We start from the raw sequence: 58,191 nt of genomic DNA, 5'->3' as shown, positions 1-58,191 counted from the left end.
TCAGCAGAGTCTGTTCCCTCCATGACTCCCTCGTTAGGTCCACACTCCCCACCAACCTCTCCTCCACAGCTGGTACCTTTCCCGGCAGTCATAGAAGTTGCAACACCTGCCCCACACCTCCCCAAGACCTCCGTCCAAGGCTCCAAAGAATCATCCCAAATTCAGCAGGGATTCACCTTCATTTCCTTTAACCTGATATATTGCATCTGTTGATCCCAGTGTGGTCTCCTCTCCATCGGAGAGACCGAGTGAAAACTTGGGGACTGGTTCAGGGAACATCTATGGTCTGTACGCTCCAATCAACCTCATCTTCCAGTTGCCAGACATTTCAGCTCCCTCTCCCATTCCCCTGATGTCATGTCTATCCTGCGCCTCCACCACATGCAAATTGGAGGAAGAACACCTCACCTTCTGCTTTAGGAGCTTACAACCATTCGGCCTTAACATAGAATTCATCAGCTTTCAAATTTCCCCAACTCCCGCCTCATTCCTCACCACCCCCTTGACCTGACCCTACCTGTCCACCTTCCTTCCCACCTATCTGCTTCACCTTCCCACTGATCCCCAATCACAATCATCACCTATCACCATCTCACCTACCCTTCCCCAGCCCAACACCCTCCCTATTTATTTCTCAGCCCCCTTCCCCCTCCCCCTCCCCAGTCCTGATGAAAGGTTCTGACCTGAAATGTCAACTCCCCTGCTCCTCTGATGCTGCTTGACCTGCTGTGCTTTTTCCAGCACCATACGTTTTTGAATCCAGCAATCCAACAGTCCAGTAGCCCAACAGCACTTTCACAAGTGGGAATAGATTTTACCCTGTCCATCACATCATAATCTTTAACACCTCAATTAATCTGATTTTAACCCTCTAATCTCCAAGGAAAACAATCCCAGTTTCTCCAATCTCCCTCACAGTGGGAAGGGAGAGAGCTTAACTCAAAAAGCTCCAAACTTTACAGGAAAAACACAAACTCTGGAAATAGCTGACTCAGACAATGTCAGAACAGACAGGAAAAGTACACTGTAAGATATGAAAGCTGAACCAGGCCATTTAGCACCATCAGGTCTTCTAGCCATATAATGAGATCTTAGCTGATCTGTTAAACCTCAAATCTACCCTCCTGCCTTTTCCCCATAACCTTTGATTCCCTTACAGATTAAATATTTATCTCAGCCTTGAATATACTTAATGACCCAACATTGACAGCCCTCTGTGATAAAGAATTCTACAAATTTACTCCCCTTGAGAGAAGAGATTCTTTCCCATCTATGCCTTAAATGAGGTGACCCTCATTCGGACATGTTGCCCTCTGTTCCTAGACTCCCCGACAAGTGGAAGCAACCTCTCCACATTTATCCCATCAAGTCCACTAAGGATCTCTCATTCTTCTAAACTCCAATGAGTACAGGCTCAACCTACTCAAATCTCCTCCTAACACAGAGGTAAAAACAATGACTGCAGATGCTGGAAACCAGATTCTGGATTAGTGGTGCTGGAAGAACACAGCAGTTCAGGCAGCATCCAAGTAGCTTCGACGTTTCGGGCAAAAGCCCTTCATCAGGAATAAACAGTCCATCTATACCCAGAATCAGCCTAACAAACTTTCTCTGGACTGCCTCCAATGCCAGTATACCTTTCCTTAGATAAAGGACCCAAAACAGTTCACTGTATTCCAGCTGTGGTCTGACTAGTGCCTTGCATATTAAGGCCTCCTAATTTTGAACTAAATAACAACATTCCATTTGCCCTCTTTATTACCCATTGAACTCTCAAATTGTCCAGTGCTGCAGCTTGCTGCAATCTTTCTCCTTTTAAATATTCGGTTCTTCAATTCTTCCTGTCAAAGTACATGACCTCATATTTTCCCACATTGTATCCATCTGTCAAGTTTTTGCCCACTTGCTTAACCTGTCTATGTCCCTCTGCAGACTCTTTGGGTGATCCTAATCAATTACCTTCCCACTATTTTTGTGCCATTTGCAAACTTGTCTACATTCATTTACCACATCCAAGTCATTAATATGTATTTTCAATCATTTTAGCCCCAGCTCTGATCCTTGTGGCACACCACTAGTTACAGGTTACCATTTTGAAATAACCCCCATGAGCTTAGCTCAGTGTTCCATTAATTAGCCAACATTCTATCCATATGGATATATTACCCCCAAACTAGGGGCTCTTGTCTTATTAATTCGCATAACATCGATCCTACTTGTTATCTCCTCAAAGAATTCTAATAAATTTGTCAGGAATGATGTTTCCTTCATGGTAAATGCTCTGCTGATGCATCATTTGTAACAAACTATCTCACATTTTCTCAATAGCACACGTTAAGTTAACTGGCCTAAAGTCACCTGTTCTTTGTCTCCTCCTATTTTGAATAGTGGTGTTACACAACTGCACTTTTCCAATCTTCTCAGACTTTTCCAGAATCTAAGGATTCTTGAAAGATTACTACTGAGGGAATGCAGGACTATCAGCGTGTCAGTACTGAAGGAGTGCTGCACTGTCAGAAGGTCAGTGCTGAGTGAGTGTTGCACTGTCGGAGGATCAGTACTGAGGGAGTGCCGCACTGTCAAAGGATCAGTACTGAGGGAATGCAGGACTATCAGTGTGTCAGTCCTGAAGGAGTGCTGCACTGTCAGAAGGTCAGTGCTGAGTGAGTGTTGCACTGTCGGAGGATCAGTACTGAGGGAGTGCTGCACTGTCAAAGGGTCAGTACTGAGGGAGTGCCGCACAATCGAAGGATCAGTACTGAAGGAGTGCCGTACTATCGGAGGATCAGTACTGAAGGAGCGCCACACTGTTTGATGGTCAGCAGTGATGGAGTGTGATTACTGTGATCTAAAGCAAAAGAGACTTCCTTAGAATTTTGTAATGTATTCATGCCTTTTGCACAAACTTATTCTTCAGATAAGTAGAAAAGCTGGTTATCAACTAATCTGCTATGCACAATAAAACTATAGACCATTAATCCCAAACACACATTGTTACACAGATGTAATAATAAAGGCAGCATTGTGCAGATATCATTGATTTGAAAAAAATATATGTGAATGAGGACCATTGCCCTTGTGTCAAGAATTCGAATTCTCGGTTTCTTCAAACTCCTGTCAATAAGATCCGATTGTTGAAATTTACAGAGTGATGAGAGATCTTCAGACTAGTTTTCATATTCAGATTGGAACGAGTTAGGAGTCCTGATATTTGGAACTTCATCAGGTTTGCAAACAAATTCATTGAGAGAAAAGTGAGACTTTATCTTGTTTTTCTTTAAGGGTTATCTTGTACTGAGAAAGGGATGGTTTGTGCTATCCTATTACAAGTTAACCCTATATATTGTTGCTCAGCAAAAAAACAGCATAGGGGTCTTCCAAGTTTGTTTGTCCAGTAATTAAGGGCTGTAAAATATCAATATCAAAGCTTTCCCTGTTTCAAGCTTTTATTGGAGTTTTTCTCCTAAAAAACACTTGCTTTCCCAGTAAACTGTTAATACTTCACGATTCTCTTTGAGCTTTTGATTTTTTTTCCAGAATGTCACTGAAGTCTGTTCAACCTAGAAATGGCCAATTGGTTCAATGTTCCAATTTCTTTTAGTCCACAAATATATATAGATTTCTAACATAACTCCACTCTTGGGAAATGAAACATCATTTCCAAATGTGTTTATTACAATAAGCACAGCATATATAGCAAAACTCCAGAAAATTACATCTTTACAATAAAATGTATACAATATTTTACAAACTTTTCTTTAATGTCCAAACTATTCCATCATTACAACTATTACATTCTTAATTGTACACCTATTATTGTTTAATCTTTCCTAGACATATGAAGAATTCTTCTGGATTAGTGGTGCTGGAAGAGCACAGCAGTTCAGGCAGCATCCAAGGAGCTTCGCTGAACTGCTGTGCTCTTCCAGCACCACTAATCCAGAATCTGGTTTCCAGCCTCTGCAGTCATTGTTTTTACCTATATGAAGAATTCTTGTCATATAAAGTTGAATTTTCTTCCCAAGTGTTGCTGTATATTAATACATTATTTAAGTAAACCATATTATTCTGTATAGTCAGTGTGATACAGTTCATAAATCTTTGTAATGTAGTTAGAACATTGTTAATTCTGAATGGCATGATTCGATATTGATCCAACCTAGTTGGTGTGACAAGATCTGATATGTCTTTAGCTCTTGTCAATAGTACTTGCCAGTACCCCTTCAATAATCAATCTTAGCGAGGAAAGAACACTGTCAATCAATCCTCAAATTGTGGAATTTTTATGAAATTATTTTTGTGATTGAATTTACTTTTCTGCATTATATGCAGAATCAGTTTGACCTGTCAGGCTTAGGAACTAATAGTACTGGGGAATTCCAATTGCTTTGTCTTGTTTCAATCATGTGATTTAATAGCATGGATTGATTCTTTATTCTAACCTGAGCTTGTTTTTCTGGGCTTCAGCTATGAGGATGATATTATTGTGCTGATTCCCATATATTCACATCACATCTGGCTAAGGTTGAACACCTTGTTTATCTCTGCAGGTAATCTTTTATTGAATTCCACAAGGAACCTTACTTGATATTTCCTTTGTGCTTCCCCTAAATATGAAAATGTAGTGTCAAGCTGATACAGTTCTTCAATATTACCTACTTGGATAGTGGGAGGTTCACTTTGTGAATCATATACATCACCAACCTCATTCAAACTGTCTTCATCCTCCAAAGTTCTTCTTCTTGCAACTGGAGAATGTATCAAATAATTCACTTTACCAAACCTTTTAGTTACCTTGTCTGGACCACTCAATCTCATTTTCAGAGTTTCACCCTGTAATGACATTAACATATCAAGAACCTATTTGTAATATCCCAGTTATAGTGTGCTTGTTAACTCATACCTTTACCTCTACCTGTACTACTAAAATGTTCCTGTACTACTTTGCATGTTTCTGTGAGTGTCTAGAAATGTTAAAGATCAATTTTCCTGCCTTCAAAACGTTTTCTTGATCAATTTTAATAGTTCTTGTATCGCATGACTTGTCTCAAGTCTGTCTTACAGGTAGAACGTAAGGAATTTATATTCCCATCTCTTGCCATTTAGAAGCATTTACATGGCCATTTCCTAGTTATTAAGAATGAACTTAGAGTCTTCCCTTGCCATTCAGAGACATTTGCATCATCATCACCTATTCAGAATCAATTAGAACATTGCAAATAAAATTCTGACTGCACCTTATAGTTACAAAAAAAAGATTTGCAACAGATCGGGTCATTAAGGGATAGAACATAGAACATACAGCACAGAACAGGACCTTCGGCCCTCGATGTTGCACCGACCTGTGAACTATTCTCAGCTCGTCCCCCTACACTATCCCATCATCATCCATGTGCTTATCCAAAGATTATTTAAATCTCCCTAATGTGGCTGAGTTGACTACATTGGCAGGCAGGGCATTCCACGTCCTTACCACTCTCTGAGTAAAGAACCTGCCTCTAACATCTGTCTTAAATCTATCACCCCTCAATTTGTAGTTATGCCCTCTCGTACAAGCTGACGTCATCAGCCCAGGAAAAAAACTTTCACTGTCTACCCTATCTAATTCTCTGATCATCTTGTATGTCTCTATCAAATCCCCTCTTAGCCTTCTTCTTTCCAATGAGAACAGACCCAAGTCTCTCAGCTTTTTCTCATAAAACTTTCCCTCCAGATCAGGCAACAACCTGGTAAATCTCCTTTGTACCTTTTCCAATGCTTACACATCCTTCCCAAAATATGACGACCAGAACTGTACACATTATTCCAAGTGTGGCCGCACTAGTGTTTTGTCTCGTAGCAGTGAGATATTGTGGCTCTGAAACTCAACCCCTCTACCAATGAAACCTAATACACCGTAAGCCTTCTTAACAGCACTATCAATCTGGGTGACAACTTTCAGGCATCTATGTACATGGACTCCAATATCCCACACTACCATTGACCCAGTCTTTCCATTGACCCAGTACTCTGCCTTCCTGTTATTCTTCCCAAAGTGAATCACATCATGATTTGGTTGCATTGAACTCCATTTGCCACCTCTCAGCCCAATTCTGCAGTTTATCCAAGTCCCCCTGCAACCTGTAACATTCTTCCAAACTGTCCACTACTCTACCGACTTTAGTGTTATCTGCAAATTTACTAATCCATCCACTTATGCCTGTGTCTAAGTCATTTATAAAAATGACAAACAGCAGTGGTCCCAAAACAGATCCTTGTGGCACACCACTAGAAACTGGACTCTAGGCTAAGTATTTTCCATCAACCGCCACTCGCTGCCTTCTTTCAGAAAGCCAGTTTCTAATCAAAACTGCTAAATCACTATTTATCCCATGCCTCTGCATTTTCTCCAACAGCCTACCATGTGGGACCTTATCAAAGGCTTTACTAAAGTCCATATATACAATGTCAATTGCCCTACCCTCATCTACATGTTAGGTCACCTTCTCAAAAAACTCAATGAGGTTTGTGAGACACGACCTGCTCTTGGCGAAACCATGTTGACTATCTGAAATAAAATTGTTGCTTGCTAGATGATTATAAATCTTATCTCTCATAATCCTTTTCAAAACCTTTCCCACAACAGAAGTAAGGCTCACTGGTCTATAATTACCAGGGTCATCTCTACTGTCCTTCTTGAACAAGGGCACAACATTTGCAATCCTCCAGTCCTCTGGTACTAAACCTTTAGGCAGTGACGACTCAAATATCAAAGCCAAAGGCTCTGCTATCTCCTCCCTAGCTTCCCAGAGAATCCTCGGATAAATCCCATCCGGCCCAGGGGACTTGTCTACTTTCACTCCTTCTAGAATTGATACCACCTGTTTGGAACTAACCTCGATCTTTTCTAGTCTAATATCTCGTATCTCATTCTTTTCGTTTACAATATTCTCCTTTTCCTGGGTGAAGACCGATGAGAAATGTTCATTTAGCACCTCTCTGATCTCCACAGGGTCCACACTCAACTTCCCACTTCCATCTTTGACTGGCCCTATTCCTACCCTAGTCATCTTTTTATTCCTCACATACCTATAGAAAGCTTTAGGGTTCTCCTTTATTCTATTTACTAAAGACTGCTCGTGTCCTCTCTTTGCTCTTCTTAACTCTCTCTTTAAATCCTTCCTAGCTGATCTGTAAGTCTCCATCGCCTCATCTGAGCCACCTTGCCTCGTCAACACGTAAGCCTCCTTCTTCTGCTTAACAAGGGATGCAATTTCTGTAGTAAACAATGGTTCCCTTACCTTTAGGTGGCACGGTGGCTCAGTGCTTAGCACTGCTGCCTCACAGCGCCAGGGACCTGGGTTCAATTCCTGCCTCAGGCAACTGTTTGTGTGAAGTTTGCACATTCTCTCCGTGTTTGCATGGGTTTCCTCCAATGTTCCAAAGACGTGCAAATTAGGTGAATTGGCTATGCTAACTTGCCCGTAGTGTTAGGTGCCAGGGAATGGGTCTGGGTGGGTTACTCTTCGGAGGGTCAGTGTGGACTTGTTGGGCTGAAGGACCTGTTTCCACACTGGAGGGAATTTAATCTAATCGTATCACTTCCTCCCTGCCTGACAGGGACATACCTATCAAGGACACACAATATCTGTTTCTTAAACCAGCTTCACATTTCCCTTGTCTACATCCCCTGCATTTTGCTTCCCCATTCTATGCCTCCGAATTCTTGCCTAATTGCATTATAATTGCCCTTGCCCCATCGATAACTCTTGACCTGTGGCATGTACCTATCCCTTTCCATCGCTAAACTAAATGTAACTGAATTATGGTCACTCTCTCCAAAGTGCTCACCTATAACTAAACCAAACACCTGGCCTGGCTCATTACCAAGCACCATATCCAGTGTGGCCTCCCCTCTTGTTGGCCCTTTGAAATACTGTACACATGGACAAAAACTGATCCATCCAACATACTAGAGTTATAGCATTTCCAGTCAATGTTGGGGAAGTTAAAGACCCCAGAATGACCACCCTGTTCCTTTCACTCCTACTCAGAATAATTTTGCCAATCCTCTCTTCCACCTCCTTGGAACTCTGCGGAAGCCTTTCAAAAACTCCAAGCAGTGTGACCTCTCCTGTCCTGCTTCTAACCACAGCCAACATTACCTCAGTAGATGAGTCCTCGTCAAAAGTTCTTTCAGTCACCGTTATACTATCCCTGACTAACAAGGCCACACCTCCCCCTCTTTTACTGCCTTGTCTGTTCTTAATGAAAGATCTAAATCCCGGAACTTGCAACATCCATTCCTCACCTTGCTCTATCCATGTCTCCGAAATGGCCACAACATCGAAGTCCCAGGTACCTATCCATGCTGCAAGCTCACCTACCTTATTTCGGATACTTCTGGCATTGAAGTAGACACACTTCAAACCAGCTTGCTGTCTGCCAGCACATTCCTGTGACCGTGAAATCCAGTTCCTGGCCTTCCTACTCTCATCCTCCTGTGCACTGCAACGACACCTCAGGTTCCCATGTCCCTGCTGAGCAAGTTTAAACCCACTCGAATAGCACCAGCAAATTTCCCACCCAGGATATTAGTACCCCTCTGGTTCAAGTGAAGACCATCCTGTTTGTACAAGTCCCACCTTCCCCAGACTGAGCCCCAATTATCCAAAAACCTGAAACCCTCCCTCCTGCACCATCCTTGCAGCCACGTGTTCAGCTGATATCTCTCCCTATTCCTTGCTTCGCTATCATGTGGCACGGGTAACAAACCAGAGATGACAACTCTGTTTCTTCTAGCTCTCAGCTTCCATCCTAGCTTCCTGAAATCCTGCCTTACTTCCCTATCCCTCTTTTTACTTATGTCATTGGTACCTACATGGACAACAACTTGGGGTTGGTCACCGTCTCCCTTCAGGACCCCAAAGACATGATCTGAGGCACCTGGGAGGTAACACGCCAACCGCGCGTCTCGTTCATTCCCAACAAACCTTCTATCTGAGCCTCTAACTATTGAGCCCCCAATGACTAACACTCTCCTCCTTTCCCTCCTTCCCTTCTGTGCAACAGGGACAGGCTCTGTGCCAGAGACCTGGGCCCAACTGCATATCCCTGGTAAGTTGTCCCCTCCAATAATATCCAAAATGGTATATGTGTTTTTCAGAGGAACGACCACAGAGGATCCCTGCACTGACTGTTTTATCCTCTTTCGAACAGTCACCCAGCTTTCTTCGTGCCTAGGAGTAACTACTTCCCTGTAACTCTTATCTATCACAGACTCTGCCTCCTGAATGATCTGAAGTTCATCCAGTTCCCACTCCAGTTCCCTAACACGGTCTTGTAGGAGCGAGAGTTGGGTGCACTTCCTGTAGATGTACTTGGATGGGACTCTAATGACGTCCCTGACCTCAAACATCATGCAGGAGGAACATTGCTCTCCCCGCACTGTCCCCTTATCACAAAAAAAGAAGAGGATGATTTACATTACATTGTTTCTGGAGATGATCAGGTCACTGCATTGTGTCTTTAGTGACATGTGACTGTGAGGGAGTGGCTTGGGGTTGTCTTATGGGCATTACTGACTGTGGTGTAAAGATTGTGAATAAAGGAAGAACTGTTCCCTAATTCAGAGAGAGACCTCTCCACACATTTCGCAAGCATTGAGAAGAGTGTTAAGAGTTTCTCCACAGCTTGTACTGCACTTGCTTAATAAAATTTGTTTGTTCCTCACAGAAGTTGGCGTATTGCAGTTGCATCAAGTGTGTAAGAATCTCAAGAAAAAAGAACCTAACACTATGTTCTATGTAAAAGTTAAAGGTTTTATCAAAGTACACAAAGTCCCCATTTACCTGTTTGATAGACTCAGATAAACAGAAAACATAGACTAGGTTTATGTACTCAACAAAAAAACACTGTTTATTACAAATAGATTTTAGTTATAAGTAAACAATTTTGAACTATTGATGTATAATTCAATTACTTAAAACTCTAACCTCCCCTACACACGCACATGAACACCATATGGGTGCTATGGCAAAGGGACAGACTGGGAAAGCAGGTCCCTGGTCCCTGATCCCAGTGCAGCTGTAGCACAGGCTGTTACCCGACAATGTTGAAAATTGACTAAGTATGTCCTATACACAAAAAGTATTTCAAATCTAACTTGGCCACTTACCACCCCATCAATCATGTGGAAGATGATGGAAGGTGTCATTAACAGTGCTATCAAGCAGCACCTGCTCAGCAATAAGGTCTGAACTGGGGATATTTGCTGAAGATTGCACAATATTCAACACTTCAGATGAAGTTGCCATATCACAAAGAATTATAAGTTTGCTGTCTCATCAGAGATGATTGGTGATGATTTAACTGAGGGAGTAGGAGAGTCCTCCATGGTAACCTTAGCTGGTGCAGGAATTGAATCCATGCTGTTGGCATTACTCTGTATCACAAACAGCCATCCAACAAACTGAGCTCAGGTAAAGCCCTCCTCAGATACTGAAGCAGTCCATGTTCCAGTTCAGCAATGTCCAGACTTGGGCTGACAAGTGACAAGTAACATTTGCACCACACAAATGTCAGATAATGACCATCTCCAATAAGAGACAATCTAACCACCACCACTTGCCATTCAATGGCATTACCATCACTGAATCCCCCACTATCAACATCCATGGGTTACTATTGACCAGAAACTCAAGTGGACTTGCCACATAAACACAAGCACATCAGAGGATATGAAAACTGCAATGAGTAACTCACTGTGACTCCTCAAAACTTGTCCACCATCTACATGGAATACTCCCCACGTATCTGGATAAATTCAGCTCCAACAACACTCAAGAAGCTTGACACCACTCAGGACAAACCATCCTGCTTGATTGACATCACATCCACAAACATTTACCCCCTACACCACCAACACAGAGTAAAGAAATGTGCTCTATCTGCAAGATTCACTGCAGAAATTCACCAAAGCACCTTAGACTGCACCTTCCAAACCCACGACCATTTTCATCTAGAAGGACAAGAGCAGCAGATACATGGGAACACCACGCCCTGCAAGTTCTCCTCCAAGCCAAAAATCATACAACACCAGGTTATAATCCAACAGGTTTAATTGGAAGCACACTAGCTTTCGGAGCGACTCTCCTTCGTCAAGTGGTAGTGGAGGGATCAATCCTAACACACAGAATTTATAGCAAAAAGTTACAGTGTGATGTAACTGAAATTATACATGGAAAAATTGATTGTCTGTTAAGCCTTTCATCTGTTAGAATACAGTGATAGTTTCACTTCTTTCATGTGTAAATCACAAAACCTTTTTTTTAAAAGTTGCATTCTCGGGTTAGCTGTTAACAATGGTGATAGCTAGACAATATGTTGAAGGTGTTGGCCGCCTCGGAACACTTCAACTCCAGGGCATCAATGTGGACTTCAACAGTTTCCTCATTTCCCCTTCCCCCACCTCACCCTAGTTCCAAACTTCCAGCTCAGCACTGTCCCCATGACTTGTCCGGACTTGTTCTACCTGCCTATCTCCTTTTCCCCCTATCCACTCCACCCTCTCCTCCCTGACCTATCACCTTCATCCCCTCTCCCACTCACTAATTGTACTCTATGCTACTTTCTCCCCACCCCCACCCTCCTCAAGCTTAAATTCTCCATGCTTTAGGCTCACTGCCTTTATTCCTGATGAAGGTCTTTTGCTCGAAATGTCGATTTCGAAGCTCCTTGGATGCGGCCTGAACTGCTGTGTTCTTCCTGCACCACTAATCCAGAATCTGGTTTCCAGCATCTGCAGTCATTGTTTTTACCCTGTGTTCTCTGTCTATGCCATGATGTTTAGATTGATACTAATCTAAAAAGTGAGATAACGGAGTTTTACATAAATTCATGCAGTTTTTGAGCTCAGAGTTCCACATGAATGTATGCAGTTTTTGAGCAAAGTTTAATGTAAAGTTCTGCAAGTACAAATTCACCCCACAAAATATATATGTGTGCATGTGGGTCTTTGTCTGTCTGTGTGTTCTGTCTGTCTGGGTTGGGGTTTTTGAGTGTGAGAAAGTGTATGTGTGTGTGTGTAGTGAGTGCAGAGTGTCTTTAGTCTGTGAGGGGGTGCATGTGTGAGTGTGGGAGTGTGTGTGTCTGTAAGGGTGTGTGTGGGTGACTGTGTGTGCGTCTGTGTGTATGTGTGTCCATGTGTATGTGTGTATAGGAGTGCCTGTGTGTGTGTGTGAGAGTATGTGTGTGTGTAGGACTATTTGTGTGTGTGTATAGTGCAATGGTGGTCACCTGTAATGTGACATGAACCCAAGGTCCCGGTTGAGGCCCTCCCTATGGGTACCGAACTTAGCTATCAGCCTCTGCTTGGCCACCTTTCTCTGCTGCCTGTCCCGAAGTCCACCTTGGAGGATGGTCACCCGAAGGTCCGAGGCTGAATGTCCTGGACCACTGAAGTGTTCCCCAACTGGGAGGGAACCCTCCTGTCTGTTGATTGTTGTGCGGTGCCCTTTCATCCGTTGTCGTAGCCTTTGCTCGGTTTCCCCAATGTACCATGCCTCCGAGCATCCTTGCCTGCAACGTATAAGATAGACAACATTGGCGGAGTCACATGAGTACCTGCCATGTACAAGGTGGGAGGTGTTCCCACACGTAATGGTGGTATCTATGTCCACACTCTGACACGCCTTGCAGCGCTGTCAGCAGAGGCTGATAGCTAAGTTCTGTACCCATAGGGAGTGCCTCAACCGGGACCTTGGGTTCATGTCACATTACAGGTGACCACCATTGCACTATACAAACACACACATACTCCTACACAGACACACTCTCTCACACACACAGGCACTCCTATACACACATACACACGGACACACATACACACAGATGTGCACATAGACACCCACACACACCCTTACGGACACACACTCCCACACTCACACATGCACCCCCTCACAGACGTAAGACACTCTCCACTCACTACACACACACACATACACTTTCTTACACTCACAACCCCCACCCCAGACAGACACACACACACAGACAGACAAAGACCCACATGCACACATATATTTTGTGGGGTGAATTTGTACTTGCAGGGTTACATTGAACTTTGCTCAAAAACTGCATACATTCACGTGAAACTCTGAGCTCAAGAACTGCATGAATTTATGTAAAACTCCGTTATCTCACTTTTTAGATCAGTATCAATCTAAACATCATGGCATAGACAGAGAACACAGGGGGCCAACACCTTCAACATATTGTCTAGCTATCACCATTGTTAACAGCTAACCCAAGAATGCAACTTTAAAAAAAAAGGTTTTGTGATTTATACATGAAAGAAGTGAAACTATCACTGTATTCTAACAGATGAAAGGCTTAACAGACAATTAATTTTTCAATGTATAATTTCAGTTATATCACACTGTAAATTTTTGCTATAAATTCTGTGTGTTAGGATTGATCCCTCTACTACCACCTGATGAAGGAGAGTCGCTCCGAAAGTTAGTGTGCTTCCAATTAAACCTGTTGGAATATAACCTGGTGTTGTGTGATTTTTAACTTTGTACACCCCAGTCCAACACCGGCATCTCCAAGTCCTCAAAGCCACATTAACTTGGAGATATATCGTTGGTCCTTTCATATAACTGAGTCAAAATCCTGGAATTCCCTCCCTAAGGACATTGTGGCTCTATCTACAGCTGATGGATTGCAGTGGTTCAGGAAGGTAGCTCACCACCACCTTCTCCAAGGCAACTAAGGATGGGCAGGAAATGCTGCCTCAGCTGGTGATGCTCACATCCCAATAATGAAAAAATAAAACCTCTGGGACAGGTACAGCACAGGGTTAAATACAGAGTAAAGTTCCCTCCACCAGTGTCTCCATGAGATGCTCCCAGGGCAGGGCGAGTAGTGCCCAACCCTCACTATATCCACGATCTCTGTGATTTCAGGGTCTGTTCTCCCCACCCACCCTGCCCTCTGGATTTGGGAGATATTGTTAGTCAGAGCGGGAGGTCTTGTTTTGACCAATCCCTTTTGGTCAGTAACTCAGTGCCATGAAAAATTCTCGGATCAGATCTCTGCTTGAACAGAGGGAATAAAATTCCAAAGGAGGAGGTGAAGAGAACTTTTGTTTTAGTAGGAATGATTCTGATTTGTTCAGGATTGTGTCAGAGATACTGGAGATTAAACACACATTGAAACCTCTCCAGCAGTGACGTATCTAACTTCAATATTTCCTGCCTCTATAAGACCCTGCCTAAAGGGTTTGAATGTTGCTGCACTAACACTTTACAGATACCATGGTGTTAGCTACCAGTGTCAGAGCTCAGATGCTGTGGAATCTATCAAGGAGTTATTCCTCCACGGTGGCTGTCACTATCCTGTCCTCAACTGCCAGCTGCAGACTCAGACAGGGGACCACCAGCAGCTGGGCTCCTCTTGTCCCATCCAGCACAGTCTCTCTCACTCCTAGCTCTAGTTCTTCCCCACAAGGAGAAGCTTCTGCCCTGTCCACCCTTTCCAGTTCCCTTCAGGATTTTAAATGTTTCAATGTCATTACATCACATTCTTCTGAATTCCAATGATTTACAGACCCAGCCTGTCTGACATTTCCCTTCATCCTAGGAATAAGTCAAGGGAACCTACTCTGAACAATTTCTAAAACAAGGGGACCAATATTCTCCAGATGTTGGCTTCTCTTTAGGAGAAAGAGTACAGCCACAATGGGCTGAACAGGCTCCCTCTTTGATGGGGTCTCACTAATCCTCCCGTACAGCTGTAATGAAACGTTCCAGTTTTTATATTCCATTCCCCTTTGAATACTCAGCGACATTATCTTTGCCTTCCCAAAAGCCCCTCATTAAATGTATTTCAAGGTCAGTTTATGTTGCTCTCCACGGTCATGTTCATGACCCTTACCATTGACTTGTGAGCTCATTCATAATTTAACTGATGTGACATTCGATGTGACTTGCAATGCTTAATAACACTACAATGCTTTATCTGATCCACATTGTACACTATATTCACCATTACCACCAACTGGTAATTTTGGATGTAGGTTTGCTCGCTGAGCTGAATGTTCATTCTAAGTAACATCTTCAGTGACGGAGCACTGCTGGTGTTTCCTGCTTTCTTGCATGGTATTTTGTAAATGACATTAGTTTTGCTTGTTGTCTGTATAGGATCTTTCAAGTTCATTAGCTGCTGTTTAGTGTATTGGTTGGTTTGTGGGCTATTATGATGCCAAGGGATCTGAGTAGTCTGGCAGTCATTGTTACAAGAATTGTAACAAACACTAATTTGGACAAACAGGCAGAAAACTAGCCATCAGGATACATGAACATCAACTAGCCACAAAACAACATGACCGTCTCTCACTCATATCCTTACATCCAGATAAGGAAGGACACCACTTCGACTGGGACAACACATCCATCCTAGGGCAAGCCAAACAGAGACATGCATGAAAATTCCTAGAAGCATGGCATTCCACCTTGAACTCTATCAAATAACACATTGAGTTGGACCCCATTTACCACCCCCTGAGAAAAAGAACAGGGAATGACATCACCATAAGAAATGACGTCACCAAAGGAAAAGACATCACCAACCCAAGGAAACCCAAACATATAAATAGAAAGCAGGAAACACCAACAGTGATCCATCTGGCGGCTCACTGAAGATGTTAACTAGTATGGTGACGAAACGTCTGGAAATGAACCTTCCAGCTCAGCAAGGAAACCTACATCCAGAATCTCAACCTGAGCTACAAATCTTCTCAAACTTTGCCAACTGGTAACTCTGTAACTAACTGCCAAGCACCAACTGATCTCTACAATTCATTGACAATTTTTATCCTGGAATTCATCCCAGGTCACAGGTCTGTCTATTACTTCACCCAAACTTTAAACTTTTTTTTCAAAAAAACATACACAGCCTTAATCATTGCTGTCAACACCAGCAATTTAAAGACAGATTCTGAAAGTGTGGCACTGGAAAAGCATAGCTGGTCAGGCAGCACTTGAGGAGCAGGAGAGTCAATGTTTCAGGCATAAATCCTTCATCAGGTAGGGCTTATGCCCGAAACATCAACTCTCCTGCTCCTCAGATGCTGCCTGACCTGCTGTGATTTTCCAGCGCCACATGTTCCAACTCTGAACTCCAGTATCTGCAGTCCTCACTTTCTCCTCAAAGATTTTGTCAATTTGCTTTCTAATCCCGTTTCATCAGGTAAAGAGCCAAAACCTGCATCAGTTTATAACCTGATATGGTTATAACTCCTCATTTGCAGGATATAGCAATCACCTTCAATTGGCCACTTGTTTTGTGTGTGTGTGTGTGTGTGTGTGTGTGTGTGTGTGAGCGAGAGGGACAACATGAGTGTGAGTGTGTGTACCTGATTATGCATCTGAATGAATGATTGCGAATGGATGCTTGTGTGAGAGTCGGAATGAATTTGTATGAGCGAATTTGAGTGTGAGAGTGTATTCTGGGTAATGAGTGTGGACATGTGTATGACTGAGACTGAGTCTGCGACTCAGTGTGTGTATTAATGAGTGTGAGAATGTGCTGACACACACAGACACGCACAGTCCACCATACCATGTGAGTTTTACAATCAGGAAGTTGAACTTCATTGTATAAGGATAGACATATCAGGAGAGGAACCATATTATCAGTGATGACAGAGCAGCGATGAAAAGGGAGCTGTCTAACCGACAATCTGAGCCAGTGCTTTTTGACTGATTGCAGTATTTCCCACTCCAGCCCTTGTAGCATTGACAGGCAAATTTTGATTTCAATCGGCGCTTGTCCATGAAACTTAATCTGCCTTTGGTGTAGACCCTGAACGTGCCGCGATCAGTCCTTGCGACAATCTTAAAGGATCTTTTATTCAGGTGGAGGTAAATGTTTTCCTGAGGATGCTTGCGGTAACATCGGCCATGTTTGCTGCATAGATACTGGCCACAGGCCTGGGCAGCCTTAGTGACATTTACAACATAGGGTCCCAGGGTATTCTTGATGTAATCCTTCACATGTTGACAATTTACCTGCACAGGCACAGAGAGAGAGGGAGAGGCAGAGAAATTGGAAGGTTTAATCGGTGAAGCCAAGGCACCAGTAACCATAGTAACATTAGCATAAGGAGGAGACCATTCAACCCCTCAAACAAGATCCACTTTGGGCAAGTTGAAGTTATTCCTAGCTCAGAACCCGATTTCAATAGCTCCCTGTACTAAAACATTCATGGTTTTAATAAATTACAGAATCATTAGGAGACTATCTGGACAATCCTGACTGCACTGGCTTGCCAAATAAACATTTCACTGAGTGCTATAGCTCCACCTCCTCCTGGTCATCCTGCACATTGCTCATTTATGTAACACTCTCATTCCTGTTTGAAAGTTTCAATTGAATCTGTCTCTGCCACACTTTGCTTTCTTAACTGCCAACTGAACCTGTCTGTTAACCTGAAGAAAATCTTGAACTAGAACTCTTAAGTACCTTCATGTTTTGGATTTCAAAGCCTTTCCACATTTAAAAAAATAGTTTACACCTCTATTCTTCCCACTGAACTGCATAATCTCATTCTTTTTCACATTGTATTCGATCTGCCACTTCTTTGCCAATTCTCTTAGCCTGTCCAAATCCTTCTGCAGACTCACCTCTTCCTCAACACTACCTGTCCGTCCATTTATCTTTGTGTTACTGCTAACTTAGCAACAATGCCCTCAATTCCTTCACCCAGATCGTTAACGTATAATGTGAATAGTTGTGGTCCCAACACTGACCCCTACAGAACTCTATTAGGGTACTGCTACCATCCTGAAAAAGACCCCTTTATGCCACTCTCTGCCAGTCAGCCAAGCCTGTATCCATGGCAGTATCTTGCGCTTAATACCATGGAGTCATACTTTTGTAGCAGCCTCTTGGGTCATACCTTGTTAAAGGCTTTCTGGAAATCCAAATAAATCATGTCCACCTTCTCTCCTTTGTCTAACTTGCTCATTACCCCCACAAAAAATTCTAACAGATTTGTCAGGCATTATGTCCCTTTGACAAAGCAGTGTTGAGAAAGCACAGCAGGCCAGGCAGCATCTGCTTCTTGGATGCTGTCCGGCCTGCTGCGCTTTTCCAGCACCACACTTTTCAACTCTGGTCTCCAGCATCTGCAGTCCTCACTTTCTCAAAGCAGTGTTGACTCCACACTTTTTAGCCAGGAAAACCTAAAGAAAGAGTTACGAAGAGCCAGGAGGAGACATGAGAAGCCCTTGGCAAACAGAGTCAAGGAAAACCCTAAAGATTTCTATAAATATATCAGGAATAAAAGAATGGCAAGAGTAAGATTAGAGCCAATCAAGGACAGTAGTGGGAAGTTGTGAGTGGAGTCAGTGGAGAGTGGGGAAGCACTAAATGAATATTTTACGTCAGTATTCACACTGGAAAAAGACAATATTGTCAAGGAGAACACTGAGATAAAGGCTACTAGACTAGACAGGATTGAGGTTCACAAGGAGGAAGTGTGAGCAATTCTGGAAAGTGTGAAAATAGAGAAGTCCCCTAGACTGGATGGGATTTATCCTAGGATTCTTTAGAAGCCAGGTAGGTGATTGCAGAGCCTTTGGCTTTGATCTTTATGTTGTTATTGTCTACAGGAATAATGCCAGAAGACTGGAGGATAGCAAATGTTGTCGCTTTGTTCAAGAAGGTGAGTAGAGACACCCCTGATAATTATAGACATTGAGCCTTACTTCGGTTTTGAATGAAGTGTTGGAAAAGGTTATAAGAGATAGGATTTATAGTCATCTAGAAAGGAATAAGTTGATGAGGGATAGTCAACACAGTTTTGTGAAGGGTAGGTCATGCCCCACAAACCTTATTGAGTTCTTTGAGAAGGTGACCAAACAGGTGGATGAGGGTAAAGCAGTTGATGTGTTGTATATGGATTTCAGTAAAGCATTTGATAAGGTTCTCCAAGGTAGGCTATTGTACAAAATACAGAGGCATGGGATTGAGAGTGACTTAGTGGTTTGGATCAGAAATTGGCTAGCTGATAAAAGACAGAGGGTTGTGGTTGATGGGAAATATTCATTCTGGACTTACTAGTGATGTATCACAAGGATCTGTTTCGGGTCCACTACTGTTTGTCGCTTTTATGAATGACCTGGCTGAGGGCGTAGAAGGATGGGTTAGTAAATTTGCGAATGACACTGAGGTTGGTGGAGTTGTGGATAGTGCAGAAGGATGTTGTAGGTTGCAAAGGGACATAGATAAGCTGCAGAGCTGGGCTGAGAGGTGGTAAATGGAGTTTAATGCAGAAAAGTGTGAGGTGATTCACTTTGGAAGGAGCAACAAGAATGCAGAGTACTGGGCTAATGGTAAGATTCTTGGTAGTGCAGATAAGCAGAGAGATCTCGGTGTCCATGTACATAGATCCCTGAAAGTTGCCACCCAGGTTGATAGGGTTGTTAAGAAGGCATATGGTGTGTTAGCTTTTAGTCGTAGAGGAATTGAGTTTCAGAACCATGAGGTCAGCTATAGCTGTACAGAACTCTGGTGCGGCCACACTTGGAGTATTATGTGCAGTTCTGGTCACTGCATTATAGGAAGGATGTGGAAGCTTTGGAAAGGGTTCAGAGGAGATTTACTAGAATGTTGTCTGGTATGGAGGGAAGGTTTATGAAGAAAGGCTGAGGGAATTGAGGCTGTTTTCGTTGGAAAGAAGATGTTTGAGAGGTGACTAAATTGAGGCATATAAGACATTCAGAGGATTAGATAGGGTGGACAGTAAGAGCCTTTTTCCACAGATAGTGCTGTCTAGCACGAGGGGGCATAGCTTTAACTTGAGGGGTAATAGATATAGGATAGATGTCAGAGGTAGTTTCTTTACTCAGAGGGTGGTAGGGGCATGGAATGCCCTGCTTGCAACAGTAGTAGACGCTGCAAGCTTAAGGGATTTTAAATGGTCATTGGATAAACATATGGACAAAAATGGAATAGTGTAGGTTAGATAGGCTTCTGATCGTTTTCACAGGTCAGCGTAACATCGAGGGCCGAAGGGCCTAAACAGCGCTATAATATTCTATGTACTATGTTAATTGGGGGTGTTAAATTAGCCATTTTGCAGTCCTTTGGGACCATCCCTGACTCCAGAGATTCATGAAAGATCAACACTAATGCCTCTGCAATCTCCTCAGCTATCTACGTCAGAATGCTGGGATGGAGTCCATCTGGTCCAGGAATTTTATCCACCTTCAGACATTTCAACTTCCCCAATAGTAGTCATTATGTCATAGAGGTCTACAGCATAGTAAGAATGCCTTTTGACCCATCATCTCCATGCTGATCAAAAACAATCACAAACTATTCTCACCCTATTTTCTAATACTTAGCCCATAGCGTTCTTTGCCTTGGCATCACAAGTGTTCAACTAAATACTTCTTCAATGTTCTGAGGGATTCTGCCTCTCCCACTCTTACAGGCAGTGAGTTCCATACTCCCACAATCCTCTGGTTGTAAAGGTTTTTCCTCACACCCCACTAAATCTCTTGCCCTTTACTTTCTCAGCTTTCCAGATCTATCCTCAGACCTGAAGTGTCTCATCCCTGGAACTATTCTTGTCAGTCTCTCCTCCACTTCCTTCCAAAAGAGCAACACCTTGAACTGGATAAAACTCCAGGTGAGTCTAAGATGTTTTCCCAGTCAGCCAGTTCAGAGATTTTATTACATACTTCTGGAGCAGGTGAGACTTGACATGGAGCCTCCTGGCTCAGAGATAGGAACTATATCACGACATCACTCTGTACTTGTGTCTTATACAAGTTCAAAATAACCTCCTTGCTCCTGTACTTTGTACAGCTATTAATGAAGCTTACAATATTGTATGCTTTGTTAACCATTCTCTCAACCTCTCCTGTCACCTGTAATAAATACTGCACACATACTCCTAGATCCTTCTGTTCCTGCACTTCCTTTAATGTTGTTCCCATTTTTTAGTATTCTTTTTCCATGTACTAAAATGAATCCTACAGCAAGTGACTGACTTCCTGACTCCCCATAGCCCATCCACCATTTACAAGGCACAAGTCAGGAGTGTGCCTGGATGGCTGCAGCTCCAATAACACTCAAGAAGCTCAACACCATCTCAGATAAAGCAGCCGGTTTGATTGACACCACATCCAGAAGCAATCATTCCCTCCACCACTGACACTCAGTGGCAGCAGTGTTTATACAATACACTGCAGAGATTCACCAAGGCTCCTGAGACAGCACCTTCCAAGTCCTTGACCACTTCCAACTAGAAGGACAAGGGCAGCAGACACATGGGAACACCACCCCCTGAAAGTTTCTCTCCAAGCCAATCATCATCTTGACTTGGAAATATATCACCATTCCTTCAGTGTCAAAGTGTCAGTACTGAGGGAGTGTTACACTATCAAAGGGTTCAGTTCTGAGGGAGTGCCACATAGTCAAAAGGTCAGTGCTGAGGGACTGTGGTACGGTCAATGGTTCTGAAACAGATAATGTTGGAGATTATGTATAGGATTAGGTTATTCTGGGTGGTTAATTAAAACTTTTAACGTAAGAGCCCAATGGAGACAAATTTGTCATGCCTGACCCCTGGTAGTCTTAGCAATTATGTTTAGCAGCCAATACAAATTGTACCTATTGCTATCATGCAATAAACTCTACCTTTTATTTGAAACAAGTGTTTCTTCTTGTTAAGCTCACTGGTGGCTCATTCATTTCCATTGATAACCAAACAGGCTCGTTAGATCCAGTCTGGAGAAGCTGATGGGTGGATCCCAGCTGGTTAGCTGGTCACATTTGGCTCCATGAAATGAAAGGTGATTAATATATTATGTCTGGGTTTAGATTTAACTAGAGGCTAATGGATGTGGTAAAAACAATGACTGCAGATGCTGAAAACCAAATACTGGATTAGTGGTGCTGGAAGAGCACAGCAGTTCAGGCAGCATCCAAATTTCGCTGCTCGTTGGATGCTGCCTGAACTGCTGTGCTCTTCCAGCACCACTAATCCAGCTAATGGATGTGGGTCAGTTCTGTGGAGGTACTTCTTAAGCAGATTAGGAAGTCATTAGGACAATGATCTAAGTACATTATTTCCAAGAAACTGTGTGACTGAACTCAAGTACTGTATAACACTTTAGTTAGACCACACTTAGAGTATTCTGTGCAGTTCTGGTTGTCACACTATTGGAAGTGTGTGAAGGCTTTGGCAAGGGTGAAAAAGAGGTTTACCAGGATGTTGTGTGGATTGGAGTGTATTAGTTATAAGGAGAGGTTGGACAAACTTGGATTGTTTTCAGTAGAGCATGGAGGCTGACAGGTGATCTGATAAAATCATGAGGGACATGGATAGGGTGAACAGTCAGTCTTTTTTTCCCCAGGCGGAAATGTCAACTACTAGAGGGTATCGGTTTTAAGGTGAAATGGGAAAAGTTTAAAAGAGATGTGTGAGGCAAGTGTTTTTACACAAAGTGTACTGGACACCTGGAATGTGCTGTTGGGGAGGTAGTAGAAGCAGATACAATCACAATGTTTAAGATACTTATACCGAGACATGAACAGGTGGGGAACAGAGGGATACATGTGAGGTGGGGTAGTTTAGACTAACATCATGGTCAGCACAGACATGGTGGTCTGAAGGGCCTGTTCCTGTGCTGTACTGTTTAATGTTCTATGTTCCAAATGTCTGTGACAATCCTGTTGTCTAAGTCAACTAATTGAGTCTACAGAAAACGATTAAATGTTACTTTGATTTCAGAGCAAATTGTTCAATGTCACTTTAGAAGAACCAGGAGTTCAGTTCAGAAAAGAGGATAGTTTCTGATCACGGGAGTATTACATTTCAGTTCAGTGAAACCATTTGCCCTTTTGCCAAAGTGTCCAAAGAAAAGAAGCTGCAAAGAATCAGGTCAGTAATAATTTAAGGAGTTGAGATAGGAGTAAAATTTCTCTGGAATTGAGCTTCTGTGAAAAGGTAGTAATGGGAAATAGGTTGAAGCTTTGTACTACTTTTTTTTTGCAGAAGAAATACGTCTTTTCAAAGGTATTTGTTTGCACTCATTAGGATATTTTGCAAAAAAAATTGTTTTTCTTGTAAAAAATCCTGATGAGTGTAAGACGAAAAGTTTCAACAAAACATATTTTTTTCAGCGATATCCAAGTTTTGCTGTTTGCATTCAGAACTTACTGATTAGTTTGCATTTATAGAACTTGTTTTTTTAAAATTTTATTTCTTAAAGTACATCTACCTCATATGAATATGCTGCAATGGCTTACTACCATGTTAACCAACTGTAAACATTACATATTTGATCTGGCAAGCCAGATTTCTTTCTCCGATCTGACCCATTCAGTATGACAATCAGTAAATTATAAAATCCCGACAGTGTGGGAAGGAGTCATTCAGGCCATCTGGTTTGTACTGACTGTCCAAAGAGTATCCCTCCAGGACTACCCCTATCCTATCCAATGGGGCGGCATGGTGGCTCAGTGGTTAGCACTGCTGCCTCACAGCGCCAGGGACCTGGGTTCAATTCCCGCCTCAGGTAAGTGTTTGTGTGGAGTTTGCACATTCTCCCCGTGTCTGTGTGGGTTTCCTCTGGGTGCTCCGGTTGCCTCCCACAGTCCAAAGATGTGCAGTTTAGGTGAATTGGCCATGCTAAATTGCCCATAGTGTTAGGTGCATTAGTCAGGGGTGAACGTAGGGGATTGGGTCTGGGTGGGTTGCTGTTCAGAGGGTCGGTGTGGATTGGTTGGGCTGAAGGGCCTGTTTCCACACTGTAGTGAATCTAATTTATCCTTGTACCCCTGCATTTTCCATTGCTAATACACCTAGCCTGCACACCTTTTGACTGTGGGAGTAAACTAGAGCACCTGGCAGAAACTCACACAGACACAGGAAGAACATGCAAACTCTACACATAAAGTCATCTGAGGGCGGAATCAAACCTGGGTCCCTGGCACTGTCGGGCAGCAGTACTAACAGGATTGGGACACAGAGCATATGTGATATATATCACAGCGTTACATCCCAATGTTGGCCTCCTGTTGCTTCAACATAATTCACAGACTTATTCCTGATTCACTAACCAATGGAAACAAGCTTTCATTATTTACCTTTCAAAACCTTTCACAATCCGGGAGAATTTTTACTGATTGCAACAAACAGCAGGTGTCCCTCTCCCAGCTCCTGTCACTAGTGGGTTTCACACTGGCAAATAGATATTTACAGCTCAATGAAGAGACACTGTTGGTGAATGTTAACATGAAACAGCATGTTTCTGCCTTACCTTGGTGCGAGAAAATTCAATACTTCCCCACAGAATGACTCCACTTGCTCCCAGGGCTGCACTTTCCCCAATGCTGTACATTAAATCTATCTGAAACACAAAGGGAGGCAATGAATATGTATTTGATTATAGCTACCTCACTTCAAAGGGAGGGACTTGTGAGGTAACAGCCATTTCTGTGCCTCCTACTGGACTGGTTTAATGATTTTATTCACACAGATTTACAAACGTGTCCTTCCCCAGCTTGGACTTTATTAATCAACAAACTTTGCTATGGACAAAACCTCGAGATGCCCATTGAAGGAGAGCAGTGCAAATCACCCAAATTAAAGTAAGACCTTTGGTAAATGCAGGTGGTGGTTCAAAAAATACTACATTTGATGCCCTTTGTGAGGCTGGGATTTTACTGAGCTGTGATTCAAATTTTCAATTGCTTTCTGTCTTAGTGAAGGATGACTTAGTGAAGGATGACATAGTACAGGAGTAAGAACGGCTTTTGGTTCAGAAAGTTAAAGAGTAGATAATTAGAATGGATGGCTTTGAGATATGTAGGGAAGAGGTGTTGGAAATTCTGGAAAGGGTGAAAATAGATTAGTCCCATGGGCCTGATGGCATTTATCCTAGGATTCTCTGGGAAGCAAGAGAGGAGATTGCAGAGCCATTGACCTTGATTTTTATGTCCTCGTTGTTTACAGGAATAGTGCCAGAAGACTGGAGGATAGCAAATGTGGTTCCCTTGTTCAAGAAGAGGAGTAGGGATAACCCCAGTAACTATAGGCCGGTGAGCCTCACTTCTGTTGTGGGCAAAGTCTTAGAGAGAATTGTAAGGGATAGGATTTATGAACATCTGGATAGGAATAATGTGATCAAGGATAGTCAGCATGGTTTTGTGAAGGGCAGGTTGTGCCTCACAAACCTTATTGAATTCTTTGAGAAGGTGACTAAGGAGGTGGATGAGGGTAAAGCGGTAGATGTGGTGTATATGGATTTTAGTAAGGCATTTGATAAGGTTCCCCATGGTAGGCTACTGCAAAAAATACGGAGGTATGGCATTGAGGGTGAGTTGGAGGTTTGGATTAGGAATTGGCTGGCTGGAAGAAGACAGAGGGTAGTAGTTGATGGTAAAGGTTCATCTTGGAGCGCAGTTACTAGCGGTGTTCCGCAAGGATCTGTTTTGGGACCATTGCTGTTTGTCATTTTTATAAATGACCTGGAGGAGGGGTTAGAAGGTTGGGTGAGCAAGTTTGCGGATGATATGAAAGTCGGTGGAGTTGTTGACAGTGAGGAAGGATGTGTCAGGTTACAGCGGGATATAGATAAGCTGCAGAGCTGGGCAGAAAGGTAGCAAATGGAGTTCAATGTGGGTAAGTGTGAGGTGATTCACTTTGGTATGAGTAACAAAAAGATGGGGTACTGGGCTAATGGTCGGATACTTGGTAGTGTGGATGAGCAGAGGGATCTTGGTGTCCATGTACACAGATCTCTGAAAGTTGCCACCCAGGTAAATAGTGCGGTGAAGAAGGCATATGGCGCACTGGCTTTTATTGGTAGAGGAATTGAGTTCCGAAGTCCTGAGGTCATGTTGCAGTTGTATAAGACTCTGGTGCGGCCGCATCTGGAGTATTGTGTGCAGTTTTGGTCGCCATACTATAGGAAGGATGTGGAGGCACTGGAACGGGTGCATAGGAGGTTAACCAGGATGTTGCCTGGCATGGTAGGAAGATCATAGAACATAGAACATAGAAGAATACAGCGCAGTACAGGCCCTTCGGCCCTCGATGTTGCGCCGATCAAAGCCTACCTAACCTACACTAACCCACTATCCTCCATATACCTATCCAATGCCCGCTTAAATACCCATAAAGAGGGAGAGTCCACTACTGCTACTGGCAGGGCATTCCATGAACTTACGACTCGCTGAGTGAAGAACCTACCCCTAACATCAGTCCTATATCTACCCCCCCTTAATTTAAAGCTATGCCCCCTTGTAATAGCTGACTCCATACGTGGAAAAAGGTTCTCACTGTCAACCCTATCTAACCCCCTAATCATCTTGTACACCTCTATCAAGTCACCCCTAAACCTTCTTTTCTCCAATGAAAACAACCCCAAGTGCCTCAGCCTTTCCTCATAGGATCTTCCTACCATACCAGGCAACATCCTGGTAAACTTCCTCTGCACCCGTTCCAGTGCCTCCACATCCTTCCTATAGTATGGCGACCAAAACTGCACACAATATTCCAGATGCGGCCGCACCAGAGTCTTATACAACTGCAGCATGACCTCAGGACTCCGGAACTCAATTCCTCTACCAATAAAAGCCAGTACGCCATATGCCTTCTTCACTGCACTATTTACCTGGGTGGCAACTTTCAGAGATCTGTGTACATGGACACCAAGATCCCTCTGCTCTTCCACACTACCAAGTATCCGACCATTAGGCCAGTACGAGGAAAGGCTGAGGCACTTGGGGCTGTTTTCATTGGAGAAAATAAGATTTAGGGGTGACTTGATAGAGGTGTGCAAGATGATTAGGGGTTTAGATAGAGTTGACCACGAGAACCTTTTTCTACGTATGGAGCCAGCTATTACGAGGGGGCATAGCTTTAAATTAAGGGGTGGTAGGTATAGGAGAGATGTTAGAGGTAGATTCTTTACTCAGCGAGTCGTGAGTTCATGGAATGCCCTGCCAGTAGCAGTGGTGGACTCTCCCTCTTTATGGGCATTTAAATGGGCATTGGATAGGCATATGGAGGATAGTGGGCTAGTGTAGGTTAGGTGGGCTTGGATCGGCGCAACATCGAGGGCCAAAGGGCCTGTACTGTGCTGTATTTTTCTATGTTCTATGTTCTAAAAGTAAAATCACCAGGAATAGAGATTAGGAATAAAAAGTGTTAGAGATTCTGGTAGGAGCCTTTAACAGTATTTATGCATTATTGACCAAAGTATTATTAAACAAAACTGATTGGAACTTGTAACAAAGGCAATGTAATGATTGTGGAGAGACTTCATCTGGACTGTTCGAAAATTCCTTCATAGGATGTGACCATCACTAGCAAATCTTGGCTGTCCTTAATTGCACTTGAACTGTGTGCCTCACTCAGCCATTTTAGGGGGCAATTAGGAGTCACCCACGTAGCTTAGAGTCTGGACGGGTTGGATCAAAGGATCTGTTTCCATGCTAGGAGAAAGTGAGGACTGCAGATGCTGGAGATCAGAGCTTAAAAATGTGTTGCTGGAAAAGTGCAGTCGGTCAGGCAGCATCAAAGGAACAGGAGAATTGACGTTTCGGGCATATGCCCTTCTTCTGTTTCCATGCTGTACATCTCTATGACTCTATGACTAGGTTAGACTGGGTAAAGATGGCAGATTTTCTTCCCTGAAGGATATTAGTGAACCAGATGGTTCTGACAATTGAAGACATTTTTATGGTCATCATCACTGAGATCAATAACAGTAACAGCAAAATGGATTATTATTTAAATGGTGAAAAATTGCAGAATGCTGCTGTGCAGAGGGATCTGGGTATCCTTGTGCATGAGTCACAAAAGGTTTAGTTGGTAATTAAGAAGGCAAATGGAATATTGTCCTTCATTGCTAGACAGATGGAATTTAAAACAGGAAGGTTATGCTGCAGCTGTATAAGGTGCTAGTGAGGCCCCATATAGAGTACTATGTACAGTTTGGTCTTCTTACTTGAGAAAGGATATACTGGCACTAGAGGTGGTGCAGAGGAGGTTCACTAAGTTAATTCTGGAGTTGAGAGGGTTGGCTTATGAGGAGAGATTAAAGAGACTGGGACAATACTCATTGGAATTTACAAAACTGAGTGGGTGAGCATATTATAGAAACATATAAAATTATGAAGGAAATAGATAAAATAGAAGCAGGGAGGTTGTTTCCACTAGTGGGTGAAACTAAACTAGGGGACATCGCCTCAAAACAAGGGGGAGAAGATTTAGGATTGAGTTGAGGAGGAACTTCTTCACCTAAAGGATTGTGAATCTGTGGAATACCCTGCCCAATGAAGCAGTTGAGGCTACCTCAGTAAATGCTTTTAAGACAAAGATAAATTTTTGAACAGTGAAGGAATTAGCAGTTATGGTGAGAGGATGGGTAAGTGGAGCTAAGCCCATGAAAAGATCAGCCATGATCTTATTGAATAGTGCAGCATGCTTGATGCACTGGATAGCCTACTCCTCCTCCTATTTCCTATGGTCTTATGTTCTTATTCCAGGTTTAATTCAATTTAGATTCCATCATCTGCTGTGATGGGTGCCCCAAGCAAACTGACCAAAGTGGTGTGGAAGAATGATTTGTAAAATCCTTTTGTATTAAGTTTTTGAAGCAATGTGTTGTTGAGCTGATAAAGGATGATGCTATTTTATATGTAGTACTGTGTAATGAGACAGCTTTAATTAACAATCTCAAAGCAAAAGGTACTCTCTGGGAAAATTGATTGGAATGCATCTGAAGAGAAAAATGGCTATTGTGGCACAGTGGTATTGTCCTAACCTCTAGGCTGGTGGCCCAGGAGACCTGGGGGTGGAAGTGAGGGGGCCAAGTGTCATAACATATCTGAACAGCTTGCTTAAAAGTATCTACAACTGAACAGTGACATTCAGCAGCCATTAGCAGGAATCTCACATGAAACAGTTACATGGGGATGAGGAGAGATCAGTGGTTGATTGGGTAAATAGCTATTAAAGAAACAGTGGGAAACATTAAAGAAACAATTCAAGATTATTATCAAAAATACATTCCATTAAAAAAGTCAAAACTCAATGAGAAAATCCCATTCATGGCTTGCTTGAACAATTAAAGATATTAATGGATTAAAAGAAGAGATTTATAATGTTGCAAAGAACAGGAGACAGCCTGAGGATTGGGAGGGGTTCAGAGTTGGCAAATGGCCAATATAAACTGATACAAATAGAATGAAAGCAAATTATTCAGAAGTATGGAAACAGACTATAGGAGCTTTTTTTAAATATATAGAAAGATAGTCAGTAATTAGCATGAACATTGGTCTTTTAGAAAGAGAGATGGGCTATCCTGGGAGCTGGGTAAAAACAATGACTGCAGATGCTGGAAACCAGATTCTGGAGTTGAGTGGTGCTGGAAAAGCACAGCAGTTCAGGCAGCATCTAAGGAGCAGTAAAATTGACGTTTCGGCCAAAAAGGGGGTGTTATGGAGTTATGCTGTATGTTAACACAAATAGAGGAATGGCTAATTAACAGACAGCAGAGAGTTGGGATAAAGGAGACATTTTCAGGATAGTAACCTGTGCCAGAAGGATCAGAGCTGGGGCCACATTTATTTACAATATATATTAATGAGGAAAGTGAATGTACTGCAGCCAAGTTTGTTGATCACACACGAATAAATGGGAAGGCTGATGATGAGGATGACAAAGTCTGCAGAGGGATATAGACAGGTTAAACGAGTAGGTTATGCACTTTGGAAGGGAGAATAGAGGAGCAGAATATTATTTAAATGAGGAAGATTGCAGAAAACTATAAACAGGGAATTGGGAGCCTTCATCCATAAATGACAAAGAGCTAACATTCAAGTTCAATGAGTAATAGGGAAGACAAATGGAATGTTGGCCTTTATGTGAAAGGAAATGGAATATAAAAGTAGAGAGCACTTGTTCAAATTAGACAAGATACCAGTCTGATCATAGCTGGAATACTGTGAGCAGTTTTGGGCACCTTATCTAGGGAAAGAGATACTGGTATTGGAGTACAGTCCAGAGAAGGTTAACTCAGCTGATCCCAGGTATGGAAGGACTCTTTTATGAGAGGCTTAGTAGATTAGAAGAATGAATGACAAAATCATTGAAATATATAAGGTTCTTAGAGGAACTAACAGGGTAGATGTGGAGAGGTTGCTTCAATTGTGGGAGAGTCTCGAACCAGAAGGCATCATCTCAGAATAAAGAGCTATATATTGAAGACAGAGATGAAGAGGAATTTCTTCTCTCAGAGGGGAATGAATCTGAGGAATTCTTTACCACAGAGGGTATCGAGGCTGAATACTTAATGCTGAAATAGGCAGATTTTTAATCAGTAAAGGAATCAAGGGTTATGGGTAATAGGCAGGAGAGTGGAGTTGAGGATGATCAGATCAACCATGATTTCATTGAATGGTAGTGCAGACTTGATGGGCTGAATGGCCTATTTAAACTTCTATTTTTAGAAGGTTTTTTATTTGGCTAAATGTAAGTTGTCAGGTTTTCACCATGAGGTTTAACAAGATTTCTCACCCTATTTTACCAAAATCACCTCTGTAATTACCCATCCTGTCCTGCCTGCATCTCTAAAGTTCATTTCCAGCACCAACTTTACCATGTGTTGTTTCCGAAACTACTATTCTGAAACTGCCTTGCTTGGTCAAAGACATTTCCAGAAGTTGTAGGAGAAGGGAAGGATGCTGCTGTGATTGTCTGACAGGGACCTGAAGGTTCTGATGGACAGGGTGGTGGAAAGAAAAGGAACCCTCTCCTCTCCTGGAGGACTAGCAGAAGAGGCCATGCCATCTGACCCTGCACCCTAGTCCAAGGCAACCTCCTGGGTCAGTGTGGTCTTCATGATGTGGAGGAATGGCCAGCAATGCTACCCAGTCTGAGTTCTGCCAGAACCACTCAGCTCCTGATCTTGTTATAGTCTTTGTTCAAATATGAATTCCAGAGGCGAAGTGAGGTGTTGACTTTCAGTTCCTTAAGTTTCTCAATACTTTTACACTGCTGATATTAATCACTTTAGATTCCTGACTCTCATTAGCCCCTTGGTTACTCTCTATTTCCAAGGCTAACTTGTCTCTTCCACTATGAAGATGGACACACTGGGTGGAAGCTTATCAGGGTCTGACCGATATGGATGATGGTGAGACTTGTGACAGAATGGGACAAGACATCCAGCAAGACTCACCTTGACACTAAGAGCCTGTTTGGGTAGTGTAAAGGAGCAAAGAGATCTCAGATACAAGCACACTGACCACTAAAGCATTGGATGCTGCATCCAGAAGGACAGAATAGAAATTTTGAGAAGTTATATTAAACCTGTACTGACCCCAGTTAGAGCACATCTATGAGCACTTCAGGCAGTCTGGTCACCATCTTAGTAAAAAGAATCTAGAGGCTCAGGGAAGGTTTATGAGGGTGATGCCAGAAAGATCAAGGAAGGATTGACTATCTGGGTCTGTTTTCTCACAGGAAAAGGCTGAGGGTAATCTAATGGAGATCTTTAAAATGATGAAAGATTTTGATTGTGTACATACAGAGTGGATGTTTCCTCTTGTGATGAAGAGCAGAACATAGGGCCACTAGTAACAGAGAGTCACTGAGAGATCAGTAATTCAGGAGAAATGCCATTAACTGGACAGCAGTGAGAATTTGGAATTCCCCCTGACAGGGAATGGGAAGGCAATGAGTGTCAACGTTCCTCTGCTTCTCTGTCATTATCTGATGTAATTGAGAAAGGCTCATCATTGCATTTTGAAAATTATGGCATGATCAGTCAGAGTTAGCATGGTTTTCAGAAAGGAAAATTATATTTGACAAATGTATCCAGTGTTTTTTAAGTATTTAAAGGAAACCAGCAGATGCGATATACTTGGATTTTTGAGAGGTATTTGATATGGTTAATGAATAAGACAAGTGCTCTTGTTTCATCATATATTATGACAAGAAGCAGATAGTAGGGATAAATAGGTAGGTTGTGATTAGTGAGTGTTTGACGATCGGTTTTGAGACTTCCGTTATTTGCAATCCGTATGTCTGGTTTAGACAGAGACAAAGAGTACACTATCCAGGTTTACTGATGATACAAAGCTAGGTGGCAGTGCAATCTGTAAAGAGACAAAAAGGCAGCAAAGAGACATTGACAGGTTAAATGAGTAAACTGTAACGAGAACTGTGAGTTGTTCAGTTTGTTTGTAAGATGAGAAAAATAGAGTATATTTTTAAAAACTCATTAATATTGATGTTCAAGGATAGTTTGGTGTGCTGTTACAAGCACAAAGTCCTTTATCGCAAGGGGTTTGTTGTACAAGGATAAAAAAAGTCCTTCTACAATTGTATAGTGTTTTGATGAGACTATACCCAGGTGCAATTTTGGTCTCCACCTTTAAGAAAGGATGTAGGTCTGTATTTACAGAACTTAGGAACAGGAATAGGCCATTCAGCCTGTTAGGCTGCTCTGCCATTCAAAAATGTCATGGCTGATTGAACACATCAATGCCTTTTACTGACCCCATCCCCATACCCCTGTACACCACTGTCAGAAATCTATTCAGCTCTAATTTAAATAAACTCTTAGACTCAACTTCCGCAGTCTTCTGTGGTAGAGAATTCCAAAGATTCACAACACTCTGAGTAAAATAATTCCCTCTCTTCTCCATCCTAAATTACTACCCTATTTTTAAATTGTGTCCCTGCACTGGAATCCCATCCAGGGTAAATAACTAACCTGCATTCTTCCCTGCTCTGTCTCTTTAAATAAGCTGTAGATTTTATTGAGATCCCTTGTCATTCTTCAAAACTCAAGACAATACAACCCCAGTTTGCCTTATCTTGCCTGCGACAATCCCGCTATCCCAGGAACAAATCTGGGGAACTTTCATTGCACTCTCTCTTTGGCAATAGTATTTTTTCCTGAGATAAGGACCCAAACTGTACGCATTACTCCAGCTGCTGTCTGAACAAACTCCTGTAAAATGAAGCAAGATTTCAGTACTCCTATACTAAAATCCTCCTGTGATAAAGGCTAACATTCCATTAGCCTTCTTAATAGCTTGCTGCAACTGTATGTTTGCCTTCAGTGATTGATTGACAAGGACACTCAGGTTCCTATGTACACTATCTAACCTCCTACTATTTAAGAAATACGGTGCCCATCTGTTTCTCCTGCCAGAGTGGAGATATCTTTCACATTATAATATATCTGACATGTTTTTGCCCACTGACCGCTCTCCAAATTGTTCTGAAAATGTTTCACATCTCCCTCACAACATGCATTTCCACTTGCCTTTGTATCATCCACAAATTTGGACACATTACATTTGGTTCCCACTTCCAAATCATTGATAAATTTTGTCAACAGCTGGGGCCGAAGTACTGTGGTATCCCACTAGTCTCAGTCTGCCAAACTGAAAATAGCTCATCTCTTACCCTTCTCTGTTTTCTGACTCTTAGTCAATCATTAATCCATGCCTGTAGATTGCCTCCTAAACTACATGCTTCAATTTTATTAACCATCCTCCGGTGAGGGATATTATCAAAGGTTTATGAAAATCCAACATATTACATCTATTGACCATCTTTATTGGTTAGTTTTTGTGAGTAACACCATAAAACAAAACGCCCACAAGTTTGTCAAACAAGAGTTCTATTCACATATTCATGTTGAGTATTTGGCAACTTCTCTCTGTTAGTGCCTTTAGATTGTTGAGCTTGATGTGAATGCTGAACACACTAACATAAGGTGCCCCGACTTTGTTTTTTGACGTTATTTTGCATTTGAGATGTTATTTGATGCTCAGATTTATTTTTCCTGCTTCCTAGGCTCCTTCACAACTTTTCTATTTACTGTTGCCATCTTAACTCCTGTCCAATTTGGGTTACCCCATTAGGTTTCCATCCACTTAACAAACTTATTTAAACCAACCTCAACATCATTAGTATCTGGGAGTACATCAGTCCCAGTCCTGTTAGCCTGTCACCTGTTCACCTTGTATATGTCCAACCTGCACCAGACCTGTACCCAATGCCTCAGAAATCTCATGCCCACTCTCCAGCTCTCCAGCCATGTGCTCAATTGATCAATGCCCTTGTTCTTAAAGTGCTATCAGTGATCCTCAGATTATTGTTCTTGACATCTTGCTTTTAAATTTCCTTCCTACCTCCCTGACTTCTACATAGAACATAGAACATAGAACATAGAAGAATACAGCGCAGTACAGGCCCTTCGGCCCTCGATGTTGCGCCGATCAAAGCCCACCTAACCTACACTAACCCACTATCCTCCATATACCTATCCAATGCCCGCTTAAATACCCATAAAGAGGGACCTCATGTGGGACCTCATCTCTCTTCTTATCTACCAATGTGGACCATGACTCCAAGCTGATCCCCCTCACATAGCAGGGTGCCCTGTAGCCTCTCCATGATATCCTTGGCCCTGGCACTATGTTGGGGAACACAGTTTACTGCCACAGAAAAGCTTTTTGAAGCAATGAGGGGAATACTTTGAGACAGAGTGGCACCAAGAGCCTTTAAGTTCAGGAACATCTTAACCAATGTATTGGTTTGGCTATGGTATGTTACAAAGTTGGAAGTGCAGGACAGTGGAAATATCCAGAACCTGTGAAATTACCATATCTACTCCCCCCCCAGTATATATCTCACACACTGTCTCCCCTCCGTTCTATCCCTTTCCCCTCCTCCAGCCCCCGTGGGCTAAAAGATAGAAAATCCAAGAAAGTTTAAAAGAAAGAATTCTAATAAGACCTATGTCCACCATTCAAACTATCAAACTGAATAACAACATTACTGTCTAAAGAGCTGTGTGACATGGTCTTCGAAATCAATAAAACTGAGAGAGACTTTTTAACCCATAATCACCTCCTGACTTGATCTTCAGAATGTTGTCTATTTTTTTCCACCCATAATATGTGCCAAACTGTCTTTCTTTTGTTGATCATATTTGTGGTTGAGTGTGTGTCATTGTGGTTTTAAAGGGGTATAGTTTAATCTGTATAGTAGTAGATTAAAATTCTTTGTGTCATTGCCATTTGTTAAAGTGGTATGTTATAATAAATATAACTATTTTGTGTAAAATGATGAAACCTGGTGTGAATTGCATTAGTCCTGAACAGTCAGGGAACTGGATCACCTTGATGTATCTTTCAGATTTCCGTGGTGGTTCGGGAACAGTAGTGCCAATAATTGGTCTGGAAAAGAGAATTGTGGCAGGTAGGGAAATTACTGTCCGGAAACATGAAGTCAATGCAACAGCAAAGTGGCACAAAAGAACCTCAAAAGACTTTAATGCCAAAGCCATGCGTCAGGAAGTATCTGGGAAGCAAAAACTCTAAAGCAGAAGATTTTGAATAAAGGAAGGAAAATAAATGGAAATACTCCCCAGATCAGTCGAGTGGAGCAGCCAATCAAGATGGTAGCTCCAGGAACGAGTTTGCCATTACCACAGCCATTCAGAGAACTGAGGGTCCCCAACAAAGGGAGTTCTGGAAGTGGAACAAATCTCAGCAATTTACAACAGCAGCAAACTTGCAGGCAAAAGAGCGACATGTTTTCATATAATGTCGGTCTAATAGCTGCTGTTCTTATCAGACAAAGGATGGAACAAAGTATTATAAAATGTGAGACTTTAATCAAAGCATCCAACATTTACTTTAAACCCAAAATAAATTTAATCATAGATGAGGTAATGTGTCATCAATGATCTCAGCATTGGGAGAATTAATTGAGATGTTTTAAACAGATCTATTAACAAGACATTGTAGGTGTGAAGATTAGAAGGATGAATTAATGTGAGATCACACTGCATTTGGTAAAAGGAATTAAAAATTGCCATATTTCCATCAATGGACTTTGCATTGAACAGGAAATCCATGATGAATGGAGATTAAGGCCCAAGCTTAGACAATTCTTTGAGGAAATACTAGAACTCCTTCTCAGAGGTCTAGATGTACAGACCCCGGGATGGTGTCATCATCTTCTCAAAAGCTGACCAAAATAGCAAAAGGATAAGAATAGATGAAATTGACCAGATAAGGTTGTTCATGATGGGGGTCAAAGCAGAGCCACAAGTGCAGTGAGTTCCCAGCAAGGAGGAACTGAGTGCTACTAATGTGGGAGATGGGGACTCGACACAAATTACTACAAAGCAGCAACACCTTTATCACCACAGAAACAGGAAAGTCAATACCATCAGAAAGTGTCCAGATAATTTGAAACCATACCGAAGAGAAAGTCCAAGCAAATAGAATAAATAACAAAATCCATCTTCCTGGTTAAGATTAAAGAGAGTTAATGGAAATTATGGACCATCAACTTAAAGGTACAAGGGTTTGAAACAGAATTTAAACTTAATGCAGAGTAGCTGTAATGATAATGGCTAGCATTTACAGTGGTTGAATGTGTGAATGTGAATATAAATGTTGGTGCATGGGACTTCGATGTTGTGGCCATTTTGGAGACATGGATTGAGCAGGGACAGGAATTGTTGTTGTAGGTTCCGGGATTTAGATGTTTCAGTAAGAACAGCGAAGATGATAAAAAAGGGGGAGGTGTGGCATTGTTAGTCAAAGACAGTATTACAGTGGCAGAAAGGACATTTGAGGACTCGTCTACTGAGGTAGTGTGGGCTGAGGTTAGAAACAGGAAAGGAGAGGTCGTCCTGTTGGGAGTTTTCTATAGGCCTCCGAACAGTTCCAGAGATGTAGAGGAAAGGATAGCAAAGATAATTCTGGATATGAATGAGAGTGAGAGATCTCGGTGTCCATGTACATAGATCCCTGAAGGTTTCCACCTAGGTTGACAGGGTTGTTAAGAAGGCATACAGTATGTTAGCTTTTATTGGTAGAGGGATTGAGTTTCAGAACCATGAGATCATGGTGCAGCTGTACAAAACTCTGGTGTGGCCACATTTGGAGAATTGTGTACAGTTCTGGTCACCATGTTATAGAAAGGATGTGGAAGCTTTGGAAACGGTTCAGAGGAGATTTACTAGGATGTTGCCTGATAGAAAGGGAAGGTCTTATGAGGAAAGGCTGAGGGACTTGAGGCTGTGTTCGTTAGAGAGAAGGTTGAGAGGTCACTTAATTGAGACATATAAGGTAATCAGAGGGTGAGATAGCGTAGACAGTGAGAGCCTTTTTCTTCGGATAGTGATGGCTAGCATGAGGGGACATGGCTTTAAACTGAAGGGTGATAGATATAGGACAGATGTCAGAGGTAGTTTCGTTACTCAGAGTAGTAGGGGCATGGAATGCCCTGTCTGAAACAGTAGTAGGCGCACCAACTTTAAGGACATTTAAATGGTCATTGGATAAACATATGGATGAGAATGGAATAGCGTAGGTTAGATGGGTTTCAGATTGGTTCCACAGGTTGGTGCAATACGGAGTGCTGAAGGGCCTGTACTGCGCTATAATGTTCTATGTTCTAAGACTCCAAATTCTTTATTAAATTATGCCCAGGAGATTTTGTCAGACACCCCCTTAACTATTCAGGCAGTATTATTTTAATCATCTACCATTTGGAATCTCCTTTGGCACCATGAATATTTAGGAGATTGATGTCAAGACTTATGAAACAAAAACAAGGAACTATTTTTCACCTGGACAATATCTAGTGACTGTACAGACAGAAGGGAAACGTGACAGTGGGTCAGGGAAAAGTTAAGGGAACTATAAATACTTACAATTAGATGCTAATTCAAGAACAACAATTACATTTTAAGAACACATGTTTATGAAGAGAAGGAACCAGTGTGTGTATCCAAGGAAGACAAGGCCCATGAGTAAATTTCCATCACCGCAGCACCTTCCAAACCCACATCCAGTATCGTTGCTTGTTGTTTTTTTTAAACTCTATCTGCCATTGATCTGTCCATCTGCCCAATCATTTAATACCCTCTTGTAACCTAAGATCTTCCTCTTCACCTTAGACTGAAAGAATCTATCAATCTTTGTCTGGAACATACTGAATGAATACACCCTTACTGCCCTCTTGGGGCAGAGATCCCAAATCCTCCACACACTCTGAGTGAAGAAATTCCTCCTCTTCTTGGCTCCAAAGGGCTTCCCTTACTCTGAATCTCCTACCTCCCCAGCAAGAGGAAACATTCTTCCTGCATTTGCCCAGTCACACCTTATAAGAATTTGTATTTTTCAATAAAATCACCTCTCAATCTTCTAAACTCCAGAGAATACAGGCAGCCTCCTCAATCTCTCTTCATATGATAGTCCTGCATTCCAGGGATCAGTCTGGTGAAACTTCACTGCACTCCTTCTATGGAAAGCTTATCTTTCCTTAGGTAGAGAGATCAAAGCTGTACAAAAGGTATGGTCTCACTGAGGCTGTATATAACCGCAGTCAGATAGCTTTACGCTGATCCTCAAACTCTTCTCTAATAAAGGTCACATACCATTCGCTTTATTCACTTGCTATAGCTGCACATTAAATTTCATTGGCACATCAAGTTCCTTTGAAGTTTAACACTTTCCAGCCTATCACTGTCATAGAGCCTAATATTTCTTCAACTCTGTTAATTATTAATTGAGAAATTGAACCATTTTCATAGAATAATACAGCCCTTTGTACCATCAAGTCTATATCAACATTTGTTTTATTTTCCAGCATCCACCTACCTGTGTCATTGGGTTGAAGGTGTAAGCATAGTGTGATCGAGAGTACACAAACACAGGTGGTGCATACGCTGAGTCCACTGTCAATGACACACGCATGGCCTCTTGCACCCGTGCTCTCACAAACTGCCTTCCTTGTTCCGAAGATTTTAAGATTTCCTCCATGTAGATAGAGGGATATAAAGCATTGCTTTTGGACCAGAGCCACTGCAGCTGATTATTGCGTTCAAACTCAATATTAGGGCAGCGCCCATTGTAACTGGAGAAGTTGTCATTGTAATGGTAATTGTAACAGTCCGGGAAGAGGTAGTAACCCCACAATGCCTGGGGCCTCATTGACTGACCCACCCTCAGAGTTTGAGTCATGAACTTGTTTGCTGCTGTGTCAAACTCCGATTGCGCCTGTTTCAGAACTCGAGCAGGAGACCAGTCAGGGTGCCTGGCTCGAACCAGCTCCTCCGACTTCTCACGATAGATGGCTTTAGTGCCCCAGTTACGTACCCACTGGGGTCTCCACTCCTCCCAGTCAATGACTGCCAGACCCTTGTAGTATTTGGAAGGCAAATACTTCTCAATGTCAGCCTGCATCTTTCTCGTGTGTTCATTTAGGCTAGTGTTCTGGGGACAGCCCCCATTCACCACGTTATTGTTTTCATAGTAAGGATATTTGCCCAACTGATAGGTATAAAATATTGTGATATTCCCGCCCATGAAAACTTCATTCTCATTGGTCACTATATTAAAGTCATTCAGGTGGAGATCAACACCACGGTGAGTCCTGCATTTTTCTGTCGGAATGTTCCAAATGACCAGAAAGGGCTTGTTCTCCATAATAGGGGGCATGGTTTGTTTGATGGGATGACCCTGAGCTCCACGCAGGATCAGGAGCAGGCACAGTGCTGTGCTGAAGGTAAGGATACTGGCTGCACTCGAAGACGAGCTGCCCTGGCGACAATGATAACCTGCTTCATACCAGCTAATGTCCATCGGTCACTTGTCCAACCTGTGACAACCATCAAAGTTGTTAGTTTGTATCTCGGCAACAGGCAACTGGTGACAAGTAATGAAGTAATAAACTGTGATTCACAAATCTTTCAGTTACCATGGTTACATATTATGGAGCTCTGAACAGCAGCATTTTCACTGCACAAGGTCTTAAGAGATTTCATCATTATAATGAAAATTAAAAATTTAAACATTGAAAGGATTGAATATTAGAGAGAAACATTGACCAATCAGCTCCAAGCCAAGCATTTCTCTAGCGACATCAACCAATAGGCCTCAAGTTCCCAAACCTTTGAAAAATTCTTCAAGCTGACCATTTGTCTTGTCTTATTTTTCTCGAGTAAGTTTCCCAAATGCTCTACAGGAGCAGAAATGGAACAGTGATGGGGTCAGAGCAGAGAAGGAGCAAGGACAGAATGGAGATGGAGTGAAGACAGCTCAGTGACAGAGCAGAGATGGAGCAGTGGTCAAGTGGAGACAGAGGAGGGATGAAACAGAGACAAAGAGGATTGGGTAGTCTGATTGAAGAAACAATGCAGAAAGAGCAGAGCAGAGTAGCAATGGAGCATGATGGAGTTTAAGTGGAGATAAAACAGGTGGACCAGAGACAGGTCAAAGACAAATCAAAAATCCAACAGCGACAGATCAGAGATGGAGTGGAGTCAGATTGGAGACAGCTTAGAGACAGAGCACAGACAGATTGGTGATGGGATGCAGACAAAACCAAGATGCAATGGTGACAGAATTGAGATAAATTGAACACAATGAAAACAGAATGGAGTTGGAGTTTGCAATGGAGTCAGAGTGGAGAATGAGCAAAGACAGAATAAACATTTCGCGCAGAGGGTGGTGCATCTTTTGAATGAGCTGCCAGAGGAAGTGGTAGAGGCTGGAACAATTACAACATTTAAAAGGCACTTGGATAGGTACATGAATTAGAAGGGTTTGGAGGGATATGGGACAAATACTGGTGAATACTAGATCAGTTTAGGATATCTGGTTGCCATGGATCAGTTGGACTGAAGGGTCTGTTTCCTTGCTCTATAACTATATGACCCCATGACTTTAAAGACTGAGCAGACACAGATTGGAGATGGAGTGGAGATGTAGCAGAGGCAGAATAAGAACAGACTGGAAATGGAGTGATGATAGAACTGATGAGCTCATAGACAGTGACAGGACAGAAGGAGGCCATTCAGCCTATCATGTGTGGAGAAGTCAACAAAACTCTGACCATACTATTCCCATTTTCTAGCTCTTGTTCAATACCCCTGGAGGCAATGGAAACACAAGCGAATATCGAAATACTTCTTAAATTTTACAATGGGTTCTTTTCAGGCAGTGAGTTCCAGACTCCTGCCATTCTCCGACTGAAACATATTTCTCTTCAACCTTCTCTTTGCCTTCTACCTCTTCCTTAAATCTATATGGTCTGTGGGTGGTCAGTGGGTATTCAGTGGATGGTCAGTGGGTGGACAGTGGGTGGTCAATGGGTAGACAGTGAGTGGTCAGTGAGCAGTCAATGGGTGCTCAGTGAAAGGGCAATGACCTGGAGATTTGCAGCAGAGCTAGGGACAGGAAATGTTTCCAGACTGGGATGGACATATGCGTTCAAATTTCAAACTTTCCTTATTTATGTCCATCCCAGTCTGGAACCATTTCCTGTCCCGAGCTTTGCTGCAAATCTCCAGGTCATTGCCCTTTCACTGTCCACCCATTGACTGCTCACTGACCACTCACTGTCTACCCACTGACCACTCACTGTCTACCCACTGACCACTCACTGACTACCCACTGACCACCCACTGTCTACCCACTGACCACCCACTGTCTATACTCACTGACCACCCACTGACCACTCACTGACCACTCACTGTCTACCCACTGACCACTCACTGTCTACCCACTGACCACCACTGTCTACCCACTGACCACCCACTGTCTATACTCACTGACCACCCACTGTCTACCCACTGACCACCCACTGACTGCCCACTGTCTACTCACTGACCACCCACTATCTATACTCACTGACCACCCACTGATCACTCACTGTCTACCCACTGTCTACTCACTGACCACCCACTATCGATACTCACTGACCACCCACTATCCACCCACTGATCACTCACTGTCTACTCACTGACCACCCACTGACTACTCACTGACCACCCACTGTCTACCCACTGACCACCCACTGTCTACCCACTGACCACTCACTGTCTACCCACTGACCACCCACTGTCTACCCACTGACCACTCACTGACTACCCACTGTCTACTCACTGACCACCCACAGTCCACCCACTGTCTACCACTGACCACCCACTGACTACTCACTGACCACCCACTGTCTACCCACTGACCACCCATGGATCACTCCCTGACCACCCACTGTCTGACCCACTGACCACCCACCGTCTTCTCACTGACCACCCAATTACTATTCATTGACCACCTACTGACCACCCACTGTATACCCATTCGCCATCCACTTACTACTCACTGACCACCCACTGACCATCCATTGACTATCCCCAGCCACCTACCGACCATTCACTGAGCACCCCCTAGCTACTCCCCAGCTCCTAAACACCCAACTACGCACCCACCCACACGCCCATTATCCAGCCACCCACTGACCACCATCACCTTACCCAGCCAACTATTCACCCACCTAGAAGTATGAAAAGAGCCTCTTGACAGTCCAAATGGAAACCTATCGAAATGAAACAATTATTTTGTTCTTGCTTGAGGTCTCTGAATGAAGGGACAGCCTCGTGTCTTTAAGCCAGCAGCGGTGAAATCCACTCACAGAGAGTGATTGTGAGATAGAGTTTCTGTGTATGGCACACACTCAGGATTAATGGATTACAGTCCAATACCGGAAACAAGACCAACTTTGGTTCTCTACAACACACGACTCTGACATTTAGAAATTAAAGTTAGGAAAGTTGGTAAATGATCGGATAAAAGCTCTTTGTTCTCACATGCTCAGATATTTCCCTGGCAGCTTCAAATCCAGTTTTAATCTCTGCAAAGACTGTTTAAAATGGCAATGTCCAAGCACGAGGATGTCAGAGCCCAGAACAGTTCATGGTTAGATGGATGACACCGGCCCAGGGACAAGAGTGTGGCCTTGTCCTCAGTATCTTTGGCTTAGGAAGGAGTTTTTAAAAATCTCAATCAGGAGTCCAACGGAGAGGATATTATGAAGTACAAACTTTTCAAAAAATGAAAAGAATAGGAGAACTCAGACTGGAAGGAACAATGTGCAAGGTTACAAGGAAAGAGCAGGAGAATGGCACAAAGTCAGGATGCTCTTTCAGAGAGGGTGCAGCAGAATGATGGGCTAAATGGCCTATCAGCTGCATAGTAACAATTCTGTGTACAACATTTCAGCCCTTCAACTTGCTCCACCTTTCAATACGATCACTGGAGGATCTCCTCCCACAACCCAAGCCCTCTCCTCATACCCTTTGGTGACAGGATGGGCCCCATATAACTCCCTAAGCTCACTACATCAGCATATAGTTAGGGCAAGAGTAAGAAATAGCAATGTCTGAGGGGAGCTAGGACAAAGAAAATGCAATAAAGTCTAATTTAGATTTAGAAAGCATTTATGTGAATACACAAAGTGTGGTAAATAAAGTCGGTGAGCTTCGAGTACAGATTGCCACATGGTAAATCTGTAACAGAAACGTGGCTCAAAGAAAAGCAGGACTGGGTGTTAGATATTCCTGGACATAAGGAAAGTTTTGAAGCTCAGGAAAATTATCTTTTGTTCATTTATGGGATGTGGGTTTGCTGGCTGGGACACAATTAATTGTTCATCCCTTGAGAAGGCAGTGGGAGGGATGACAATATATTTCCAAGTCAGATTGAACATAGAACATAGAACATAGAAGAATACAGCGCAGTACAGGCCCTTCGGCCCTCGATGTTGCGCCGATCAAAGCCCACCTAACCTACACTAACCCACTATCCTCCATATACCTATCCAATGCCCGCTTAAATACCCATAAAGAGGGAGAGTCCACTACTGCTACTGGCAGGGCATTCCATGAACTTACGACTCGCTGAGTGAAGAACCTACCCCTAACATCAGTCCTATATCTACCCCCCCTCAATTTAAAGCTATGCCCCCTTGTAATAGCTGACTCCATACGTGGAAAAAGGTTCTCACTGTCAACCCTATCTAACCCCCTAATCATCTTGTACACCCCTATCAAGTCACCCCTAAACCTTCTTTTCTCCAAAGAAAACAACCCCAAGTGCCTCAGCCTTTCCTCATAGGATCTTCCTACCATACCAGGCAACATCCTGGTAAACTTCCTCTGCACCCGTTCCAGTGCCTCCACATCCTTCCTATAGTATGGCGACCAAAACTGCACACAATATTCCAGATGCGGCCGCACCAGAGTCTTATACAACTGCAGCATGACCTCAGGACTCCGGAACTCAATTCCTCTACCAATAAAAGCCAGTACGCCATATGCCTTCTTCACTGCACTATTTACCTGGGTGGCAACTTTCAGAGATCTGTGTACATGGACACCAAGATCCCTCTGCTCTTCCACACTACCAAGTAGTCTACCATTAGCCCAGTAATCCATCTTTTTATTACTCTTACCAAAGTGAATCACTTCACACTTAGCTACATTGAACTCCATTTGCCACCTTTCTGCCCAGCTCTGCAGCTTCTCTATATCCCGCTGTAACCTGCCATATCCTTCCTCACTGTCTACAACTCCTCCGACTTTCGTATCATCCGCAAACTTGCTCACCCAACCTTCTAACCCTTCCTCCAGGTCATTTATAAAAATGACAAACAGCAATGGTCCCAAAACAGATCCTTGCGGAACACCGCTAGTGACGGCACTCCAAGATGAACCTTTGCCATCAACTACTACCCTCTGTCTTCTTCCAGAGAGCCAATTCCTAATCCAAACCTCCAACTCACCCTCAATGCCATATCTCTGTATTTTCTGCAGTAGCCTACCATGGGGGACCTTATCAAACGCCTTACTAAAATCCATATATACCACATCTACCGCTTTCCCCTCATCTACCTCCTTCGTCACCTTCTCAAAGAATTCAATAAGGTTTGTGAGGCACGACCTGCCCTTCACAAAACCATGCTGACTATCCTTGATCACATCATTCTTATCCAGATGTGCATAAATCCTATCCCTTACAATTCTCTCTAAGACTTTGCCCACAACAGAAGTGAGACTCACTGGCCTATAGTTACTAGGATTATCCCTACTCCCCTTCTTGAACAAGGGAACCACGTTTGCTAGCCTCCAGTCCTCTGGCACTACTCCTGTAGACAAAGAGGACACAAAAATCAAGGCCAATGGCTCTGCAATCTCCTCCCTTGCTTCCCAGAGAATCCTAGGATAAATGCCATCAGGCCCAGGGGACTTATCTATTTTCACCCTTGCCAGAATTTCCAACACCTCTTCTCTACATATCTCAAAGCCATCCATTCTACTTATTCGTGCCTCAGTATTCATATCGACAACAATGTCCTGTTCCTGAGTGAATACTGACGAAAAGATTGGTGAGTGGCTTGGACAGGAATTTGCAGGTGATGGTGTTCCATGTATCTGCTGCCATTTCTTCGAGATGGAAGTGATTGTGGGTTTGGAAAGTGCTGTCAGACACGAGAGAAATTTATTCATCCAGAGAATGGTGAGCCTGTGGAGTTCTTTGTCATAGAAAGCAGTTGAGGACAAAACATTGAATGTTTTCAAGAAGGTTTTAGGTAGAGTACAAAAGGGACCAAAGGGAATGGGGAGAAAATGGGAACAGGGTACTGAGTTGGATAATCAGCTAATTAATTGAATGGCAGAGCAGGCTTGAAGGGATGAATGGCCTACGTCTGCTTCTATTTTCTAGGTTTCTATCTAAGCCTTGGTGAGTTACTGCAGTGCATTTTGTAGATAGTACAAACTGCTGCTGATGAGTATTGATAGTGGAGGGAGTGTAAGCTTGCAGTTATGGTACCAAACAAGCGGCTGCTTTGTCCTAAAAGGCGTCAAGCTTCTTGAGTGTCATTGGAGCTGCATCCATCCAGGCAAATGAGGAATATTCCATCACACTCCTGAGTCAAGCTTTGTAGATGGTGGATAGGCTTTGGGGAGTCAGGGGGTGAGTTACTCACCCTGCAGTATTCCTGACCTGCTCTTGTAGCCGCTGTGTTTACATGATGGCCCAAGGATATTGCCTGGTATGGAAGGTGCTAGCTATGAAGAAAGGTTGAATAGGTTAGAATTGTTTTCATTAGAAAAAAGGAGGTTGAGAGGGGACCTGATTGAGGTCTACAAAATCATGAAGGGTATAGACAGGGTGGATAGAGATAAGCATTTTCCCGGGGTGAGGGATTCAATAATGAGAGGTCACATGTTCAAGGTGAGAGGTGAAAAGTTTAAGGGGGATACATGCGGGAAGTACTTCACACAGAGGGTGGTAGGTGGCTGGAACATGTTACCAGCAGAGGGAGTAGAGGCAGGCACGGTAGATTCATTGAAGATGTGTCTGGACAGATGCATGGGTAGGTGGGGAGCAGAGGGTTACAAATGTTTAGGAATTGGGCAATAGGTTTAGACAGTGGATTTGGATCGGCTCAGGCTTGGAGGACTGAAGGGCCCGTTCCTGGGCTGTATATTTTCTTTGTTCTTTCTCCTTTGTTCTAATTCAGTTCATGGTCAATAGTAATCCCCAGGATGTTGAAATTGGGGGATTCAGTGGTGGCAATGTCATTGTCTGTCAAGAGATGATGGTTAAATTGTCTCTCGTTTGAGATGATCATTACCTGGCACTTGATAGCATGTTCAATAACTCCTTCCATTTCTTTGCTGATGATACAGAGTACATTGAGTGGACAATTGGCTGAATTGAATCTGTTGCACCTAATGTGGTCTTCTCTGCATTGGGGAGACAGGATGCCAACTTGCAGATCATTTAAGAGAACATCTCTGCGATGCCCACACCAATCAACCCCATCGTCCCGTAGCTGAGCACTTCAACTCCCCCTCCCATTCCACCAAGGACGTACAGGTCCTGGACCTCCTCCATTGCCAAACCCTAAGCATCCAACATCTGGAGGAAGAATGCCTCATCTTCTGCCTTGGGACCCTGCAACCAGATAGGATTAATGTGTAATTTCACCAGTTTCCTCATTTCCCTCCCCCCAACTTATCTCAGTCCCAGGCCTCCAACTCGGCACTGCCCTCTTGATCTTTCCCATCTATCCACTCCACCCTCCTCTCTGACCTATCACTTCTCCCCCACCTTCATCTACCTATTGCATTCTGAGCTACCTTCCCCCCAGACCTACTCTCCTCCCATTTATCTCTCAGCCCCCCAGTCCACAAGCCTCATTCCTGATGAAGGGCTTATACCCGAAAGGTTGATTCTCCTGTTCCTCAGATGTGCTTTTCCAACACCACACTCTTGACTCTGAGTTGGATCTGTACTGGCTTTTTGAGGACAGGACATATTTGGGCAATTGTCAGGTAGCTTCTAGTGCTGTAGCTACAATAAGAAAGAATGTGAAGTGGCAGTATTGATTAAGGTGTTGAGTACGAGAGAGAGAGAGAGAGAGAGAGGATGTCACACACACGTCAAAGACAGAATCTACTTCAATCAAGCTCAGATACAATTGATGTACCATTAAGCTAACTAATGGGAAAGATCAAGAGAAGCAAATTGGCAGGGAACTTACAGAGAGATGGACAACATGGAGAGTAGTTTGCTAGTAATTTGTTAGCATGGCTGGGGTATTGAATGAATACTTTGTATCAGTCTTCGCCGAGGAAGAAGGGGTTATCAAAGTCATAATGAAAGAGAAGGAATTGAGAAGCTGCATCATGTCAAAATCGATAAACTGTTATTGGAAAGACTGGCTGTGCTTAAGTTTGGAAATCACTAGGATGAGTGGAGATGAATCCAAGGATACGAAGAGACCAATGCAAGGAAAATGTAGAAGATCTGGTTGTAATCTGCCAATCCTTTTAATGCTCAGGATTTGTAAACAGGAAACTTTAAGCTGGTTAGTTGGGTATCTGTTTTGGAAAGGGTGTTAGAATCAATCATTAAGAAAATTACTTTACTCTGTATCTAACCCCGTGCTGTCCCTGTCCCTGGGAGTGTTTGATGGGGAAGGTGTAATTTCTTAGTTTAAAAGAGGAGAGGAGTTTCCTGTGACACAGCACAAACAGAACTGGGTGAAAGTGAGGACTGCAAATGCTGGAGGAGTCCGAGTTTTTCACTTCATGGACTGAGTTTGTTCGAATTGTTTTTGAATCTTAATCACAAACAAGCTCTTAGCTGCTTCTTTTCGGGAAGAATGTCTCACTCGATCAGTAGTGCTACCTCTTGCTGGGAGTTATCCAATACTTCAAAAACCCGATGTCTAAAATCCCAAACTCTCCATCTCCCGGTCTCCCTGTTACCTGGCCCTCGGTATCAGCTTCTGAGGCTGACCTTCTGCTGTGGCTCATGTCTCAGTGCAAACCCCTCCCCACTCTCCTGTCTGACTTTGTACCACTCTTTACCAATTATCACCCAGCTACTTTCTCTCTCCATCCCAGTGTTTTTCTCTTTTTCAGTGCTTCTCCCACCCATCTCTCTCTCCCTCTCATTCACTCTTTCCCAGTCTCTGTCTCTCTCTCTCTCTCCCCCGCGAAACCTCTGTTCCACTCTCTGTATCTGTGTCTGTGTCTGGTATATCTTTTCGGCCACTCTACTCTCCAGTTCCCGGTCCCCACACACTCCTTCTCTCTGTAGTCACTTTCTGACGGTGGAACCATTCTGTCCTGATTTCCAAAGGATACTCTCCGTCACCTCACTCCACCCCGGTTTTCCCTGCTCCATTGCCACATTTCATCAGGGACAGCTTCCTGATTCCTATCTCCCCCAGGATAGGTCTCCACAAAGCCAAAAGACATTGAGTCCAATGCAGTTTCGTATTAAAATGAGGAGGCAGTGACCCCTGGGATTGAGGGGTGGGGTCACAGGATGACAGGGCCATCCTTAGGGGCAGGCGGATAAAGGAACGGGTAACATAGTTAGGGGTCAGAATTGTATTTAAAGGGTTAAGGTTGGAGGCAGGAGCAATTGTTTCGAAATAAACTGCACTGATTCCACAGCTTAGTACTCAAGCCCTTCCCGATCCGGTTAGGAAATTTTCAAAACAGTCAGGTTACACCCACTTATTAATTTGTCTGAAAATAATTTCAGTCTGGATTTAAATAGGTTTGAAATCTCTCTGTGTCTTTGAACATGTGTCTGCAAATAAACTATTCTCAGTCAAGGATAATACTTGGCACCAGAGCCACCAAAGGTTGGCACGGACAGGTTGGACCGAAGGGTCTGTTTCGGTACTGTACATCTCTATGACTCTATGTCTCTAATTAGCAGCACAATTTCAGATTTACTAACCATCATCGAGGATTTAATATTGAACACAGACAATGGGGAGAATATCCCAATCTTCAAAGCACTGTTTTGGGATCTTTCCTTTTTTTTCTTGGGATGTGGGCATTTGCAGGTCCAGCATTTACTGCCAATCCCTAATTACCCTTGAGAAGATGGTGATAAGCTAATTTCTTAAACACTGCAGACTCTGGATTGAAACTGGACAATGCCATTAGGGAGAGAATTCCAGGATTTTGACGCAGTGATACTAAAGGAATGGCAATATATTTCCAAGTCAGGATGGTGAGTGACTCGGAGGGGAACTTACAGGAAGTAGTGTTCCCATGTACCTGTTGCTTTGGTCCTTCTAGAAGGAAGTGGTCATGGGTTTAGAAAGTGCTGTATAAGGATCTTTGGTGAATTTCTGTAGTGCATCTTGTAGATGGTACACACTGCTGCTAATTAGTAATGGTGGTGGAGGGAGTGGAGGCTTGTGGATGTGGTGCCAATCAAGCAACTGCTTTGTCCTGGATGATATCATTCTTCTCGAGTGTTGTTGGAGCTGCCTCCATCCAGGGCAAATGGACAGTATCCCATCACATTCCTGACTTGTGCCTAGCTGCTGATGGGCAGGCTTTTTCAGGGAGTCAGGAGGTGAGTTTGTACAGTTTCCTAGCCTCTGACCTGTTCTTGTAGCCACAATGTTTATTTTGCTATGTCTGTTCAGTTCCTGCTCATCAAAATGCCCAGGGTGATGGCAGGAGAAAGTGAGGACTGCAGATGCTGGAGGTCAGATTCGAGAGTGTGGTGCTGGAAAAGCGCAGCAGGTCAGGCAGCATCTGAGGAGCAGGAGAATCAATGTTTTGGGCATAAGCCATTCATCAGGAATGAGGCTTGTGGATCGGAGCTGAGAGATAAATCAGGATGATGGCAGTGAAGGGATTGATCAATGATATTTCCATTGTATGTCAAGGAGAGATAGATCATTTTTATCTGATACATATGCTGGTTCTTCATATACATTGTCATTTACCAGCCCAAGCCTGGATATTGTCCAGAGTTTATTGCATTTGGACATGGACTGCTTCAATATCTGAGGAGTCAAGAATGATTCTGAACATTGCAATCATTAGTGAACTTTACCCCTTCTGACCTTATAATGGAGGAAAGGTCATTGATGAAGCACCTGAAGATGGCTGAGTGTAGGACACTAGCCTGAGGAATTTTTGGGGCTCATGTGGACACTGGTTGTGTCTTTACTTCTGAGCAAGGAGACTGGGTTCAAGTCCCACCTGCTTCAGAGGAGTATAATAACATCGCTGAACAGGTCAATTAGAAAATGTCTACCCTGAGGAACTCTTGTAAGAATTGACCTGGAGTCAGTTTCACACACAGTCAGAAAGACAGGTTATCTGATAAATCAGCACTCTTCAGGTACATAACTGAGAGTGTCGGTTCAGAGATGTTCTTTGGAGTGATCTTTGAAATCATGATGCTGTGAGAGAAAGGTAAGTAACATTGACAATGTAATTGAGGTAGAGGACAGGTACTGAAGGAGTGCTGCACTGTAGGAGAGGCAGTACTGGGGGAGTGCCATACTGCTAGAGAGTCATTACCAAGGGGGTGCCACACTGTCAGAGGGTCAGTACTGAGGGAGTGCAGCACTGTCAGAGGGTCAGTACCGAGGGAGTGCAGCACTGTCAGAGGGTCAGTACCGAGAGAATGCCACATTGTCAGAGGGTCAGTACCGAGAGAATGCCACATTGTCAGAGGGTCAGTACTGAGGGAGTTCTGTGCTGTTGGAGAGTCAGTACTGAGGGAGTTCTGTGCTGTTGGAGGGTCAGTACTGAGGGAGTTCTGTGCTGTTGGAGGGTCAGTACTGAGGGAGTTCTGTGCTGTTGGAGGGTCAATACTGAGGGTGTGCTACACTGTCGGAGGGTTGGTGCTGAAGGAGTTTTTAGAAATGTATTCATTTTTGTGGCTTGTGGGTGTCAATGGCTGTCCAGCATTTATTACCCTTGAGAAGGTGGGGGTGAGCTGCCTTCTTGAACCACTGCAGTCCACCTGCTGCGGGTTGATCCACAATGCCCTTAGGAAGGGAATTCCAGGATTTTGACCCAGCAACAGTGAAGGAATGGTGATATATTTCCAAGTCAGGACAGTGAGTAACTTGGTGGGGAAACTCACAGGTGGTAGTGTTCCCACATATCTGCTGCCATTGTGGGCGGCACTGTGGCACAGTGGTTAGCACTGCTGCCTCACAGCGCCAGAGACCCGGGTTCAATTCCTGCCTCAGGCGACTGACTGTGTGGAGTTTGCATGTTCTCCCCGTGTCTGCATGGGTTTCCTCCAGGTGCTCCGGTTTCCTCCCATAGTCCAAAGATGTGCAGGTTAGGTGAATTGCCCATGCTAAATTGCCCATAGTGTTAGGTAAGGGGTAAATATAGGGGCATGGGTGCGTTGCGCTTCGGCGGGTCGGTGTGGACTTATTGGGCCGAAGGGCCTGTTTCCACACTGTAATGTAATGTAATGTAATGTAATCTAATCTAATTGTCCTTCTAGATGGAAGTGGTCATGGGTTTGGAAGGTGCTGTCTAAGAATCTTTGGTGAATTTCTCCATTGCATCTTGTAGATAGTACATGCTGCTGCTACTGAGATGTTGGAGGGAGTAGATGCTCTTGGATGTGGCGCTAATCAAGCAGGCTGCTTTGTCCTGGATGGTGTCGAGCTTCTTGAATATTATTATCCAGGCAAATGGGGAGTATTGCTGAAAATGTGTTGCTGCAAAAGCGCAGCAGGTCAGGCAGCATCCAAGGAGCAGGAGAATTGACGTTTCAGGCATAAGCCCTTCTTCAGGAATGAGGAAATGGGGAGTATTCCATCACACTCCTGACTTGTGCCTTGTAGATGGTGGACAGGCTTTGGGAGATAGGAGGTTGGTTACTCACTGCAGTATTCCTTGCCTCTAACTTGCTCTTGTAGCCAATGTGTTTATGTGGTGAGTACAGTTAAATTTCTGATCAATGATGACTTCCAGTATGTTGATACCAGAGGATTCAGTGATGGTAACACTATTGAATGTCAAGGGGTGGTGGTTAGATTGTCTCTTGTTGGCGATGGTCGTAACATGGCATTTGTGTGGAGCAAATGTTATTTGCCACTTGTCAGCCCAACCTGGATATTGTCCAGATCTTGTTGCATTTGAACATGGACTGCTTCAGTATCCGAAGTGTTGCAAATAGTGCTGAACATTATGCAATCATCAGTGATCGTCCCCACTTCTAACCTTATGGAGGGAAGGTCATTGATGAAGTAGCCGAAGATGGTTGGGCTGAGGACACTAACCTGAAGAACTCCTGCAGAGATGTCCTGGAGCTGAGATAACTGACCTCTAACAACCACAACCATCTTCCTATGTGTTAGGTATGACTCCAACCACTGGAGAGTTTGGCCCTAATACCCATTGATTCCAGTTTTGCCTGAGCTCCTTAATGCCACACTCGGTTGAATGCAGTCAAAGGCTGTCACTCTCACCTCCCCTGGAATTTAGCTCTTTTGTCCATGTTTGAATCAAGGCTGTATTGACCCTGGTGAAACTCAGACTGGACATCACTGAGCATGTTATTGCTGAGCAGGTGCTGCTTGATAGCGCTGTTGATGACAACTTTCATCACCTTACTGATGATTGAGAGTGAACTGATTGGGCAGTAATTGGTCAGGTTAGATTTAGGTTAGATTCCCTACAGTATGGAAACAGGCCATTTGGCCCAACAAGTCTACACCGACACTCTGAAGAGTAACCCACCCAGACCATTCCCCTACCCTATATTTACCCCTGACTAATGCAACTAACACTATGGGCAATTTAGTATGGCCAATTCACCTGGACTGTGAGAGGAAACCGGAGCACCTGGAGGAAACCCACACAGACATGGGGAGAATGTGCAAACTCCACAAAGACAGTTACCTGAGGCTGAAATTGAATCCGGGTCCCTAGTGCTGTGAGGCAGCAGTGCTAACTACTGAGCCACTGTGCTGCTCTGTCCTGCATTTTTATGTACAGTATATCCTTGGGCAATTTTTCACATTGTTGAATAGATGCTAGTGTTGTAACTATACTGGAACAGTTTGGTGAGGGGAGTGGCAAGTTTTGGAGAACAAGTCTTTAGTATTATTGCGGCAATGTTTTCAGGGTCCATAGCCTTTGCAGTATCCAGTGCCTCCAAGCATTTCTTGATATCATGTGAATGTGGAGTTGACTGAAGACTGGTATCTGTAATGCTAGAGACCACTGGATGATGCCAGTGCTGAGGGAGTGCTGCACTGTCGGAGGGTCAGTGCTGAGGGAGTGCTGCACTGTCGGAGGGTCAGTACTGAGGGAGTGCTGCACTGTCGGAGGGTCAGTGCTGAGGGAGTGCTGCACTGTCGGAGGGTCAGTACTGAGGGAGTGCTGCACTGTCGGAGGGTCAGTGCTGAGGGAGTGCTGCACTGACGGAGGGTCAGTGCTGAGGGAGTGCTGCACTTTCCGAGGGTCAGTGCTGAGGGAGTGCTGCACTGTCCGAGGGTCAGTACTGAGGAAGTGCTGCACTGTCAGAGGGTCAGTGCTGAGGGAGTGCCGCACTGTCGGTGGGTCAGTGCTGAGGGAGTGCCGCACTGTCGGAGGGTCAGTACTGAGGGAGTGCTGCACTGTCGGAGGGTCAGTGCTTAGGGAGTGCTGCACTGTCGGAGGGTCAGTGCTGAGGGAGTGCTGCACTTTCCGAGGGTCAGTGCTGAGGGAGTGCTGCACTGTCGGAGGGTCAGTGCTGAGGGAGTGCTGCACTGTCGGAGGGTCAGTGCTGAGGGAGTGCTGCACTGTCGGAGGGTCAGTACTGAGGAAGTGCTGCACTGTCGGAGGGTCAGTACTGAGGGAGTGCCGCACTGTCGGAGGGTCAGTACTGAGGGAGTGCCGCACTGTCGGAGGGTCAGTGCTGAGGGAGTGCTGCACTGTCGGAGGGTCAGTGCTGAGGGAGTGCTGCACTGTCGGAGGGTCAGTACTGAGGAAGTGCTGCACTGTCGGAGGGTCAGTACTGAGGGAGTGCCGCACTGTCGGAGGGTCAGTACTGAGGGAGTGCAGCACTGTCCGAGGGTCAGTAATGAGGGAGTGCTGCACTGTCCGAGGGTCAGTACTGAGGAAGTGCTGCACTGTCAGAGCATCAGTACTGAGGGAGTGCTGCACTGTCTGAGGGTCAGTAATGAGGGAGTGCTGCACTGTCAGAGGGTCAGTGCTGAGGGAGTGCTGCACTGTTGGAGGGTCAGTATTGAGGGAGTGCTGCACTGTCGGAGGGTCAGTGCTGAGGAAGTGCTGCACTGTCCGAGGGTCAGTAATGAGGGAGTGCTGCACTGTCAGAGGGTCAGTGCTGAGGGAGTGCTGCACTGTCAGAGGGTCAGTATTGAGGGAGTGCTGCACTGTCAGAGGGTCAGTACTGAGGGAGTGCTGCACTGTCCGAGGGTCAGTACTGAGGAAGTGCTGCACTGTCTGAGGGCCAGTATTGAGGAAGTGCTGCACTGTCGGAGTGTCAGTACTGAGGGAGTGCTGCACTGTCGGTGGGTCAGTTCTGAGGGAGTGCTGCACTGTCCGAGGTCAGTGCTGAGGGAGTGCTGCACTGTCCGAGGGTCAGTATTGAGGAAGTGCTGCACTGTCAGAGGGTCAGTTCTGAGGGAGTGCTGCACTGTCCGAGGGTCAGTACTGAGGGAGTGCAGCACTGTCGGAGGGTCAGTAGTGAGGGAGTGCTGCACTGTCAGAGGGTCAGTGCTGTGGGAGTGCTGCACTGTCAGAGGGTCAGTGCTGAGGGAGTGCTGCACTATCAGAGGGTCAGTTCTGGGGGAGTGCTGCACTGTCAGAGGGTCAGTACTGAGGGAGTCCCACACTGTCAGAGGGTCAGTGCTGAGGGAGTGCTGCACTGTCGGAGGGTCAGTGCTGAGTGCTGCACTGTCAGAGGGTCAGTTCTGAGGGAGTGCTGCACTGTCGGAGGGTCAGTGCTGAGGGAGTGCTGCACTGTCAGAGGGTCAGTGCTGAGGGAGTGCTGCACTGTCCGAGGGTCAGTTGTGAGGGAGTGCTGCACTGTTCGGGGGTCAGTTCTGAGGGAGTGCTGCACTGTCAGAGGGTCAGTGCTGAGGGAGTGCTGCACTGTCGGAGGGTCAGTTCTGAGGGAGTGCTGCACTGTCAGAGGGTCAGTGCTGAGGGAGTGCTGCACTGTCCAAGGGTCAGTTCTGAGGGAGTGCTGCACTGTCCGAGGGTCAATTCTGAGGGAGTGCTGCACTGTCGGGGGTCAGTGCTGAGGGAGTGCTGCACTGTCAGAGGGTCAGTACTGAGGGAGTGCCGCACTGTCGGAGGGTCAGTGCTGAGGGAGTGCTGCACTGTCGGAGGGTCAGTACTGAGGGAGTGCTGCACTGTCGGAGGGTCAGTGCTGAGGGAGTGCTGCACTGTCCGAGGTCAGTGCTGAGGGAGTGCTGCACTGTCCGAGGGTCAGTATTGAGGAAGTGCTGCACTGTCGGAGGGTCAGTTCTGAGGGAGTGCTGCACTGTCAGAGGGTCAGTGCTGAGGGAGTGCTGCACTGTCGGAGGGTCAGTGCTGAGGGAGTGCTGCACTGTCGGAGGGTCAGTACTGAGGGAGTGCTGCACTGTCGGAGGGTCAGTGCTGAGGGAGTGCTGCACTGTCCGAGGTCAGTGCTGAGTGAGTGCTGCACTGTCAGAGGGTCAGTGCTGAGGGAGTGCTGCACTGTCAGAGGGTCAGTGCTGAGGGAGTGCTGCACTGTCGGAGGGTCAGTGCTGAGGGAGTGCTGCACTGGCAGAGGGTCAGTGCTGAGGGAGTGCTGCACTTTCCGAGGGTCAGTACTGAGGGAGTGCTGCACTGTCGGAGGGTCAGTGCTGAGGGAGTGCTGCACTGTCGGAGGGTCAGTGCTGAGGGAGTGCTGCACTGTCCGAGGTCAGTGCTGAGAGAGTGCTGCACTGTCAGAGGGTCAGTGCTGAGGGAGTGCTGCACTGTCCGAGGGTCAGTTCTGAGGGAATGCTGCACTGTCCGAGGGTCAGTTCTGAGGGAGTGCTGCACTGTCAGAGGGTCAGTGCTGAGGGAGTGCTGCACTGTCGGAGGGTCAGTGCTGAGGGAGTGCTGCACTGTCAGAGGGTCAGTGCTGAGGGAGTGCTGCACTGTCCGAGGGTCAGTGAGTTTTGAATGTGATCTGTGATGTCTCTCTCTCTGTGGGTCTCGGTTGTCAGATTCCCTGAGCGCAGTGGATTACGAGGCGATCTCCGGGATCCGGTAATTGAGCGATGATCTTACCTGGTCCCTAGCATCTTGTTGCTGCTCTCGGGCCGCTCTCTCTCTGGGACATGGGAGTTCTCTCTGGTCCCTCACAGAGCTGTCCCGCCTATGGCCGGGTTGTCCCGGGCGGGAGGTGGTGGGGTGTTTACTGGTCCTGGGACTCAGGACTCCCCGTGTGGGGCTCACATCCGCACGGAGCCGGTTCGAGAGGCGGCAGAACTCGGAGTTGCCCCAAATACAGAGAAAGAGAAACAGACAGAGCGAAGGGAGAAGAGAAAGAGAGAGGGAGAAGAGACAGAGAGAGAGGGAGTGAGAGAGACAGAGAGGGAGGGAGAGAGACAGAGAGGGAGTGAGAGAGACAGAGAGGGAGGGAGAGAGAGCGCACGAGAGAGAACGAGTGAGTGATACAGACAGAGGTATAGAGGGGGGAGGAGAGAGGGAGTGAGAGTCAGAGAGAGGGAGTGAGAGTCAGAGAGAGTTCCCGGCTCCAGACGCTGCTGAGTCCCGGCACTGACTCCCGAGGCAGAGAGTTCCCAAATCTCCGCTCCGCTCCGCTCCGGGATGGTTACCGCTGGCGACTCGCCCCCACTCCCGGAACCCGGCAGCCCCCAAGGGGGCAGTGACTGTCCTGGGAATTCAGCCCGTCCGCCGTTCCCCTACTAGCCACCTGTCTGTCAGTCAGAGCCGCTCCGAGAGCGGCAGCAGCTGTTACACCATCTGCCTGTGGGAGCAGGGCTTTTGTGTGGAGATGAGTGACTGAAATGTGAGCTGCCTGCTTCTTCCAGAGACCCTGAAGAATGAGAAGGGAGCCGGCGGAATAAAGAAACTGCATCATAATTCCCTTCTGCACAGGAGCCCTCTGAACACAGGAGCCACTCTGAGGGACATGATCCCAACCAGCCCCCAACTCCGGCTTGACACCCCTCCTCCGCCAACCCCAGCACAACAATCCTGGGGGCTTCTGCTGGAGCCTGTGTGTGGGATTATCTTGGCGACCATCACTGCAGGAGGACTCCTGCTTTGTAATAGTCTCAAAATGCTGTTAATGTGTATTCTGAGAATCTGTCTGATTGTGTGACCCCGCACAACAGTGAGAGTCAGTGTGTGTGTGGGACTGTATCACAGTGAGAGTGAGTGTGTGTGGGACTGTACCCCAGTGAGTTAGTGTGTGTGGGACTGTACCCCAGTGAGAGTCAGTGTGTGTGTGGGACTGTATCACAGTGAGAGTGAGTGTGTGTGGGACTGTACCCCAGTGAGAGTCAGTGTGTGTGTGGGACTGTATCACAGTGAGAGTGAGTGTGTGTGGGACTGTACCCCAGTGAGTTAGTGTGTGTGGGACTGTACCCCAGTGAGAGTTAGTGTGTGTGGGACTGTATCCCAGTGAGAGTCAGTCTGTGTGGAACAGTATCCCAGTGAGAATCAGCGTGTGTGGAATTGTACTCCAGTGAGAGTCAGTGTGTGTGTGTGTGGGTGTGAGACTGTATTCCTGTGAGAGTCAGTGTGTGTGGGACTGCACCTGGTGAGAGTTAGTCTGTGTGGAACTGTATCCCAGTGAGAGTCAGTATATGTGGGAGTCTGTACACCCAGTGAGAGTCAGTGTTTGTGGGACTGTACCCTAGTGAGAGTTGGTGTATGTGGGACTGTACCCCAGTGAGAGTTGGTGTATGTGGGACTATATCCCAGTGAGAATCAGTGTGTGTGTGTGGGACTGTAGACCACTGACAGTCACTGTCTGTGGGACTGAATC

The 58,191-nt window shown here is 44.5% G+C and overlaps 1 protein-coding gene across 2 annotated transcripts; it reads right to left on the bottom strand.

The window, feature by feature from the left end:
• Window positions 1-11,649: 11,649 nt before the first annotated feature.
• On the bottom strand, window positions 11,650-57,141 carry LOC140483536 (hyaluronidase-4-like). 2 transcript variants are annotated; one of them, XM_072581716.1, is made up of 4 exons: window positions 56,463-57,141; window positions 38,716-39,715; window positions 24,318-24,407; window positions 11,650-12,558 (listed from the first exon to the last, which is right to left on the bottom strand). In XM_072581716.1, the coding sequence occupies exons 2-4, from the start codon at window positions 39,697-39,699 to the stop codon at window positions 12,334-12,336; spliced, it is 1,299 nt and encodes a 432-aa protein (XP_072437817.1). In that variant the 5' UTR covers window positions 39,700-39,715; window positions 56,463-57,141; the 3' UTR covers window positions 11,650-12,333. The 2 variants fall into 2 exon arrangements, with proteins under 2 accessions (XP_072437817.1, XP_072437816.1); XM_072581715.1 differs by lacking the exon at window positions 11,650-12,558 and adding an exon at window positions 16,126-17,048.
• Window positions 57,142-58,191: the final 1,050 nt, after the last annotated feature.

The sequence above is a fragment of the Chiloscyllium punctatum genome, chromosome 12 (assembly GCF_047496795.1).
Source record: "Chiloscyllium punctatum isolate Juve2018m chromosome 12, sChiPun1.3, whole genome shotgun sequence".
Lineage (NCBI taxonomy): Eukaryota > Metazoa > Chordata > Chondrichthyes > Orectolobiformes > Hemiscylliidae > Chiloscyllium > Chiloscyllium punctatum.
The sequence above is the reverse complement of the archived record's forward strand: the minus strand, read 5'-3'. Positions and strand labels throughout refer to the sequence as shown.

Bases quoted from the DNA above. Each gene is read 5' to 3' on its own strand.
- LOC140483536 (XM_072581715.1), bottom strand. From the start codon at position 39,699: ATGGACATTAGCTGGTATGAAGCAGGTTATCATTGTCGCCAGGGCAGC. The intron at 24,408-38,715 runs GTAGGTGGATGC...TTTGTGTTTCAG, and splicing joins CCTTCAACCCAATGACACAG to ATAGATTTAATGTACAGCAT. The intron at 17,049-24,317 runs GTAAGGCAGAAA...GTGCCTGTGCAG, and splicing joins TTGAATTTTCTCGCACCAAG to GTAAATTGTCAACATGTGAA.